Source organism: Cajanus cajan, chromosome 7, assembly GCF_000230855.2.
Source record: "Cajanus cajan strain Asha chromosome 7, NIPB_CcT2T_4, whole genome shotgun sequence".
Classification (NCBI taxonomy): Eukaryota; Viridiplantae; Streptophyta; class Magnoliopsida; order Fabales; family Fabaceae; genus Cajanus; species Cajanus cajan.
Window position 1 is genome coordinate 54,485,298 of NC_138523.1, and position 58,962 is coordinate 54,544,259.

Sequence of the window (58,962 nt, forward strand, 5' to 3'; positions counted from 1 at the left end):
TCACAATACTTTCTTAATTTCAATTTTCAAATATGGAAGGTGTCTCATCTGTGCTTTTATAACAATAATTAAAGATTTCAAGTTCAGTCGGTTGATTATTCTCTCTTGTATGCAACCCACAATCACGGCCTCATGCCTGTTTATAATATATATAAAATTTCGGTCGGTACTATTATTATAAGTTACAATTTAAAGAAAATAATTAAGTAATTTATAATTTTAAAAAATATTATTTTTTTATCTTTATTAAAAATTATCAGAATATATGTTCCTTGTTATAGGATAATGAGAGACAAATTTGAAAATAAATATTTTTCCTCAATTCTTAAACTTTCAAATTATCATTTATTAATTTTATTGATATTTTGATGTAAGATAATATTTTTATCTCTCATAAAAATATAATGATAAATAAAAAAATAAAATTAATATATTAAAATTTTGTCTTATAAATTTAATAAAATAAATTAACATTACTTATATTAATTTATGTGATTCAGTTAAAAGTATTTTATGATAAAATTAAAAAATATATATAATTATAAATTAAACTATTATGAATATAATGATGAAGATTAGAGTAATATGCATAAAATCTTAAAATTAAACTTTATTATCATTATTATAATATTTATTGATAAGAAATATTAAATTTTCATCACAATTAAAAATTTATTAATCTACTCTTAAAATAAATTATAGATCTGACATGTAGTCACATGATCGACTTATAATATACAAATTAGTATTTTAGTATGTGTAATATATAGATGTATTCATTACATATTATTGAAATTTATAATAAATTATATATATATATATATATATATAAATTATATTTAAAATTAGTATACATAAATGTTTTTAAACAAACAAAATATATTTTAAATTTTTGATAAATAATTTGTATTGAAAAAATATTTTTATTTATTGATAATTTATTCTAAAATATTAATATTTAATTTATAAATAATTATGATAAATAAAAATTAAATTAGATAAAAAGTTAAAAAAATTTACAAATCCTTTGACTTTGATCAGAAAAAAATCTTATATTTAATATATAAGAGTTGATTAAAAAATTTAACCACTAAAAAAACTAAAATAAACTAAAATTGAATTCACACAGTGATAGAATATGATAAGGCTACCAAAAATTGGGTGGCTGATGCCAGAGTGAATATTAGAAGTAGGTTTTATTTTTTTTCATAACAACATTTGATAAATATATATATATATATATATATATATATATATATATATATAACAATAAGAGGAGAGGAAAATAATGTTGGAAACAGATAACTGGTGTGATGAAGAGAGATAAAAGAAAAAATGTTAAAATTTATTTATTTATTTATTATTTTAGTCTCTATAATATTTAATATATATTTTTAGTTTTGTATATTTATCTTTTTTAATATTTTTTAGTCTATTTAGTTTAAAATAAATCTTTTTAATTCATATACTAGTAATTTTTTAATGTTTTTAGTCTTTGTTAATATTTTTTTTTGACATTCTATTTTGTATTGATGTAATAAATGTATTAATTCAACTTTAAATATTTGATTTTAAAATTATTTTATTGATATTATTTTAAATTAAGTTTCTCGACATCTCATTTTTTTTATCCACATGACACTTATAATTAAGATACATTTTTTTTTTCATCTTCATAAGATTAAAAACATTTATCATGTCAATATAAAAGATACAACTTTGAAAAAAAAAATATAAGGACTAAAAAAATATTAATATAGATAAAAAAAAATATTTATTTTAAATTACAAGAATAAAAGGTAAAGTAAAATTATAGAATTAAAAAGTTATTTTAACTAAGAAAAAATATTACTATGTAAATTATGGGTTGAATAACTTTTTTTTTTCTCCTTTAAATAACTTTTTTAGTCCTGTAAAATAAGATGTTTTTATTTTTAGTCTTTTTATTCATTTTCGCTTCTATAAAATTATTCTGTTCCATTTTTGTCCTTGTTATTTTATTTTAGTCCTTGTAATGTATTTATTTTTTATTTTAGACTTACAATATTTTATTTATTTTTAGTTAGTTCCTTTAAAAAAATTAGTAGGGATTAAAATAAAATTATTCATGTATTACAAGAACTAAAATAAAATAACAAGGACAAAATGAAATAAAAAATAATAATAAATGGACTAAACAAAATTTTCCTACTTTAGGAGGAGTAAAAAGTTATTTAAGCTTTTTTTAAGTTGAGGAATTTATAGTCCAAGTTACACGTGGATATCAATTCTTCTGTTTTATAATTTAGGTGCTCTTATCCATTTAGGGTTAAAGCACTTAAGAGAAAAATGAAATAATTATTTTGACAGTTAAAATAATTATGTATAAATTATTTTATAAAAGTTATGTCATATTAATTTTTCCAATTTTTTTAATTTATACATCAAGTTAATTCTTGTTTATAAATTATTTTATTTTATTTTTACTTTTTATTTTCTTCTCGAGTATTATAGAAAAATATATACAAATAAACGCTTAATCGTTGTAGACATTGTTATATAATTAAACATGTAAGTTTATATTTTAAAGTTTACATTGTTTGAATGACATTATTCCTTCTCGTATGAAAGGAATTATAGAAGGTTTAATTTTTATACACTTCCAATGTATATATTTTTACATCATTAACAAATTAAAACCATCCTAAATATGAATTTTGACATAATTATTAAAAGGATAAACAATATATCATATATGATAATTTATAATTGAATGACACCGTAAGAAAAACATGAGTTAATTAAATTTGTAGTCTCTTAACTATTAAAATTGTATAATTTTAATTATTTGATTTTCAATTGTTCAAGTTGACAACACTGAATACTAAAATTGTGCAATTTTGTATTTTTTTTTATTAATCTTTCATTAAATATTTTACAATTCTTAATGTGACACTAACCGATGGTGTTAAGCTAAAGTATTGCTATATCGATGTCACTTACTTGCAATTTTGGTCTATCAAGGTTGTGATACTAGAAAAATTAATATATATATATATATATATATATATATATATATATATATATATATATAAAAGTCATGTTAAGATAGACAACATATTAATTGTCACATTATTAAAACGTCAGAAAAGTTTTATTGAATATTTAATGAATACCTAATTCGTGTATTTTTTAGAATGTGGAAATAAAAAAATGCATAATTAAAATATACGAGGAATAAACATGTAACTAAGTTAATTGAAATACTTTTACAATATCAATATATTTTTTAATTAAATCATATATATATATATATATATATATATGCACATAAATATATTTACAAAGTTGTTTCGTCTAGAGTATAATTAAGGTTTGTTTTTGTGAACTCTCAAAATCAAAACATTCAAGAATATAATCTATCTTTATTAAGTTTAGGGTTTGATGAGATTTTATAAGGTAACTTAGTACTGCAATATTTGATTGATAGAGATAAGATTTTATTTCATACATGACCCTTTATAGCGAATTTATTCCAATACTTTTTTAGAGGAGCAATTTGCCTTAGGAAGTCGGCCTCCTCCCAATCCTTAGTATCTCTTCTCGGCTCAACTTTCAGTGTATTTGGCAAACGATCTTGACTAAGCATCTCAAAATTTATCTAGGATGATACACTTGCCCTCTAGTTCTAAGCCTAGAAGGCGAAAGGAATTAAGTGACAATTGTAACGCTTGACCAGTAATCATCTCGAAAATTATCCTAAATGTGGTCAAAGATCTTAGTTAAGGTCTCTCAGTAGAGACATATAAAAAATTATCTAAAATAGTACAATATATATATATATATATATATATTTATAGATATTAATATATTTAAATACTATTTTTATTACAAATGCCGTATATTATTCTAACCCATAAATGTTTTCTATTAAAAATATTAACCATATAAGTATATTTACATTTATATATAATTCAGATATACAGAGAAGGTTTATATTTTAAAGTTTACATTGTTTGAATGACATTATTCCTTCTCGTATGAAAGGAATTATAGAAAAAGAGACATAGTTATTGAACAAGTATATATATATATATATATATATATATATATATATATATATATATATATATATATATATATATATATATATATATATATATATATATATATATATATATATATTGTATGGCTATGACAAATAAGAGACTACCACCATAAAATCTTTTATTCGTAGCCATCACATGTCGATGATTGCAAAACTATTGCCAAATTAATTCAAGGGCCAAATATAACAACTTGCAAAACTATTGCCCAAGTAGATTGCCAGAATGTGAGAAATGTATGAACAATTTAATGAGGAAATATATGATGTATTGACAGAATAAAATATTTTTGTACAATCATTCAATCACAAATTATGATAAGTCATTAAGTTTCATAATAAATCAGTAAAAAAAAATCATACCAACAATAATGCTTGATTAATTGAAAATATAAAAACTAGGTTACTTTATAGTGAACTGAGAATCAAAGTCGAATGGGAAATGTTTATAGAAAAATATGTGAAAAAAGTTAAGTCGACTGTGATGTGAAATATGGGAGGGTAATATAGAGGTTTTATCTAACGTTGCCATAGAAATAGATGATAGGATGTATTAAATCTGCGAGTAAAGTATTGGGTTACGGAAGTTAGATTTTAGTGCCAAAATTGTAATTGTTGCCTAGAATAGAAAAATTACTGTTAAGTCTCAACATCATGGTCCACAATGTACATATGCCTCAAGCTTGCAACAAAACAGGCTGGCTCAAACCCAGAGGCCAGAGGTGGTCCGCAGCATGCTTCGTTTGGTTATTTGGGGTCTCAATCTCTCTAGTAGCAAAAAATGCCAACCAAGTCAGGAGGTAGAAAAATAGAGACAAGAAAAAGAAAAGGAATAGGCACCATCACCACCCCATGTAAAGCAAGCACAACAGCATCTAAAGCCAAAAAGATATTTCCATTCTTCGCTTTCATTCATTTTTCTGTCACATGTGCAGTCTACTTAAGACTCATGTCTAAAAATCTGCCCTAGGTTTGTTGACTCAAGGTCAAAATATGTGAGTAAACTGGTATCTAAAATTTCAAAATAGAGCTCACTGCTTCTTACCGAGTGTTGAGGGCCCTCCTAGAAAAACACTTTCGGTAGTGTTGTGTCGACAATCCACTGTCAAAGATAGAGAGTGTTTTGGGATTGCGTTCCCTAAGAACCCTACATACATATATCTACATGATTTTTTTAATGAGCATATTAAGGATATGGCAGATAGGGGAGAAATATATAAGTAATAAGTACAAGTATCTTGTGAGTAGAGTGGTCCAAAGTTGCTGCTACTGCTTACTACTTACTGCATGCACTCTTTGTATATGGATGCCAAGACCATTCAATTTCTCCGTCCCAGTCTCAACTTTAGGTGCTCACAGAAAAGGGAACATAAAGAGCAGCTGAGGGATGAAGCATCTGCAACCCCATTAAACAATTTTAACTAATTGGAGTACAAGCTGTTGAGAGGTGGGTGTCATTCTGCCATCCTGCAATGCACCTCTCTCCCTGTCTCTAAATAATTGTTAATTCTTGGAGGAAAAGGACGCCGACTTTTTCTTTGCTAAATAATTAAAGGGCTATTATGACACCAAATGCTGCATGTGAAACCCAGTAAAAATACAACATAGGTTGAAACATGAGTTTAGCGAGGTAGTAATTATTTAATTGTCGTGGCATGCTTTAGACTGTCACGAGAGAATATAGCCCACGTCGTTGCTAACTTATGCTATTCCTGCTTCCGGTTAAACCTACGGAACAGAGGGAATAGTTTTATTGAAAGACTAATTTAATTCATTTGAAATGCTCTGCACTTTCAAACGACTTCGGTAACCTTTCCTTCCTACAAATTATCATGCTACCTCACATGACATTTTTTGCTGACTTTTTCTTTATTTTCAATGTATTTCCCTGAAATTTTTACAGTTCTTTGAAAACAACCGATATATATATGAGAGAAAAAACTCCACATCTATCTTCATAGTACCATTTTTTTTGGGGGGGCGGGGGGTTGTGTTGAGATATGCGCTCCTATTAAACAGGACTGAATTCAAAGGCATCAACAAATTAATCAGAGGATTCAATTCAATGCAATCAATAAATTAATCAGAAACACCTGCAGAATGCTTGAACCCATGTTCGTCTCAACGTTTAACATCCGAAAGGGATCTAACTACTACAGCATAAATACGTTTAAAATCCGAAAGAGATCTAGCAACTACGACATAAATATCTCGATCACACTTACATTGCCGCATGGATCTAACCCCTTAAAAATGTACAAAAGATACAACTCACTGAAGACTTGGACCTAATACAAAGTACAAACAATTATTCTTGGATAAGCCCTAGCACAATTTAGGAAGAAAAAGAATGAATATATTTATCGTAACAATATATTTCCTCAGGACAGGGCCACTCCAATAACCTACCTAAATCTTCCTAAAATCTTAAACTTGTAAGCGACATGTGTGTGCAAGCAGCATTTTATGGATTTCTTCGGCTGTAGGACGTTTGTTTGGATTTTCTTCCACGCACCTATGGAACAAATCAACCAGAAATTTCAACATGTCTACCTCAACATCTGATTTTTCCAGCTCTTCAGCAGTTGGAATCATTGTGGGTTCATTCAATAAACTCATCTCCTCCAGCTCATCAGTTAACTGTGGTCTTTTACCCAACTGTATTTTTCATTGTAGAAAAAATTAATTAAAAGAGGAAGAGAGTAGCACATCAACCAAATAGACAAATAGTACAAGCACTGCCCATGGAATACAAAACGTGGAGCAAAAGATAGCCATACCTGCAGATTATCAAGGAAGTGTGAATCAGGAAGTCCAGAATATGGAATTTGTAGAGTCAGCATCTCCAAAAGTAAACATCCAAACGACCAAATGTCAGCTTCCTGTCACAAGACAAAAAAAGATAAATTACAAATCAAGATACTATTTCTGGTTTCGTAGCAAATTAAATTATTTTCATTATACATCTATTCTTAACTAAAGTCATGAGCAACATATGCACTTGTGCCTCTAACCAAAACAAGGGTAGGGCGGAATGGAACAGCAAATTTGGTCCCACTAGGCCGGGGATATCATACAATTTTGAGAAATAAACTGAAAATTTTACAAGGCAACGGGACAACAAAATTCCTAAAATAATTGTAATAGTACTGATGTTATTTACTTTAGCCCTTTGTCCCTATGCGATTGTAATCTCTTCCAAAGTATGAATTACATAATAATATATCCATCCAAATTGGTGACTTAGTGCCCTAAGGAACACATTCTAAATGATGCAATTAGAACACAATAATAAAAGGAGAATACCAAAGACGACATCGGACAAACATATAAATCATAGTATCATACAATGATAAAATCTTTTGAACACAGTCCCATCATTATAACCTACAACAGAACACAACTTTATACATTATGCAAAACGAAACTCTTTGAATTAGTTTCCATTCAATAATAGAATATACAAAACATTTAAATTCCTTAGTACTAGGTATTCCTAATACTTCAAAAATATAATAGTAATTAATTAGTCTCTTGTAAAAAAATTGGCCCATGCATTGCACCAGCTTACATACTAGTATAGTGACCTAAAAGAAAACAAGACAACTTTATATCAAATATTAATATCAGCCATGATTTACTAGTTGTTATCCATGTCAAGAATACTGTCAGATATTCATGCTTTTCTGAGGTATCATTCAAGGAGATTATATATAAATAATACAGTCAAGAATGTAATGCTGATAACACCAAGATTAAATTATATATAAAACTAATCTAGTCTCTGATAGTCTCGTCAATAGCTTCCCTTTTCACATATATCAAAATATCTTAAAAGAGCAACCAAAATAATCCAACTTCGGCCATGGGCTTTGTAATCAATTTACCTAAATTACTATAAAACAATTAGTTAAATTTGAAACTAATGGGAATCTAATGCTGGGTCTCTAGTTCCATTTTCTCTAGGTTTGCCAAAGCTTATATAACTCCCATTAGCATATGTAATATAACTATTAAAATGGGTACATGGCGTTGTACACAAATAGGTGGGACATAGATGCAGAAATGCAATAATAGGGACAGTGAACAAGTGTTGAAGAAAATTTGGAAATTGGAGAAAGAAAGGGACAAGTCATTATTCCAAAATATATTTTAATTTCTTTTAGCAGTGTATAAAGTTTTTTTGGTAAAGAAATACATTGTACTTTAACATCGCAGAGAACTACCTCCCATTATTTTTATTAATAGTACATTTACATAAATACAACATCCTTTTCCAACAACATAGAGAAGTTCAAAATTAAATTTTTGAAAATTATACATCAGTAATACATAAAATTCCTGATATTGTTCATATATTTCAATCTCAATAAATGGCAGATCAGTAGGAGAATCTTACCAATCCATAAGAGTTCTTTTCATACATTGTCTGCATAACCTCTGGAGCCATCCACCGAGGAGTTCCAACACATACACAAGGAGGAGGCGTTCCTACATGAGCAATACAACATGCATGTAAAGTTGATCTTAGTGGCACTGCACTATCAAAATCACACAGCTTCACAGTAGGAGTTCCATCGTCTCTCTTCTTATCCAAATCAATCAAAATGTTTTCACTTTTTATGTCACGATGAATTATGTGCCTTGAGTGCAACTCTGACAAAGCACATGAGACATCTTTGGCAATATACAAAGCCAACTCCACAGGAACATGCTTTTCACCAGCTTTTGAGTGCTTCTCCAGATAGTTCTGCAAGGAAAAAAAGTGTAATTTAATAAAAGCAACCAAAAACGTGTTAATAATAATAAAATTATATAAAAAATCTTACTTTTAAGGAGCCCCCTTCCACATACTCCATAAAAATTGCAGATCTTAATACGCGGTGCTCAGGATTACCATCAGCTGAGATAGACCATTGACATGATATTTGGTGTCCATACATTTCCACAATGCAGGGGTGTTTTAAAGCAGCAAGAATTCTAATTTCTCCCAAACAGTTATATTCAAAATTTTTAATTTTCTCTGCCAAACTCCCTTGCTCTTCCAAAGTGCGCACCTACAATACCACACAAGATATTTATAAAGAGCAACATATTATATTTATATTATATATCCAAAATTACAATTCACAACAACAATTTATATAACAAACAGGAAATGGATCAATTCATGGCCAAAAAACCTTCCGTGAGTGTGGTGGTAGAAGGATGCCAAAAAAAAGTGGAGAAGAAAAGGACTAATAATATTTGTATTTCTATTAAGGGCACAATAGTCCAAAACATTGTGGAGAACAAAAAGAGTTGCCAACAATAGTATCCCCTTTATTAATGGTATAGATTACAAACCTTTGCTGCAGCCTCCACTGATCCAAATTTGCATTTAACTAAAGTAGTTGAAGCTTTTGTCTCGAGTTCATCACAAGTGGTTAGAGATAGGAAAGAATGATCAGGACCTGGACTTCCTCCAGATGAAAGGGGGATTGTGGTTCGATTGAGAGGTATGTACCTGGAATCCAAGTCATCAGACTCTGAATAATCATAGAATTTCACAGAAATCAAAATTTAAGGATTTGTTTGATTTGTTAAAAATCAGGGTACTGGGAAGGACAAATATAAATGTTCCATGTTTGATTTAAAAAAGATCATGATACAAGACAAATCAGATGAAGAAAGACAAGACAAAAGTTATATTTTTCGTTGCTTAATAAGCCATAGGACAACCTTTTGTCACAAGTATAAAATACTCAAAAGACAAAAAACCAACCACCATCATCACTATTGTTGCACCACCACCACCGCCAACCCTTTACAACAACCGCCAACCACTGCCACCTATCACCACCTTGCACCCTACCAACATTGTCTCCACTACCAAAACAGTCGCTACCACTGATATCATCACCATTATCGCCACTATCACTATTGGCATCACCACCACTAATATCACCATCATCACCCCGGTTGAGATGATTAATAAAAACCCGATAAGATAACTAATATTAAAAGGGTACTGTAGTAATTTTAATCTAACATAATTTTGTTGGTGTTGTTCATTGTTCACCACACAATGTACAAAGTAAAAAGTTATCCAGTAGCTTGAGTGTTTGTCTCGTGATGTTCTTCTCGTATTGTACCTTAAATAAAGTTCTCAGATGATGAATAAATTCTTAGTGTTAAGTGAAATTGTACTTAATATGAAGAGTGCTTCCAATGCCTATCAATTACCAAACAAGCTCATGTTGGGTCTAAATTTTATTCATTATAGCAAATGTAATGCCGACCAAACAACTTATCCAACAGTCTAAAACCTATCATATTCAAAGTCATAAATATTCATTTAGTTTCAGGAAGGTTTACATAAAGATATTTAATAATAAATAAATAAATAAAAACACACACAATGTAATGCTTACTTCCAAAAGTATGCTTGAACACCTTATCCAAACATGCACCGTGACTGAGTTTAAAGAAATCTAAGAAATTCGTTCATATTCGTTAATTATATAAAAAGTTAGATTCCATTAAGATATTATATTACAGAAATATTTGGACTAAAATTGAAGCCAGCTTTGCTGGTTTTAGTTTAGTATTTTCATACCATAAGCAATATTCTTTACAGGCTACAATATGATACAAAATCTAATTGTAATAATCAATTGAAATCCTAAAATGCCAAATGATTGATGATTATTTAACACATACTGAATTTATAACAGGAGCAGAACTAATAATACCAAAAGCTATAATTCAACAAGAAATCAATTATAAATAAACTTCATTAACATATAAAACTAAAATTAAATACAGCCAAATCAAGTGATAGCAATATAAATGAGAGAATACTATATAAAACCAAGCCAAACTGTGTTTTACAAAAAGAAAAGGCGTTCCACATCCACTTAAAACTCAGAGGGGGTACATACCTACAAAAGTATTCGGGATCCTTCTCTTCTCTTATATCATGAGGTCGACAAGCATCAATCAGCATTCGAACCCATGTTGCACCCCTCTTAATCAGAATGATATTCCAGGCATGTGGTGAAAAATCCAGGTAACCCCTGACAAGCTCACAAGGAATTGGAGGCTCCATGTGATCACATAAATACTGTAAAGCAAATCAACTAGCATTACATCATCACAATAATGCACAAAAACAGAAGCTACAGCACAAAATATATACACAAGACTATAGTATGAACTTAGCAACAATGATTACCTTAAAAAGCAGAGCTCTATGTCTACATACACCATACTGCACAGAGCCAAGAGGAACTATGATTGAATTTCGCCTTTTTTTTATAGAGTGAAGAGATTTTTCAGACATCTTAGCAAGAGTGATATCTTCTGTGGTGTTTACAACAGGTTTGGTTGAAGCACTTATACTGGTGCTGCTTCCAGTTGAGCATGTACAGACAAAAGGCTTGCTATAGTTTGAACCAGACACAGATTTTCGTGTCCTATCTACAATAGCACCTCTATCACTGCCACCAAAATGATCTGATACAAAGAGTGCGAGCAGTGATGCTGTCTGTAACTGCAAGTTATCAACAACAGCCTGGTTCCCAGGTCTGTTTAAACCGTTTAACTGTTTCAAATTATAGACCAGTGCCAGAGCAGCTAGCATAACAGCATCCAACTCTTCATCTTTTTTTCTGAAAGAGAACAAACAATATTAGTCAACAAAAAAAAAAAAAAAAAACTGGTGACACATACTACCATTAATACTACTATTGTGTTGTTGCTGATACTACTACTACAAATAATAATGATCGTAGTAGTATAAAAGAAACCTGTCTAGAAGGATAACTTCACGAGAAGCAAGACACTGAATTTGCTCATAACTCTCCAGAGGCATAAATGGCCGATCTCGTCCTGCATCATAAAATCCATCGGATAGATGGTCTTCAATTCCACAAAAAGACATTTTGCTGTACTTGCAAGACAATATCGAAGCACTAATTGATTTTCTAGACTTGCATGGTTTAGGATTATCAAGATCCCGATCTAAATGTCTCTTTGATTTAGAAACACACTTCAAAAGTTCTGTACAAGATGTTTCATCCTGATCACTTTGCCTGTCCTCTAAGGAGCATAGCGTTGCATCTTTTTCATCTTTGCTTTCAGTAGAGCAGCAATCTTCCCGAGAAAAGTGCTTTTCAATAATTACTTCGTCATTGTTAACATTATCAATTACATCATCATTTACTGCTTGTTCAGAGAATATTCTTTTATTACTATCGTCCAGGTTCTCATTCTCTGATACAATTTCTCCACAACTTTCAGAAGCAAGACTATCTTGATTTCCTGCTTCAGAAATTCGGTGAATCTTCTTGCTCATCAACTGGTCATGATCTACAGCTTTCCACTTCCTACTGTTGTTCAAGCGTTCTTGACGAGCTTTCTGCTGTAAATAATGTCGCCGTTTCCACCGTTTACCTGACTTCCGGGATGCAAAACATCTGCTAGATGAGGAGCTTGTTACCATGCTTGAAATGATATTATGAGGGCCTGAAAAAGAATTCATAGAATAGTACTTAGCTCTACATACATGAACTCAATAGTTCAAACTGCAAAAGGGAAGAGCAAATACTAAATGAGGGGGGATAAATCAAAGATGGAAATGCATTATAAGCCTTACTGTTGTCAGAAAGGGTTTCATCATTCTCATGAAAGCTGTTTTCATAGAGATCCATTTCAACAGAAGAACTGCTACAATCATCTTTGCATCTAGCTCCATCATTTCCCTCCATATTACAATATATCCATGAAGGAATTTGAAAATTCGCGAGCAGCTTGTTGTACTTGAAACAATAAATATACATACAAATATGTCAAGAACTATTTAGGCATATGAAAATCATAGGATTTTTAACAAAAAAAAATTCAAAACATTAAATTATATAGTTGGAACTCAATAACACACAGAAGTAAGGTAAAATATAAATAAATGTGCACTCCCACATAATCCAGAATCCTTATCATTTGTTTCATATGCAATCTACAGCTACAAAATCAATACCTTGGATGCACAGAGGCACCTTCAATGCGGTCCCTCCATGTAAAACACTGTCAGATACCACCAAATTAATGCATATTAAACACCAATTCAAGCAAACGAAACAGGTCAAAGATTGATATCTGAACATACACAATCAGCCATTAAGGGAATGTACTGTTGGTAAAAAAAAATCAGATAGACCCATATATTAGACCAAAAATCTGATCTGACAAACAAAACAAGTTTATACTCCCAGACCTTAAGCCAGAAATTAAAACAACTATCATAGACACCAAAAATTATTCATGAAATGCATCAAGAGAGTATAAATATATTTCTTCCATTATATATGTGTGTGCATTTAAGCTAAACAAAACTAGCTTCACAATATTAAGACAAATAGCAAAGTCAGAAACAACGAAATCCTCTTCTAAAATAACACAAATACTGGACAGAACAGCAAGAAAGCAGACGTCACTGATTCATAAAATCATAACTAGGTACCTGAAGGTTTAACTTCTGAAGTCTATCCATGGAGGCAAGTTCAAGGGACCCCAGCGAAGTCAACCTATTATTCGACAGGTCCAAACTCTCCAACCTTGACAGAGAAGACATAGCTGACGGCAGTTCCACTAACTTATTATTCGCAACTTTCATGGATATCAAGCCCTGCAAATAACTAATCTCCGACGGCAACGTCTTAATTTTATTGAACGAAAGATCAAGATACTCCAGCTTCTTCAAGCATCCAATTTCGGGAGGAAGGTATCTATAGTTTCAAAAATCACACACACATATCTTACTGCTCCACCAAATCACATTGTTTGTAATCTAAAACCACAATTGAACACAATTCAGACAAATTAAGTGGTACTTCGAAAGCACAAGAGGAAAGAACACTGACCGTATAGAGAAATGACAAATGGAAAGCTTGGTCAAGCACTTGAGACCCGAAATTTCTGTCAAAATCGGAAAAGCCGAGGGTCTGGGAGGGCCTTTGGAAAGTTCGAGTTCCTTCAAACCCTGGAGCATGTGCAACGGCAAGCCTCCAATCCCAGGCGAGGAAATCTTCATCTGCAAACACTCCAACGCCGTCAAGTTCCCGAACTCGGGAGCGAAGAGGTTAATCTCGTTCCCGAAGAACTTGAGCGTTTTCAACCGCGCCAGGCGCGAAACCGACTTCGGAATCAAGCTGTAAACGTTCTTGTACATGTAAAGGCTCTCAACAGAGTCATCGGCGTTCTCCGCCGCCGGAAATTCGAAGGTCTTTCCGGTGACGTCGAGAGCCGCGCCGTCGTCAGTTCCGGAGTCGAGAGAATCGGGCGCGGCGTTGGGTTCGTCGGGATTCTCCGGGGAGTCGCGGCGCTCGGGCGCGGGCTTGTCGGAGTGAAGAAGCTGCATTGGCTGGTTCCGATGAGGTTCGCGGATTGGGAGTGGGTAATGGAAGGGGGAAAGAGAAACCCTAGAATCTAGAAGCAGTGTTTGCAGTGTAATTGAATATTTGGGGAGAAGTCGCGAATCGAGACGCTGGTTGCCAAACGCTGCGTTAAGTGGGGGACGATAATAGCCCCCGCTTTGGGCACTAATTACAAGGTTTTGGGGGTCACGGTCAAAGAGGCTGCGGGGGTGTGTATTTGTATAATGTACAAATACTTTTTTCAATCATCTTCTGCTCTTTGATCTTTACCAAATTACTACATTCATTTTGATTTCTTGTTTTTACGAACTTCAAAAATAAAATAAAAAAGGCAAAATAACGGCTCTCTCGAATATGTAAAGGGAAAAATATCTTTTTATCAATCTTCTTTTAAGAAAAAATCCGAGAAGAGTGTTGTAAGCTTATTTTAATACCCGTGCTAAATTCCTGTGAATAAAAAAAAGAAGAAAAACATGGGAGAAATAATAAATTCTTACCTTTTGTAGCAACCTCGATCGCGACGGGATGGCGAAAAATAAATTGAAAAAAAGGAGTCGCCACTAATGTTATTTTTTTTACGGAAAAACATTGGAAAAACCATAAAGTAGAAAATAGTCTACGAAAACCAAATTTTTGAGTTCGGGAGTCGATTACGTGTGAGGAAGGTATTAGCACCTCACAACGTTCGTCCTAAGACGATTACCTTTAATTAATTAAACTAATTATTTATAATTTATAAAATATTTATCTCACAAAAATTATCAAATATATTTTATTTAACTAATTTAAATTATGCATTGAAAAAAAGGTTAAAATTATTATTGTTATATAAAAAGGAGGATAATATTTTTTTTATTTTTTAGCTCGACAAGATTTAGTTCTTGCTCCTACGTATCTTTATGTGTAATGAAGAATCAGAGTCACGAAGTTCTTTGTAGAAAATATTTGTGTGTTGATATTTTTTAATTAGATTTACTTTTGTTAAATATAGGATTCTTGAACTGTCTAAGCTCATTCACCCTAAAAATATAAAATTGACCAAGGTGTACACCAAAGTCAATTCAATAAAATTGTAATTATAATTATTGTTATAGATGTTGTGATTAAAAAATTTCTTGGTTGGACATTTTCGTTTTTTGGAGGAAAAATTTAAAGATAAGCTGTCACAACTTGTACTTTAAATTCAAAGGTTAAAAAGATGTCACATCTAGTTAACCATTCCTCCAATAAAATTTTGATACAATAATTCCAGATATTTACATTAAATATTGTAACACTATATTTTGGTATTTAATCACATTTTGAATTTAAATAAGAACTACTGACAGATATAAAAATAAATAAAAGAAATGAGTTTAATATACTCACAATTCTTCGCTACAGAAGTGGGTCTCCTTCTCTGGGTTCCCTCTGGTCCAAGGTGGAGATGTGTGTGGGAAGGGTGTGTGTGGGTGTCCTTTGGGAAAGCCAAGGGGGGAGAGATGTGTGTGTGGGAAGGGGAAGGATGCTATTTATAGACTTTCTGGAGGGACCGGAACGGCCCGTTCTGAATCCGGAACGGCCCGTTCCGGGGTGGCAATTTTACTCACAACGGCCACTTTCGGAACGGCCCGTTCCAGTTTGGGAACGGGCCGTTCCGGGCTAAAGTTTTTAGGTATTTTGATAGTTCGGGAACGGCCGTTCTAGCCTAAAAATTATAGGTCTTTTTTAAAAATTGGAACGGCCCGTTCCAGTTGTGGGAACGGCCCGCTCTGGGCCAAAAATTAGAGGTATTTTGGAAGGTTGGAACGGCCCGTTCCAGTTTTGGAACGGCCCGTTCCGGGCTAGAAATTTAGCCTTTTTTGGAAGGTTGGAACGACCCGTTCTGAATCCAGAACGGCCCGTTCCGGGCTAGAAACTTTAGGGCTTTTAGGAAAGCTGGAACGGCCCGTTCCAGATTGGGAACGGCCCGTTCCAGGCCTGCAATCTTAGTACCTTTTGGAAAGTTGGACTGGCCCGTTCTGGTTTTGGAACGGCCCGTTCCGGGCTTGAAATTTTGTCCTTTTTTATTCTTTTTTGCATATACCTATTTTTCTATTTTTTAAGAACAAAATTAATATTTCCCGGACGAAATTGGGTTACTACACCTTTCTATTTTATATAATTATTTTTAAAAAAACCAAAAATATTATTAATCTCATAAAATAAAACATTCACTCACTCACGAATATTCATTACACTTGCGTGATATAGTCATGCAAAAAACATGCACCCTTACAAATTTCTTTCTTAAAAAAAATGTAATTTCTTTTCTCATTTGTTATCATGAGTAAGTGACGAGTGATTTTTATGTTTTAAAAATTATATTGATCATCAAATCAATTGGTTTAGGATTGAACTAGTAAGTCACTAATTGAAATTGCATGACTTTATTTTTATTAAATTTTTTTAAAATATTAATGTCTCATGTATTTTATATTTATAAATTTTAATAAAATTTATTTTATATCTTGAAGAAATCCCCAAAAACTTGTAAATAATGGGATATTGACATAATAACCAAATTATATATTCGCTAAACCATATAAATTAATGTATAAATAAATGTATGGCTTTAAATTAAAAATGTATGAATTATTTAAGCCAATTATATAACAATAAGGCGTGTTGATTTCTACTCCAAAAACAAACATGTTGGTTTAGTCATCACAAAGATATTAAATAATCACATTAGTCTAAGTCTCATCTAGTCCAAAATTACCATTATTTTGTTTTATATAAATAAATAATATAAAAATATTTTACTTTACGAAAGTAATCAAAAGCACAAGATATAAATCATTTAAGTCACATAAACAACAACAAATAAGTATTGATTCATGGTCATGACCTATCCAATCATACAAAGTAGTACGAGTCTTATGGCATTTCAAGTTTCTATTACTTGTTCTTGAAATAATGCATTTTTCTTTCTTGTATGAAAATCTTAAGTGCATTGGATAGTGTGTGCATATTATTGAAATTTACCATCTCCTTTAATAACATTGTTCACAAATAAAGAAAAACAATATGGGAAACTTTCTTGCCATTGAACCTTCTTTCCATAGATTTTCTCAACTAAATGTTTTTCTTACATTCCTTATTTTATAAAAAGTTTTGTTCACCCAATTTAAAAATCGAGTATCTTTCAACCATGGTGGCCAACTTCCCTTCCCCCTCCCTTCCTTGATCATATCATCCCTGTACTTTACCCTTAACACCTTAACCCATACAAGACTTATGTTTCACCTTTAACATCCACTTCATTTTGTTAGTAATGATATATTAAATAGATTCATGTTTCTCAAAATCAACCCTATCTCTTCCTTTCCCATACATACTTTATTCCAAGCAACCCAATGATTTTTTTTGTCCAAAACTTTCACCTTGTATAAACTATTTTAAAAAGGAATTCAGAGGAAGAAATAATATTTTATGGACCCCTGAAGAATGAGATAAAATAAATTGGGAGTGAGACAAAAAAAAACAAGACAATACAAACTCTAATGAAAAAATTTTGCTATTCCATGACACTATTTTCCCTCTCGATTTATCCACCATTAACTATCAAGTTGACTTTTTCTTATGATGGCAACTCCAAATATTTAAAACAAGACTTCATTGACCTTACAATTTAACACAAATGTTGTTTTGTTGACTCATTATCCTATACTTCAATCCCTACTGATTGACTCATCATGTTAAATATTTTTAGCAATATCAAATATAAAAATGAATATAATGGATCCCATATCTAACATATCCTAGTAAAAAATCCTTCAATGTAGCTACCATTAACTTTAGAATTCCATAATCTGCTTTCTTTACTTTTGGTGAAATCCCGTTCCTTCTATCAATGTATCAAGAAACTTCCAGCATACAAAATTATATGTTTTCTCAAATCCACTTTTGAGCATACTAGATTTGTATGCCTTCTCTTTTCCTCACATGTAACTTTTCATTTGCTATAGCACTTTATCAAAAAATTCGCATCCACTTTATAAAAACTTACTGATTTTAGGATATGATTAAATTCATAACATTACTCAACCTATTTGACATCACCTTTGCCAATATCTTATACATACACCTTATCAACGAAATAGGTATATAATCTCCCAATGCCACTTAATTTTGTTTTTAGGCACTAAGACAAATATATAACTATTAGATTTCCTCACCAATTTCCTTTTGCCACGGAACTCTTACCAAAAGTCCACAAACTCCACTTTGGCAGTCTCCCAAAACCCTATGATAAACATAAAATCCATGCCATCAAACTCATGGTTTATGGATATCTCACAACTCCAAATTGTTTCCTTTGCTTCCTTATTTGCAAATAGCTTCACTAATTCCCCATTTGCATCATTGCTCTCCCTACTTCATGACATTTCTTCAAAATATAGTATATTCCCTTGTTTAACTTGAAATTACCCTAGGAAATGCTATATAACATGTCCCTTAAAGAGTTAAACTCCTATGATAGACTCATTCACTTGAATTCATATAATTTCATTATTTGCTTTCCTCTTAATCATGCAATTATGGAAGAACCTTGTATTTGAATTTCCCTCCAACAACCACTTTGATCTAGTTTTTTTGCCACATCATGCTGCTCCCCCTTCCCATCAATTTATACATTTCCTCCATACCTTCCTTCCTACAAACTACATGCTCTTGACCCAAGTCCATGTTTTTTGAGTGACACCCACCTCTTCCACCACTTTTTTTCACTCTTTATATAATATCTTCAATATTTATACAATACTTATTATACCACCTTTTTGATTGACCTTTTACACCCTTCAAATTTTCTTTTAAGATAAATACCCTCCATTTTTTTCATCCTTAACTCATTCCGGTGTTTTTTAAAAACTCCTTATAACTTACCACCTATTTTTAGTAATTCAACACATGAAAAAGGCTTTAAACCCCAATCTAACACCTTTTATTTCAAGATAATTACACAATAATCCCTACTATGCCACAACTTCCTTTCATAATCATTATTTTGTGATCACAAATCAATCAAACCTGTTAGTTTCTTTACCACCTACCTTATACCAAGTATACTTTCTATTGTGTAGAAAAAACACTTTTTATGTTGGTTCATTGGTCGACATAGAAAGATAAAACTTTCTATATTGCTTGTATTTATGTTGGATTTGTAATTGACAATGAAAGTCTATTTCAATCGACATAAATATGTTTTGTACAACAGTGGTTAGAGATAGGGTATGAAAAGGTTTAAGGACTGAGATTCTTTAGTTTTGATGCTTAAAGGTTTGATTATGAGTTTAGTGATTTTGATTATCCTTGTTGATTTTGCTTATTATGGTTGATTATGTTTTGGATTATGATTTAGATTAATTATTTATGCATTGAGGGAGATTGTTGATTTTATTTACTATGTTGCTTTTTTCTTTTGATTTTTCAAACTCATCTTCCATGACTATCATATCATCACTTAACGACAATACTTTTTTTAAGGAAATATTTAGATTAGGGTAAGACACGACTTCGTGCAATGTTAGAGTCAACCACTAATCTCTTTAAATTTTTTCAATGGGATTACAGACTACTTACTCCATCATTAGTGCAAATTCGCATAAAAAAATATAAAGCATAATATAAGTTGGATTTGATTTCATGTCCTAGCTGATAAATGCAAAAAAAAACATAATAATTTGTGTCACCCTTACAGAAAAATTAACGATAATACTTTTTAGAAGACTAAAAAATAACGAACAATAATTGAGAAAACAAAACTAGTAAAAAAATAATAAAAAACTAAAAGTAAATTTCATAAAAATATGAGAAACTAAAACAAGTAAAAAATCATTAAAAAATAAAAAATGAGTTCCATAAAAAATAAAAGATTAAGAACATAATTTACACACAATTATATAGTTGTCATATTAGACTAGTTTATTAGATAAATATCATGACTTAAGAAAGTTACTTGATGGTAGAGATAGAAATGTTAGTCGAACAAATTTATTTTAAAAAACACCAGTCAAATTTTATTTATACTTTATTGGGGACCAGAGAAAGGAATAAAAAAAAAGAATAAGGGAGAATTAATTTAATAAAAAATAGAGTAAATTTTATAATTATTTAATAGATTGAAATTAAGTAATAAATAAAATAAAATTGACATTTATAATTACTATTTTACACTCTATAATATAATTTTAATTAATATTTTTTATATGATGTAATTATATATATTTTATAAATTTTATAAGAATTTCCTCAATAAAAAGAATATAAAAAATAATGTGAAATCTATTCCTAATTTTTATAATTTTCTTTAAATAACATCTACTAAATACAAATATTTTTTTTTTCTAATTTACTCTAATTCATCTTCTCTCAATTAAATCACTTCCACCAAACATAGGCTTAAAAACTAAAAGTAAAGTTAATTTTTTTATTCCTTTTAGGCTTTTACTGTTATTTATTTTTAACGGTGCTTAAAGCCGTACAATACCACAGTCAGTATAATACGCATAGCATATGCGAGTAATGCGAAGATTTCACGTATAAAAAAAAAATAAAAATGAGAAGACAGTTGAGTGTAATTTAATTTATTAACTTCCTTTAAAAAAAAAAAAAAAAAAACTTATTCAAACGTGTTGGTGGTGCCGTTGAAGTGAGGAAAATAGGTGAAGGGCGAATCATTCACTTCTCAATTCTCATCTGCTGTCGTCCATTCTGAGTCAGATCGGGAAAACACACGCATTAGGAGTTGAAATCATTAGAACCTCGTTCAAATCGAGACAGGCGCACGTGCCCTCACTCGCCGGAAACACAGGTTCGTCGGAACTCAGTTGGTGAACTTCAAATAGACCCTTTCTTCTCTTCCTCCCAACGCAGGTACTCTCCCCTTAACCCATTCTTTCGCCTTCATGTAAATCTTGTGATACTTTAGGCTCTATTTTATTTTATTTTTTAATTTCTTTGAAAAACCATTGATACAGTCTTATATAATGCTCACACGTTTAATTTTGCTTTTATCTTTTAAATTCAGCTGTATTTTTAATTAGAAACTGCTGTTGTTTGTGTTAGAATTTGAAAATGTCGATGACAAGTGAATCGAGTTGGGTTGGGAGGAAGCCAGTGAAACGCATCGGGGGAATGTCGGATGCTCTATCAATTGCAGCCGATCTTGGTTTCTCCATGTCCCCTCCCTCATCCCAGGTACCATCCTCTCACGCTTATAAACACATTTTTTTAATTGTTGGCTGAATTATTTTGGAAATTGGGTTCCCACCACTTATCTAATGCACCTAGTTTTCAAATAAATTTTAAGAGAGTGTGTTGCTTGCACAAGCACTCCTCTTCTCTCTTTTACCCTCCAATTCACACTATTTTTTTTGGCAAATTGTGGTATGCTGCTGTCTCTCTTTATAGGAAGGACATCAGAATTCATCTCCCACAACTGGGGAAAAGGGTGAGGACTTGATAAGGGTTTTGAGAGAACTGACTACTGTCCAAAGAAAAATTGCAGATTTGCAAGTCGAACTTCAAGGTCGAAAGGTTAGGCTTAGCCAATCCAATTGTATATGTATATGTATATGTATATGGGTCTGGATCATCTGATGTTTAAACAAATCTGATCTTTTCACTAGTTGTTTGAGAATTAGTATTCTGACATAAGTAAAACCAATGCTTTCTTTTGATATTTTAGGTTTACTTATATCTGTCTACTCATCTCGAGATTTGTAAAATTTGTAGGATGACAAAAATGTTGCACATTTGACTCATGTGAGTGAAATGGAAAAGAAGATTGAGACATTGGCAAGGATTACAACTATTCTTAAAGATGTTATTCAAAACAAGGTAATGTAATTAGTCCACTTTAGCTACCACTGGTTTACTGCATCAAAAACAGATTTCACAGGTTTAGTTTATTATTTTTCACATTTATCCATTTGAGCGGTCATGAAATGCCTCAGGAGAGTTTCTTCATAAGTCTCATTTTAGGCTTTCATATTGTCTTGTTTGCTTTCCCTGTTTAACAGTTAGAGTTGAGGCTAAAGTGATCCAGATATAACTAGATAGCTTATTATGTGTTTCTGACATTATTTCATTGCCAAAATTTGTCAGGATCGCATTATAGCTCGCCTGCAGCAGCCATATTCCCTTGATTGCATTCCTGTTGAAGCAGAATATCAGGTTGGTTTAAACTATTATGAAACTAATTACTCTAGAAATCTGCACGATGTTGATTTGATCAATGGTTGGCCATCCAATGGCATTCATAGGCTGTTATGTGTGTGTTTGTATTTTTTTTTCATTGTGTTACTGGCACTGCTCGATGACATACATTTTCTTATTATGTTTTTAGTTCCCGAGTTTGCCGGATGAAGTCTATATGTGATAATTTTATTACTTTGCTAGGATAAGGCATGTTAACCATAAAATGCAGCATTGCAGGAAAAACTTGAAACAATAACTTTAATTGAAGCTGTTCAATTTAAGATAAAAGATTCTGCTATACATTATAAATTACACATTGAGGGGTTTATTTGCCTCACCATCCATTATATGTTGGAAATTAGGAATGTAGTTCACCACTTTCTAGGTCAGTTAAGTGTCATTTGGCATCTGTAATTTCATACTACCTATGTAATGTGTCACAGGCTTAAATATCATATGCATAGTACTTAATCAGCTACAGAGCTACATGAGCTCGTTCAATTGTTCTCAATGTTTGCTCTGCTGAAGTGAAGTGAGTTATTTTGTGCAAAATGTTTTATAAAATTAAAACTGAAGTATAAGGATTATACTTAATTTTATATCTGACTTCTGATAATTTGGAACCGTTACGCCTCAATGGTACTACCATGGAATGAAACTCTATTGGTATAATTTATTTTGTTTAAATATGTTTTTAGTTCGTGCTATGACAAATTTCGGTTTTAGTTCCTGCAATCTGCTTTTTGTTCTCAACTCATACATTTATATTTTTAATATAGTCTTTATCATCATTTAATGAAGATGTGATATGCATCTAGACATGTCACATGCGCAATTACTCTGAGATACCATGAGACGTGATATCATGATTAATGCCACATTATCAACAAATAATGATAGGAATCATTTTCAGAAGTTTTAAAATCAATAAGTACCAAAGCCTACAGTTTTTTACAGGGGAATAAAATTAAAACTCACCATATTTGTAGGAATTAACAAACATATTAAACCTTGATTATTTTGTCCCTATACTTTCACATAGTTATCCAATTGAAATTGCAAGTTTTAATCTTGGAGCAAGATTGGTTTTAATATTACCATATATCCTCACAACCAACTTTAGTTGAAAGAGTGTGAATTTTAATCAAAGCAAGACAGGGATTGTAATGTTTGTCATATATTTCTCTAATTTGTGCAGAAACAATTCTCTGAACTACTGATGAAGGCAGCTAGCGATTATGGTGCCTTGACAGCATCAGTTGCAGATTTTCAGTGGAGTCAGAATTTCAAGGAACCTCCTTCAGTTTGGGGGGTATGCTTCTGCGTTCCTTTTATTGCTTGAAGTTAGTCATTAGACATTAGGACATTCTGTTTCCATTATGTCTCGACTCTCAAACCAATTTGCATCCCTAGACCCTAGTTTTAACCTTCTATCTTGCGTTGCTTACCTTTAATATTATAACTGTTAGTTGAAAACAGCAGGAAAATGACTCGGTGAGTAATTACAAGTCTATTTAAGTCCATTTTGGCACTCTAAAATTGCTCTAAATCCGATCAATTTACCTGCAATACTATAAGTGGTGTTTTGAAATAGTTACAATGAAATCATTGACATGTGAAACACAAAGCTGTAAGTTCTTTAATTCTTAATCTGAGATCAAGAAACTAATTTTAGTGCTTGTTGCATGTTCTGAAGGTTATGCATTTTATCACATTTCAGTAAATGTTTTCAATGGCAACAAAGTGCACATTACTTTGAGGACATCCTGTGTTTTTGGCTACACCTTTTTGTGTTTGCTACTTTCATTTTAAATGAAATTACTATTTATTTTTCTCCAGGAAATGCTTCGACCCATTCCTGTAGCTTTGGCATCTTGCACTCGGTTCTTTGAGGCCATGTCTGCCACAAGAGAATCATTTGCAACACTTCAAAAACTGAGAGTTGGCCATTTTGATTCCCCTCTACCTAGGACACCAGCCGGAGATCCTTCCCAAAGAGTACCGGGAGTTTCTGATTGTCTAACACCACCTCCATGGAAAACTGAAGCAAACTTTGATGACTTAGGCATCAGAAACCAAAGGAGGCAACATCCAGATCAACAGGTGGAGGATGTAAACAGCTAGGTAAATGAGATCCCTCAGAATATTTGTACAAGCCTAAGGATCTTGTCTTGCCTGCCTTCAGTTAAAGAAGAGCGTTACATAGATATCTAACATACTCTGTGTATCTTGTGTGATATATCATACTTCTATTGTTTATGCAAATCGATTATTCGTCGCTGTTGTTTCAGAATAATATATTTCAATCACTGCAACTAGCGCCTATGTTGCAAGGCTAAAAATTCAATTTGAATAATTTAAGGTGACTTTTGCAACCGCCACTTTAGAGTTTAGATATGTAATAAAAGAAAACTGCCTAACATGTGTTTCAAAATAAAGATTTTGTGAACCACTAGGGTTGTGAGTTTGTGACCCTAGTGGTGTGAAAGACTAAAGTAGTATGAATGAGGATCTAGGTTTTAATCCTATTATGAATAATGTAAAAAAAAAAAAGATTTTCTAAATTAGTGATGAAAATCAAACTATAATTAAAAAAAAAAGTTACAAGGAAAACTAAAATAGAATTGGAACAATACATATGTTAGGTTGTCTGCACTTGAAAAGCCAGCTCTTGTCTTAATCTCTACAGTGTTACGTTCCGTTGAAGAGTGTTATGGTGGTTGGAGTTGAATTTTTCATTTTCTTCGACTTTTAAAGCAATGTCACATCCATGCATTTTTGTATCAAGTTCAAAGTGTTGTAGATTGATGACAATTGAACAATATATCTTGGTGTTTAGCAATGAACACTCGAATTGAATTTTTTTAATGCCAACTCTCTTTCGTTCATATACCAGTCCAGCTCTCTGGATTTCAATGTGGGCTGATGAAACAAGTTGAGTTCATCTATATTCCATGAGTTGACACTTTCAATATTCATATTTGTGTTTAAATTTGTTTTTATGAAGAATGCAACTTAAAGCATTAAAAATAAGAGAAATGCTAATGATACACTTATTTTTTTAACTTCTATTTTATATTATTGATTAAAATTTATTAGAAATTATAAATTTTAATAATTCTAATATTTCATTCACAAAATCTTCTAATTTAGAGTCGAGATATAATAAAATTTATATAAATTTTAGTCAATAATGATGAGAAGTATTAAAAAGGAGTGTCAAATAAAATTTTATAGAGAATATCACTACATTCTTATCGTAAATAATGAAAAACAACTTAAAATCATATTCCATTTCTTTTGATCCATCAAAATTATAATAATGATATCAAATTTTAAACTTAAAATTGTGCATACAACTTAAATTTCTCACCATTAAGTTGATTTTAGTGATTCTATGAAAATCTATATCTAATATAATTATAAAAAAGAATGTTTTGAATATTTGTAAATCTATTTTTAAAATTTTATGATTTTATAAAATTAATTTTAGGAAAAAGTTAGTGAAAGTGAAATGATTTATATTTACATATTATTTTTTGAAAATTTGTATCAAAATTACAAATAAAACGTTTGAATTGTGTTGTTTTTCATTTTTATTGACGTATGCTTTTAGGAGTAATTCTAATTTTGGTTAAAAGTAATCACATTTCCCCCCTAAAAGTTTTATTAGACACGTTTGGGATGTCAGAGAACCAAACTTAGCATTACTAGTATGAATATTCCCCATTCACAAAAAAACGTATGGATATTATTTTATAATTTTAAAATTATTTATAATTAATCGATTGAATACTATTTTATATACACACTAACACACTCACATTTCCTTCCACTTTATATAGCATCTTCATTTTACATCAAATTATCACTTCGATTAAAAAAAATATAAAACCTGTCAAATTGAAAATGTACAAATTAGTGGGTTTTTCACGTGACAAATAACATTATAATTTTGGTAAAATTATAAGTTGGTCATTTTACTTTTTTTTATTATTTATTTCTTAATTGTCACAAATTTATTTAATACAAAATGCATGAATAAATAAAGCAGGTGAAATTGCTAAAAAAGAAACAAGAAAGAAAAATAAAAACGCGGGAACACTAACCGTTCGCTTAAACGAACATCTTCTCGTTTTCCGTCCTATATATATTGATTCCTTTGCTTCTCCAGACTTCATTCATAATTCAAAAATCACTCTCACAGTTCTTCAGGCATATTCAAATTTTCCCTCTAGTCACGATGCTTGCGACGCTCAAGTAAGTCACAAAATCTATTACCATTACTTTTCCATCTCAGATTTTCAATTCTACCTCACAATTTGATCGGCAATGACTTTCAGATCCGAAGAATCCAGCGGCCAGTTACAGCTCGTCGAACGAGAAGACATTGACGACGATGAAGACCTCTTCGAAGCCATCGATAAACGTATGTTCATTCTCTTAACTCTGTTTCCTCTTTCGTTTTCGTGGTTCTTCATTTTAATTAGATCAACGCACGAAAAACCGATCTCTGTATTCAACTTCTTTCCGCTCTTTGATTCTGAGCGTTTTTGTTAGATTACATTTTCACTGAACAAGTCATTACGACTGTAAAATCATCCTCAGTGATCTTCGTTGTCCTTCTCTCCGGTTCTTCTGAAAACAGCGTTCTATTTTGAAAAGCTTACTTCCGTACTGTTTGATTATTGGAAAGACATTTTTAATTCGATTCACAACAATGTGCATCTACGCAGTGATTGCTCAAGGCATCAATGCCGGAGATGTGAAGAAGCTTCAGGACGCAGGGATATATACTTGCAACGGCTTGATGATGCACACAAAGAAGGTTGAACTTAAAATAAATTTCTGATTTGAATATTAGGGACGTGGAGTTACTCTGTACGTAAATTGTTAACTTAATTTTGTTGTATTTTCGAAGAACTTAACTGGAATCAAAGGTCTATCTGAGGCCAAGGTCGATAAGATCTGCGAGGCTGCCGAGAAGATTGTGGTATGATATTGAAATTTATGAAATCTAAGTCACTTCAAAATACTATTTCAATTGTTCATAATTTGACCTTCCTGCGATGCAGAATTTTGGTTACATTACCGGAAGTGACGTACTGCTCAAAGTACGTTGTTTATTGTGTCTGTATTTGTTTTTTTAAATTATGGATTCGATTTAGATTTTCATGTGTTTAGCGTTTTAGAAATTTCGGTGACTTCCGTTAAGCTTAAGTCATCTTAATTAGTTTTACTTGTATTGAGTATATAGTTGTCCTCTGTTATTGCAGAGGAAGTCGGTGATCCGAATTACTACCGGAAGCCAAGCGCTTGATGAATTGCTAGGAGGTAGCTTTACACCGAGAGTTTCTTTCTTATTGTCTTGTATGACTCTAATGCTCGTAAATATTTTCTCTATGAAATTTCCTTTCTAAAAAGGTGGGATCGAAACTTTGGCAATTACAGAAGCGTTTGGAGAATTCCGGTGAGAACACAGCTCTTATTTGGTTTCGGATAGATTCGATTCCTATTTAGTCTTAGAGATTCATTTCGAGGATATCGTTTTATGTTTCAGATCCGGGAAAACACAACTTGCTCACACTCTGTGTGTTTCCACTCAGGTTTTCTTCTATGCTGCATCCTTGGTCATGACGTGTTAGGTGTTAGTTATTGTTGATCAGTATTTGTAATTGAAATTGTTCTCTAAGTTTTCTTGTCACGTATAGCATTAGGGTGGATGAACAGAGTGTTGAACTTAGTTTTTTTTTCTTCTTCTTTTTCTGAAGCACATGTTTTTATCTCTTGTATGCATTGCACTCGTAGCTTCTTAAACACCGAATTTCGTATGCGTACGGTGCTAGTCTTATTTTCACACGCATTGAAATGATTGGTGTATACTACTGATATTTTCTGACCCCTCCAGCTGCCAACTAATATGCGGGGAGGCAACGGAAAAGTTGCTTACATTGACACAGAAGGAACTTTGTATGTTTTTCTCTCTTCGCCTTCAAATAAGTGAATAACTATTAAGAACTTCTAGTCACCTCTGCATGGATAACTTGACCAATGTTTCTCGTTCATTCACCAATAACTGTAGCCGACCTGACCGAATTGTTCCAATTGCTGAGAGATTTGGCATGGATCCCGGGGCTGTACTGGACAATGTAAGTTTACTCCGTTTCATGTATCGTGAGTAGGTTCCGAAGGTGATGACACCTAAACATATTCTGTTTGTGACTGCGCAAGATTATATATGCTCGTGCCTACACTTACGAGCATCAGTACAACCTCCTCCTTGGTTTGGCTGCTAAAATGTCCGAAGAACCATTCAGACTTCTGGTGAGATCTTACTCTAACGAGTAACTGAGTTATCTTTGCATTTCGCGATATCATGGGATATGGACGGTTGACGGAATTTATTTTGGCAGATTGTGGATTCGGTGATTGCTCTGTTTCGGGTGGACTTCTCAGGAAGAGGAGAGCTTGCCGAGCGTCAGGTCTGTCATTTACGTGCACTTAAACTCCCTTTTCCTAAGTCAACTTTTGCTGACTTGAACAAGTGTTTGCAGCAAAGACTGGCACAGATGCTTTCTCGATTGATAAAGATAGCTGAGGAATTCAATGTTGCAGTTTATATGACAAATCAAGGTAAATTCTGCTTTGTTGATTGAAGAGTTTTCAGGATTAGTTCTTCATCCTCAAGTTCCAATTGATTGTTTGCAGCTGTTTATGACAAGAGGCATGATACTTAACTACACAATTATTATGTGTTTTGGTTGCACAGTCATAGCTGATCCAGGAGGTGGAGTGTTCGTAACTGATCCAAAGAAACCAGCAGGAGGGCATGTGCTAGCCCATGCAGCCACAGTAAGATTGATGTTCAGGAAAGGGAAAGGGGAGCAGCGCATCTGCAAAGTGTTTGACGCCCCCAACCTGCCAGAGGCTGAAGCAATATCCTTTTACCTCTGCTCATTTAAAATAATCTATTCGTTGAACAAAATATGCCTGCAGTTAACTTCCAAGTATGGTTTATAATCCGCCCCAAATCAGTAGTTACGAAATTATAGTTGTTAAACAATATGAAATTAACTATCACATAATTCTAAATAACCAGCCACATTAAATTTTTAAAATGGGGGCGAAAACACAATCATAGCTAATTTACCTTTCGAAAACAATTACGGTACATTAACGAGCAAGGAGAAAATTATCTCTACTATCCGCGTGTTTTTTCTTGACAGAGTTACGTGTTCCAGATAACCCCGGGGGGCATTGCAGACGCCAAGGACTAAAAAGCCGCTTCTGACTTCTGGACCGAATCCTCAACAGAGAAAGCTGGCTGAATATATCTAGTAACCTTAATCTTCCAGATATTTGCTTAAAGTTTGTATGAAAAGTGCTGACTTGAACAGTCTTAGTAATTCCACTAATATCATATACACCCTTAGTTATACACGCTTCTTTTATTGAAAGTAGCAATATATTTTGCAATTTCGACGTTATGCAAACATTAAAAATCTTGCTACAAATGACTTTCTAGGGTGAGCCTACTTATAACATTATAAGCATCACATTGATAGTTTAATTAGGGCACAATAAGGGCTAAATAAAACCAGATGAAACAAAGGCAGTAAATAACCATAATTTTTAGGATGAACCTGTCCGCAAGTTTATATTATTACATAATATGTGCCAAGAGAGTATGAGCTTAATATTTTGCTTGAAAGCAACTTGTACAGCTAAATGAAATCATATCTCAGATTCAGGAACTAAATAAATATGACATGCTAAGCCTCGCTAGAGCCTCTCAAAGTCATCATCATATTATGCGAACAGATCCAGAACTTGAAAATTCAGCTGAGTACAGCTATGATAAAAGCCTTAATTCAAACAGAATGAAATAGCAATCAGATATTATCAGACCAGTTAGCAGCACTCCCAACCCTTGGCATGCCAGTTGTTTCCTTCTTAGCCTCGGCATCCACCTTGAATGTGGCACCACACACCTGTCCAGAACTGTCAACCCTTGGTACAGGCTTCAGCTCATTAAGTGGATGCTCAAAACTGCTCAAACCTCCGGATGTTGTAAAGAAACATCCTGAACATAGGATAATATGTTACTTCTTGCATGAAACTATTGATTGTATGAATGTGGAATAAATGTAGACAGTGAACAGTCAATCACATACCTTGAAATGAAAGGGATAATTGCAATGTAAACAATAATATAAAAGTGCTCGAGAAACAAAAGAAAAACAAATATCATTTGTAACCAAACTAAAATAGTGTCAGTGTGATCTCACAGAAAATGTTCAACACAGGGAACTTGTATAGTCAAACTGTCATTCCAAAACAAATCATTATTACCTTGGGGGAATGGAGCCGATGATTTCCCACAGCTCGCGGTTACAATCTCTGCTTCATCTGAAAAAACGAGATTTCCATCAGCATCAGTTCCCCAGACAAAGGGAACATTCCCATCAGCATCCTGTAAAAGACCAGTACGCCAGGTTAGAGAAGAGAACTATTTTCAAATATCAAAGGAAAAGAGATGGATCAAGGATAACTCACCGCAGCAACAAATGCAGTCTTAGAACCACTGTCATACAGAATAAATGCAAATTTGCCTTGGAAATCTCTCACAACCTGATTAGCAGGATAAGGACCACGGTCTCTTAGAGTCCTGTATGCCTCTATGATAATGATCACCTCGGTTGCTGTTTTATTCAATCCATACTGTTGCTTAAGATTAGCAACATTCTCAAGGTGACCTTGGAACAAGCAGAAAATGTCATCCACCACTGCAAACAGCCTGGCAACATAAGAAAACAAACATATAATTAATTCTCAAGAAAAGAGTAATCTTCAACAACTTATTTCTTTCATATTCTTGCAGACATGCTGATTTTACTGATCAACGAGAAAGTAGGGGAGAAATTACAGCAAAACATTTGAGAGGAAAGTTTAGGTAAGTACTGCTCTAAGGCCCAAGCAGAATTGTAACCTAGTGATAGTGTGAATTTATTTTTTATCTCATTAAAATTAGTAAAGAAGCACTAGCAAGAAGCCACATAAAAAGGTTAGGACCAAGTTAGAAAGATTAAAAATGGAGCATCACAACTACCGTAGAATGCCTTCTACTGGTGGGGAGGGAGGGCAAAAAGGAAGGTGACAAAATGCAGTTACTTCTCTAACAATATATTTTAAGATGTCTGAAAGAATAAAAGTATTTTATCATACCCAAATATCCCATCCAGGGGAATCTAAAGGATTTTCATATATAGTATAACAAGGGTTAATTTTTTTCTTGTCTTGTATTAACGATTAAGGTCATCAATAGAAACAAGATAGATAATGCCAGAACCGAAAAAACTCAGACGGAATCACATACTGGTTATAAAATAAGGAGATCAAACCCACTATTATCATAAAATAGGGCCAAACCTGATGTCCGGCCAATAAGATTAAGATCAGGACAACCAACAAGAACAACTTAAGAAAACACCATAAAGCCACGAGAATCCAAGAACCAATAATCGAGTTCTACAACAAGACACTAAGTAACATACAAGATCCAACTAATATTGAATTTGGCGAAAAACTAGTGATCCCGAATGAGGGAAAAGAAAAGAAAGTGGACCTGGGGAGGAGGGGGTTTTGTCTGTGAAGAGAATAGGCTAAAAGACCAGAAGTGCCAAGATTGACGGTGACGGAACCAGGGTGGACGGAAGAGAAGTGGTTGGCTAGAAAGGCATCTTTAAGGGAAGAGAGAGAATTAGAGTTAGGGGTCTGCAGAGCCTCTGGGCTCTTTGCAACAGATTTATGGAAAACTGCCAACATATTTGGTGGATGTAAAAGAAAGGAACAAATGCAGTTGAAGGAGATTGTGAGATGCGATGTGGTTAATATAAGGTTCTGCAATCCAACAACGTCGTCTCTTCACTTGTTACCCATTATGCCCCTTCCTCCACTTTTGGGATAATAATTTTTAGAATTTTTCTTTGGCCAATGCCCATCGTACATTCACACTCTTTTCAAATTCCCACAACTATTCTTGTCCTTCTTTTTTTCTTTTTCTTTTCTGGAAATTCATTTTCACAAAAACAAAACAAAATGATATTACAAAAGGACAAATTTATAGGCATATGCATGAGCGCCACCTGCCGCTTTCTCATTAAGGCTTTGTTTGGATTTGAAGATGGAAAAGGAGAAGTGGAAAAAGAGGGATTTGAAGGGAAAGTGAGGTTGTTTAGATTAAGGGAAAGTGAGCGAAAAGTGTAGAGAAAATTTGTGAAAATTTGTGAGTGAATTGATTGATGTGATAGATAAAAATAAATTTTTTAATTGATAATTTTGTAAGATTACTATTTTTTCCTTAGGTTAAAAAAAAGTTTATAATTATTATAATTAAAAGATAAATATAAAAAATTTAACTAAAAAAATAAATATAAGATATTAATTTAAAAATAATTTAATTTGAATATTTGTTTTAAATTTAATAATAAATAAAAATTAAAAATTTAATAGATGAATATATAATTTACACTTTTACCTTTGGATTAAAAATGAGTATAATATTATTTATTGTAAATAATAATAATTACAATAAAATTATATTAATAACTATAATTTATTAAAAAAAAATAATAAATAATGATAAGAATAATAATAAATATTAGAAAAACAATAAAAATCATAATAAATAATAATGATACTAATTATAATAAATAATAATAATATTAATAATAATGATAATAATAATAATATTTATAATAATAAATAATAATAACAAAATATATTATGATAATTATATTTTCTAACATTATTTTATTAATGTTTATGAAAGTGTTATTATTTTAATTTTATAAACATGTATTACTTTATTTTTTTTATATTTCTAGTTTTTTATGTCAATATTTAAATAATAGAATTTTCTTAATATAAAAAAATGTACAATAAAGTTTTTGAAAGTTAATTAATAAATTAAAAAAATTGATAAATCATTGACATAAATTAGAATGAAATGAAGATAAATTTGTTAATTGTATAAGTTAATTTTTACCAATTAAAAAATTAAGAAATTTTTAATATTACAAATTTGGGGGTGCATTTTATCCAAATTGGAACGGCCCGTTCTCAACTAATGTTTTTAAGCCAATTTACTAGTTTCGAACAGCCCGTTCCAGGATACTAAATTAGCCTTATTTTAGTATTTTGGAACGGGCCGTTCTAATTTTGGAACGACTCGTTCTGGGAATGCCTGGAAGCGAAAACGTGGCAGCATAATCGATTATGTATGCATACATAATCAATTATGTGTTAGGATAATCGATTATGCCAACCTATAATCGATTATGCATCATGCATAATTGATTCTGGGCTGGCATAATCGATTATGCCAGCCTATAATCGATTATGCATGGTGCATAATCGATTATGTTAGCATATTTTTGCTTCAATTTTTCACCTCTTTTCAATTTTTGGGTAGGATATTATCAGGTTTTCATAAATCTTACGTGGCTTTCATCTCTTTTCTTCGCTTTTGTACGAGGACGGCAACGGCGCTTCTCCCCCTTTTCTTCGCCTTTCTTTCTTTGCAAATCACCGGAAACAAACACACTTTTTTCGCCTTTGGTTGCTCGTAAACAGTAAGTCATTAGAAACAAAAACTACCTAAATACTCTAATAAATAATACTATTATAACTTTTTAATCTTCTTCTTTTTTATTTAATATAATATAATATAATATAATATTCTAACTTTATTTTATTAAATATAATATCATATTACAACCTAAAATTGAAATATAAAATTTCAGGTTCTTTAACATTCAAAATAAATTCCAAAATTTAAATCAAATATATAATAATATTTTTTTATACTATATTTATCTTTTACTTAAGATAATTATGCTAATTTTTTTATAATATCTAATAAGATTAGGTCTATGTTTTAATTATAAATAACAATAACAAATTTAATATATAACATAAAAGAAAATTATTAATATTGAGCTTTTTTAGTAGTTTTTTTTACAAATGATGTCGTATTAATTTTTTTATTGTCAAATTGTGAATTAGCTTTTTTTGTAGTTTATTTGAATTGAACACTCAACTATTAGACTAATTCGATCTAATTTTAATATTAATGATATTAACTCAAGTTGAATTAGGATTACTTAGAATATAGCTCAAATCCAATTTAATAATAAATAAATTTTAGTTTCTAAACCTTAAATCTGTAAATGAATTTTTGAATTTACTTAAATTATACTAATACTATGAATTTATATACATTTTTAATAAATGTTAGTATAATATAGAATAATAATATTTGCAATCGTTACTTAAAAAAGTATATCTAAAATGATTTATAATTAATTAGCATATAAATTCAAGCGTAATTTTTTTTATTTAGTTCAATTGATTAAATAATGTGAATTCCTGAATGATTCTTACATTAAAAAAAAAGGGGAAATTTTTGTTTTAAAAAATGACTGCAGAACGGACAACACACTAAACCGACATTTCCGCAAAACTAAGACGGGATTCTGCTTTACTGCACTGAATGCATCAAAATCGAAGTCATTGTCCAATGCAAATCATCTTTGACTAAATTTATAGATTAGATATACTGATCTTTCCGATCTTTATCCCATTTAAAATTTTGATATAAAAATTAAGAAATTTAATTAATATTTTAGATTTTTATAGCAATTATTGTACATTTTAATATACATTTTATTTTTTATATTAATTAAATTCTCTCTTTTTTAATTTTATTTACAATAATTAAAAATTATAATAAAAACATATTTAATAATTTATTAACAATGTAAAATAACAAAACAATAATAAAAAAAATTGTTAGAACATTAAATAAAATAGAACAAAGTGAAATATTTTGACTTAATAATTATTAGATTTAATTTAGAACATGATACTTAACCTGTATTCACATGACCGATGTTTATCAATGTTAAAATAATTTCTTGTTAATAAAAATCACATCCAAAAACATAAATCAATTATTAGTTATCAAATTTAAAGCACCGTGTGGAACATATCTATAAATAAATAAAATTTGAAACCAAAAAATTATTTAGTAAAAAAAAGAGTAATCAATTATTTATAGTAAATTATCAATTTTAATTCCTAAAATATCACTCTTTTCCTAGACAGTCCTTAAATTATTGAATTATATAAATAACCCTTAAAATATTAAAATATATACTATATAGTCTCTCAGTTATTAAAGAATTCTTCAAATCAGTCTCTAAATATTAGTAAAATATATTAATCGATAGACTAAATTAATGTATATCTAACACTTTAAAAACTAAATATATAATTTTATTTGTTCGAGAACTATTTAAACGAAATAATAATACTTCAAGAGCTAAATTGCTGGTGTATTCTCTAGTATTAGTTAAAGAAGTAATCATAAAATTTCGATCCAAAATCATGTCAAAAGTATATTAAATATTATGATTAGATATATTAATAATATTTTTTATAAAAGCATTTTCATTTATTTTTATTATAATGTGTTTAAAGTAGTACTGATTAACATGTGCACACGAAAGATACAAGTCTACGTTTTGTTGTTGTCCGTGCTAAAATATTAATTTCTTTTCAAGTGACGGTTCTCACATCCCAAAATAAGATTTTATTTTATTTTTTATATATAGAAATTAAATACATGTTCAACCACCTCAACTAAATCCTCTTGTTTCCCAAATCTTGTTTACCAAAGAATAAGGTTTGAGTTATCAAACTAGTAGTACGCGAAAAATATAAAAGGGTCTGAATTAGAATTAGACAACCAGCAACCTATATTTTTACTTTAAAATTCAAACCTCTTAAACGAATCACTTCCAAAATTTCCAATACTTTGAAACTGTTATTTTCTATAAACTAATTATTTAACTGTTACAAAGAAAAATACAACAAAATGGAATTTAGGGTATACCTGGCAAAAAAATTGAATAGTTGATTGATTTACAAGGCCATATTGGCTGAAACAAAAAATCAGACCCGCGTGCCATGGATGAATCATAATTCATCATGATATAAGGAAAACGACTAAGCATATTTAACAACTGATTCTCAGATAACCATCTTCAGTTCCAATGAGAAACAACCGAGAAAATGGGAGTATACTAATACATGATAACGCTGACAAGCTTCTCATTCCATTATCAGATACATAGAGTTTCTGGGGGATAATGCGATGCTGCCCATCCTGTGTCATGGAATCACATAATCAGGATAAAATTTTTAAATTTTGAGCACAAATTTATATCTGTATTATATTATTCTTAAACAATGACATCATGCTTTCCTTTACTGATGAGCACCTAAAATAAATAAATAACATCAAGCCATATCAACCATATGCATTACACTATCTTAAAACTGTGAAGAGATGATTTGCTGGAAGTCTGGAAGGTTCGGTTTTAAATAAATGTTTTCAGCAGAGTGATATATTACTGAGGAGCGGAATCTATACGATAATATGAACAAGGGGGATCACATCAAGCAACAAGATATAACCAAAGCAAGAACGAACCATTATTTTGACATCTAAATTGGGTGCTACACAAGCAAAATTAACATATCATCCATTCTAATTCCTATCCTCGTCTCGCAAGCCGTGAGCCCCAAAAAAGAATATCTTACTGTTTCATTGGCAGATTTAGATAAGGAGAGAAGCCCAATCCTATTCCGGGAAATTGAAATAACATCTTGGCCCCAAATGGAGAAACTGGATATGCCATCTGAATGACCTCTGTAGATAATGGGCTGTAATGGCAAATTCCTGCAAGGGGTAATAGAGATGAGCTTCAGGATATGTATCTTCAATAAACACACATGCAATTTTCAAGCGCAGAATCAAATTTATGAAAACGTGAAACTACAGAAACATGGAGAGCAAGGAAAGTCCAAGACTGACATGACAATGAATAAAGAAACATAAGAGTGGAGGTGAAATAAGTTTTATTGCTCATCTTGATCATTGATAAATTCTTTAATTTCCTAAGTGAATTTATATGCACATAGTCACCTACATCTTATAAAAGCATTCTTATCATGTAGTTTGTAAACTATCAGCAGGTGTATTATGCAATAAGGATGGTCATCCTTCAAACCTCAATCAACCATTTGCTTTACCTTCTAACAACTTTCATGTGTCAAAAGGCACAAAACTTTGATCTCTTAAAAGAAGCATAAGAGAGACAGTTCTAATGGTCCTAAGTTCCTAATGAATTGAAATTGATAGCTCTTACATTCTTAAGTCCCAGACTCGTAAAGTTCTATCCAGAGAGCTGGAAACAAGGAGATGTTCCTCAGGTGCTGCCAACTGTGAACAAAGACATTGATGAATCTGTGTGTAAAACAAAATTGGGTAGCCCTAATATTAGGAACATAATTGACATACCTTTGTCACATATGCATCGTGAGCTCGCCAAGAGGAAATGACATTTCCACTCTTTGCATCAAATAATTTACAGTGACCAGAACTTAGTCCGGCTGCAATAAAAGATGGCAAAGTGGAAATTCCACCTGCTTGCATCCTCTCAGAGCCAGTGGAACAAATGGCAGAAATAAGGGAAGGAAAACTAGATTCAGTAGATTCGCCTCTCCACATATGAAGCTTTTGACCTCGAGCAACATCAATGAACCTGTACAGTACAACTAAGATTCAAAAGTTGGCAGGCATCAACATATTTTCTAATATCTAATTGAAATAGCATTCAAAACAAAGAATTAATTTCACCTCAGAGCACCATTTCCAGTGCCAACTACAAGAGTTCCAGCGGAGGATAATTGATGCATACAAGTATAAAGACTTGAATCAAAAGCACTAGACAGTATTCCATTTGAAAGTGTATTCAAATTAAGCACGTTAGCTTGGTCACTGTTAATTTTTGGTGCAGAGGATGGATGGCTTGTAGGATTGCCAGTTTCTGTTTGGGACTCAGCAAATACTAATATTTGCTTCCCTGTTTGACTATTCCAAATGTGAATTGTTCCATCACAAGATGCAACTCTTCCACTAGATGATAAGATGCAAATATCATTCACAACCTGAAATTGGAGATAATATATGACTGATGTATATATAGCAGAAGTTGTTACCAAGATAAATGCATATCTAAATGCCATCTGAAGTTAAAAAAAAAATAAAAAATTATAAGCACAGCTCAACTCACGACTAATTGTTAAGACCGGCTATACTAATTAATTGTATTTGTTGCACACTTGCACTAGTTCATAATACATTCAATCAGGGTTGGTCCCGACTTTCTATAGGCTCTAGGCAAAATAATAAATTAAGATTTCTTAAATATAAGTATAAAATAAAAATATATTTAATAAATTATAGACGTGTAATTTTATTAAGAGAATTATACATCTTATTATATTAAATGCATAATATATTTTTAGAGAGGACAAGTATAGTTGTAGTGTAGTTTTTTTTTTTCTAAAAAAAAAATAAAACAATTTCTTTATGTATCAATTACAATTTCATTAAGTGCAGTTTTCATTTTTTTTTTTTATATATCAAACAGCATGAATGTAATATGCTTTTTTATTTCATAATACTTTTTTTCAGTATTGTTATTTAATATGAAACTGAAAGACAGTTCTAATGATCAAAAACTGAAAGACAGTTTTTTTTCATAAATAAAAAGAAAATGAATGACAGTTTAAGCATGAACCTAAGATCCTTTATTTTAAAAACGTTTAAAAATATAAAATGAACTCAAGGTGTTAAGATATGTACAAATATAAAACAAGAAGTATTTTCTAATTTTTTTTTTTCTGCAAAATATGAGACTAAAAAAATTGGGCCTCTCCCAATTAGGGGCCCTAGGCAACTGCGCTTCTAAACTACCATCAGCAGCTCTGCATTCAATCACAGCATAGCCCATTTTGTTTTAAATCATCATCCATCATGCTTTACTTTGTACTTTGCAATACGCATATTGATACCACAGTTGATACATAATAGTATTGAATAGTTCTTTGCTATGAAAATATATAAATAATATAGGGATCTAAATCAAGCAGCAGTTCTCCATGGATGAAGAATGTCATTTTCAGCAAAGAATGAAGAAACAAACCTCCTCATGGCCATGATAGCTGGACAGACAGTTAGTTCGGCTCAATTCCCATTTCTGAACACTTCCTTTATATCCTTGGCCAATTCCTGCAGTAAAAACAGTACATTCATCTTGAACAGCCAGAGACCTCACTGCTCCATGATGTGCCCGTATAGAGTATATAACAGATGCTCTAATCTTCCATGGAAATTCTTCTTTCTGAATACCCACCCTCCCAAGAAATTCAGGCCCATCCCAGATGGTGGCTGGACTAGGGAACCAAAACCAGGGATCGTGGTTCATTTGGTATGACATGCCTTCTTGCATTACTACTTGACTTTGATGAACTTTTAATGGTCGTCTCTGAGGGATCAAATTTTTGGCACTTCTTCCTTGGGATTGTGGAATCGACCATCCAACCCCATTAAGTAACAGCTTTGCAGGATTGTATTCAGATATAAATCCCTGGGCTACAGGTCTTCTAGCAATAATATTTTCTGAGCCGTTTTTTGATGATTCTCCTGCATATTCCCACTAAACCACAACAGGTTTAGAAATAAGCAACAAGAAAGTTGTACATGAGACTAAGGACAGAAATTATCACACCAAAAAACACATGCAACTTTTCCATTCATATAGGGGAAAAAAAGAAAAGAAAATGTAGCATACCTTCCAATTATGATGACGTAGAAGATATTGTTCAAGAATCAACCATGTGGCACAGCATTGACGAAGTTTCTCTATCCCAAGAAGAGATGCAAAGGAAGGATAGAGAACCGACCTACATACGACCCAGAAGACTTTTTACATACTAAAAAAATAAATAGGACCAATAAAACAGACGTTATAAAATAATACAAACTTGAAAGTGAGTCTAGGAGGACTATACACAGCCTATTTACAGTAAGGAATCAATGCACTTTGATCATGACAACTTGATTTATTGATCCAATTGCACTCGACCATGATTTTACAAAATTAAGCACACATAAACCTTATTCAGTGACAGTTTGCAATGCCTGACCTTATGCCTAAATTAACTCTCATGGTTTCAGTAGAATGTGCAAAGTAAACGACATTTTTGGATTGAAAGAAGATCTGGCTAAAAGCTTATGTCTCCTAGAAATGATGAGTTAAGGTAATTAATTGATCTTTCAAGTCATTTTCTCATCAATAAGTCAAGTGCTTCACAGATGCGTTTCTAATTATGATAATTAATCCTGTATTCTGATGATAGGTGGGCCACTACAAAATGTAATACTATATCAGGTAGAAATGTGTCAACTTTTGCAAATCAGGAAGGACACTGCAATTGGATTGAAAAATCAGGTTAGCAAAGTTAAATTGAAGCTCATAGTGGGTGTATATACACTTGAGAATATTTAGGAATACACTAAAGGAATTTATTATTATATGTTTGGTTTAGTTAAGCACATTAAATAATGCATTTTATTTCTAGTTGATGTTAGAAATATGGATTTGTGTTATCATTAAAATCAAAAGAAAGATATGAAGCCAAAGGTGAAGAATGGAGTTAGTGTCTCAGATACTATGCTCTGAATTTTATCACAGCAAGAGAGCTTGTTTTACTAGCTTTTACAGCTGTACAAATAACATAAATGAATAACAAGTGAAGCTGAAGATATAGAACTAAAACAGTAATAGTAACAAATTCCTATATTGGCTATCAATTAGCCATTAGGATTGCCTAACCAAAGATATTGTCTCTGTCAATGAGATCCAGCATTTTTTATTCGTGCAGTAAATCACTGTATCATATATGGGATTATATCACCTAGCATTATTAAAAGGTTTAGTATACAGCGTATTTTTAGATTTGACATTAACCACTAATATGGCTTGAAAAACATTCATTATGTGTTGCACCAAATAGCAGGAGGGTAATTTGTCCCAGCATAAAACCTAGTTCAGAAGGCAAAATTGACACTCACACTAAATCCATACGACTTTCAATATGCAAGTTCCCTCCAATTTTTATTTTGCCAACCTTCAAGTTTCTGCCAACAGTAGTTGAACCTTTAGAAATTTCCTGGGAGAAAGCAAGCTCATCAAATAGTTCTTTAAGTTTTGGAAGAATATGCAATGCTGTCAAATCTGCTCCAATCCGCTGACAAATTCCAAAAAGAGTAGTAGCAGCAAACTGACAAAGAGAAGGCAACTATAATTATTTAACAATTTAGGTGATTATTGATACATTATGCGACGAAATAGAGCAGACATCACCACACTATTGGTATACAAGCCAAATAAAAGGCAGGAGCAATAAAACAGTTCAGAAGTAGTGCTACATTTTGTTTTATGAGCAATGCTGAGTTTAAAGGCCATGAGCCAAGGCACAAAACTCAATCATTGACACCGTATCTCTTCAATTTTACCATTCCAATTAAACAAGTTATAAAAAATTCCTGATATTTTCACATAAAACTGTTTAATTCCTTAGTGGCTTACTACTAAAAAGTTAATGATCCCTGGTAAGGGTTATGGTAATATGCCAATTAGAGCCAACAGAACCAAGGAATGAGTGACAGATCCAAAACAAAACAATGGATAATTTGTAGAACCTGAAGCACTGCAATTTCCATATGTTTCTGCATAAGAACCCCAATGTGTATGCAACTTAGGTCCTGCGTATTTTACAACAAATTCAACAATTAAATGTTAAACAATATGTGTTGGCAATTAAAGCATTTAAAAGCCAGAAAAGAATAAGAACTATACTTCAAGCAGCTCCTTTACAATGACATCTTCTGTCAAGAAAGCTATAAGCCCATCCAAAGTCATCATGCAATCAATAAGTGCTAAAGCACTCCAACTCTGGACAGGATCAGGCTTATTCATGCAAGACACATCAATGAAGGAACGAACAACATTTTTCAGTAATGGTACCATCTGCTTGATGATAAACGATTCTCCAAAAATGCCACCTGAGAAGTTAAAAAATGTTAGGGCATTATAAATTGAAGGTCTCAGTGATGAAAAGATGGAAAAATACGAAAGTCAGTAAACTAAGAATACCAATTCTGATCAGCACGTCAATGCCATCCGCACATAGTCCTTTCCCAAAGCAGTGAACAAGAGGCAAGATAGTCTGATTCAAGAACAAAAGGTAAGTAAAGCAATAATGAATACACATAAGTGGGAGTGGGGGCATGTGGGTAAAGGAAAACATAGCACTGAAGGTTGTTGCATAACCAAAAAACCTGATGGATGGTAATAGGTACACCAAGCTCCTCACTAGAACTGATTAGAAGCACTGAAGCAGAGGAAGCTGAACTTTTATCTGGAGAAATGTACAAGTTTGACAAGACCAATGGATGAATAGTTTCCAGGTATGCTTGTTTACCAACTCGATTCCATATTTCCTGTACAAATGAATCTTGTAGAAGGGAAACCTTTAATCGTAAATAACCTGTGGTCTGTAAAAAGATGTCTAAATAAGAAGTCATTTTTTTGTTAAAATAATAAATTAAAAGATTTCTAAATTCTACAGACTAAAACAAAATTCACAAAAATCAAGTTTGCAACTAGCCTGTAAAATTTTCTGTATGGTTGGCAAGATTAACGTTTTTACTGCTTGCATTGTTAAGCATTTCATGAATTCCTTCAGTAGCATATATGCCCATTCAGCTTCGATATCACTCACAGCATTCACTATAAGTGGTAAGCAATAAGCAGCGCAAATTTCAGTTGCAAATGCACCCATTTCCTTGAGAGCTCCATGCTTTGCGAGATTTGCAGCATATCGAAGACGAGTTTCATCTTTAGCTACAAGCTGAAGTGGAGCAAGAAACAAGTAGGAGGATTTGACAGTCTTTGGAAAATAAGGTGATTCCAGAAGAATTTTGGCAGATGGCCTCCTATATAGCAAAAATTAATACTTTAATAACATGATAGAAAAAACACCCACAAAAACCATACCTAATTAGGCCATACACATGCACTCAGTTGTAAGTGTGTGCAAGGACACTAATACCTCATCCAATCCTTTTGGATGCATGCTTCAACAAGTAATTTAATATCAGGAGGTAGATCCTGCAGAAATCCAGGTAAGGTTCCATCTTTCAAGTATATTTCCAATGAGATTAGATCAAAGAGCGGCCTGCAAAGATGAAGTTCAGCCAAGAGACAACCAATAGAAAATATGTCCCTAGCAACATCTTCAGTGCAAAGTCTTGAAGAAGATAGTTTCTGCTTCCAAAGTAGCAAGTCTGGATATCCAGAGGAGCCTTCGTTTTCCTCTTTCATATGTTGAAGAAAAGAAATTCTATTCATTTTATACGGCACCTGGTAATTTCTGTCAATCAAAGACAGTTTGCTTATAGTTCTACTAAATGTCTCTATTGTTGGATCTCCCAACGATGAGATGTTCTTCCCTGTCATTTGATTTAAGGGATAATGGTAATATGCATTCAAATGCCTAGCATGTTCGGAAAATGTAGATGCTTGCTCTAATTCTTGTAGATAAGCAGTTTCAGATAGAAGAGATGTCTCTCGGTGCATTTCATTTGCTTGACTCAAAACTTTGGCATATTTATTGGAACCATGACGTTTTCCTCTGGCAGTGGCATGACGGACGGGGTGTGGTTGTGTAAAGAGTTGACGCCGTCCTGTTGATTTTGGCATCATGGGATCTGATAGGGGAAGCATAACATTCTTAGCAGCAAGAGCTGCCTGGCCAGACATTTTGTAGCCAAAGGTTATATCTATCCAATGATGGAGTTGAAATGACACCCTATTACTTTCTAGTGCATCACGATGCAATTTAATGAAATCCTCAGGACTCTCGGCCCAAGAGGGTACAGCCAAATCAGCCATTCCATCATGTATTGACTTGAAAATTTGGGCATCACAGTAAAACTCTGGAATGCATTCATCAGGGGTCCATTGATAGAGCCTCTGCATTGTTGAAGGATATTCATTAGGTTCATAGACAGACCGAACAGCCATTCGGAGAACACTCAAAGGCAATCTTCTTGCTTTATAACTGCAGACAGCCAATTCAGACAGACATTCATCTGAAACATGATGAGGGATTTCAGACGTTGAATAAGTGAAATCCAATTGTTCATCACCTTTAGCCAAGCGCCATTTACTCTTGCTCAAATCTCGCCACCCTGCATCACAATTATCATCAGGTTTTGAGCTAAAATCAATTACCCAAGGCATTACTGGGTGAAATGTATGGTCCCCCCACCTTCTTCCGGCTAATCTGTTTAAGATAAGTAAATATTCAAAATTGCTTAGTTCTCCTTTCCACCATTGATGAAAGCAAGAATGCCAATCTATTGTTGGAGAAAGCTTTAGATCAGCATAAAGGCCATAAGAATGACAACCAATATTACAACAACCAATTCTTGCAGGTTCAGGGTTAACATTTTCATTCTCCCGTAAAGTTGAATTAAATTCCAATACAGGTTTGTTCCATAAGCTGAGCCAAGACCATAACGAGTCCGACAACATGATATTGGATGGGCATATATTACCATGGGAAACCCCTAAACCATGTATGTACGATAAGGCTGAGAGTAGCTGATACATAAGAAATCTTCTATTCCAGTCAGACTTTAATGCATTGGGGTTAAAATGAAGAATACTTTCCAAGTTGTATGGAGTCTTAGGAAGCACCACGTTAACGTGATCAGATGTTTTAAAAATCGCAAGGACAGGAGCTATGTTTGGATGCCTCAAAGAGCCTGGAGAAGTATCCTCCTCAAATGATGGCAACCCAATTATACTAAGGAAATTTACACTGTCCCGTCCAGATGCTTTCCCTTCAATGAAGAGATCAAGGGAATCTAACACGTGATCTTCGATTAAACCAGACAAGAAATCAGTGGAGACCTCTTGAAAAGTGGAATAGGAAGACACTCCCACACGAGCAATGGGGGCAAGTGAAGCGATTGTCCTCGAGCAAGAAAACCTTCCAGAATGACTACAAGTCGTGTTTCCGGAAAAAGCTTTTCCACTTTCAGAATCATCTGATGAAGTAGTTCTACCATTAACAACAGTATTATCTTGACGGCCTCCAATATCAGGATCACTACTCCTAGTACTGCTTTCACCGCTATCCAAAATATATTCATTTCTGCAAACAGAACAAAAGTTCATTACTTCCAATTTCCAAACTAGCCAACAACAAACCCAATCAATATTCATTCAATTTTTAATTAAAAGAATGTACAAAAGCACAAGCACACCACACCACATGAAAACAGCTCACAGTAATTCACCTAAACCATCATTAAAATTAAAGGAAACAATAACTTGCCAAAAACAAAAATCCAGAACATAAATCTTACACATAGTTTATAAAACAATTCTTCTCACGACTCGACAGGTTCTGCAGTATAAATTGACCGCCAGAAGCTTCACCATCAGCTGCACCAGAAATCTATTTTTCCAAAACACAAAACAATAATTAAAATAAATAGATTAATTAAAAAATTGATCCAAAAATTGAAAGAAGGAGAGAGAGACATTGACGATAGCTGAAGATCCGAAAGGAAAAGCAGAAGTTTGGATGGCATAATTGAAGAAGACTTGCTCCGAGAAATCAGACTTAATTCGAAGTTGGAGGCACTCGAAACACTCACTCTCTTCCTGCATCGATTCGCTCCACTGAGTCAACTCACCGATTTCTCATCATTTCTGCTTCTTCTCCGATCACCACCGTTAAATATGAAGGCTAACTCTGTCATTTCATCTCACAACAGTGTTTGCCTTTTAATTTTAGCAAGGAAACTCCTATATTTAATTTCTCATTATGTATAAAAAAAATGGTATTTGAAAGCACTAATGTGATTAAAATTTACAATGTTTGGTTTAAAAAATGAGGGGAAAAAATTGTCTTACAATTACAATATTGTACTTGTTGATTGAGATGATAATTTTATAATTTTAATCAAATTTGTCTTCACATAATCTCATTTATTAAACCTAAAGAGAAATAACACCTACCAGTCTACCAGAGCTGATGGTTGGATTAGGAACCAAGAAGAATAACCAATCAAAATAACATTTGATACGAGGATAAAATAGACCAAAATACGTTAAATTAAAATACAAAGGTTTTTAATGTACTTTTTTAATAAAGCTAAATTACTAATATATCTCATTTTTAAGATAGCTACCAAACACACTTTACGTAATTGCCCCTCTCAACAGAAGTGTATATATGATTATATTTATATTGTTGTCTCGACCAAGGCATAGGCTTCCATGCGCACCCTTATATTTCAAGTAACCAAAAGTATTTTATTTGTGTAGTGAAAAAATCATTTTAAAGGAAATAAAAAGAATTTAAACAATAAATAAATAAATTTATATAGAAATTTAGATTTAGTTATATTTCCCATTCCTCTAATTTAAACTATGTGAAATTTTAATTTTTAAATTTTTTATAAATCAAAATTTCTCTTTTTAAAATAAAAAAAAATATTTTTTAAATCAATTTTTTATTTTTAAACCTGAAATATGTTATTATTTAAATAATTGGAAATTTATGATAAAATTAAAACATAAAACACTATTAAAAATATAAAATTAGTAAAAGTAATAAATTTAAATTTTTTAATAAGATATAATTTTTGGATTTGAAAAAAAATTATGAATTTTCTTTTTAAATGAAATTTAATATGCAGTAGATAAAAATTAAACAAAAACTTATGATTAACAAAAAGTGATGAAAAAACTGTACTATAAGAATTTAAAATATTGAATTTGTTTAAAAATTTATTAAAATGTCAAAATTGCGCACTACTAAAAAAAAAGACTTGAAGTGACTAGAACATTTAAGGTTGATTTAGTTCATGCTCCTCTCATTTTTTTGGTTTTGATATGAATTAGATTGATAAAGTTAATTTAAATCAAGTTTTAATTTTACTATAAAAAAAATAACAAGTGGGAAATTGGGGAAGATGAAAAAAATTAGGTTAAGTCAATTATAAACTGAATACTTTACTATCAAATGATCATTTAATAACTAGTACCAAGAAGTGTAACGATCCACCAAATCATTACACTATTTATAATTAAGTTTCTACGTAACGAAAAACATATATGTATTTAACCTAGGATTATCATGCAATAAGAATATAATCTCATGCACACAGTTATATGTAAGTAGAAGAAAGAAATATATATACTACATACATAAAAGAGTAAATATTGTATATACAAAATAGACCCTAAATCACTGATCCAACGCCTATACAAGACCTAACTACATTGGAATAGCCTTAACAAAATCGTGTCACTTCCAACGTGACTCACCACCAACTGCATAAGCCATCCAATTAATCATTCTTGTTCTTATACTAAATATGATCATCACGATTCCAACCATAGGAAAACATAAGGCAAGCTTGTGAAAAAAATTAAAACACATACATGATATGAATATCAACATGAACAATAACATCAACTTCAACATGTAACTTACAACATAAAACAACTTAACCATTTACAACTCAACATGTCAACTTTCAACTTAAACACAACATCATCCTACAACACAACAACAATATTATTATAAAAATAACTTTAAACCACTTATACAATGTGATCAACTTTAGCATATTGAACATAACAACATATATACACACACACATACACAATTAATGTGTCGTCACACATATTAACTATGAAGATTTCCTACAAACTGGGGTGGATAGTTTAAGTGACTTAATCCTATTGAATCACAACAATTGATATAAAATTAGAAACAAAGAATAGTATAAAACTAGAAACAATAATTAACATCAACTAGATTGATTTATCAGATTTTGTCACTTAAATTAGGAAGTCTAGTAATATTGTTAGGGTAAAATAATTTGGATACGAGTTTATCACGACATTAGTCTGCAACACTAAGCTCCTTGTGGAATTAAACTATCGATTACCCTCTAAGTACTCATTTCTCCAATACTCGATTAGGAAATAAGTTCTCGACTTTCTATTTTACTTTATTAGTCACTTTATACATGTATGTTTCGACCTTACTTGCACACGAATACTACATAAAATCTAGAAGAGACAATTGAAAATAACTTACTCATTCAAAAGTCAACTTACTAACTGAAGGATTTCATCTAGGCTCTCAGAGCACCCCGCACGCATATCAATTCAATGGGATATTCAAATTTCTAAAATAACTTTACTCTCCTCTAGTTGTTATATATTGTAAATAAGACATTTATTTAATCCACACGCCTAAAACTTAACAACTTATCAACTTCAACAACTTAAACATCATACAACTTTACAACATGCTCAACTTTCATTAGCAATAATAGCATATAGCTTAAGCAAATTAAAACAACATAAAACTTTACAATTCAACATCTATTAGCTCTTAACTTAACAAAAAAAACATTATCAATCATGTATCATCTTACAACATATTGTCTCATCATCACAGACCATCATTCCCACAACTTATTCACCATTATTTAACCATAAACATCTTAAAACAACACAACTTTCATCATGTAACTCCGTCCAACGCCACTTAAGGGCCACGCAATGTCATTGAAGCAAGGAGTTCTCTGTCTCGCCTTTGTCTAAAACCACTCAACCCACACCCAATGTGGCTAAGATAGGGAATTCCTAGAACCTCATGCTCGGGGTGATAAAAATTCCACACGCAACCTCATGCCAATTCAAGATAATTCTCTCTCATAATGTTCGACATCATTCAGGCCACGCCCGTCACCAATTCAATCCAAGGATATTTTTTTTCCTCACGCTTGACACCACCAATCATGCATCTAGTGTGAGCAAGACAGAGTGCTCTTGATTGAACTACGCTCGATATCCTAAAGGCATGCCCAACATGATGACATTAGTTATGCATTTATGCAAAACTTGATTTTGAGCCAAATTAATTTATTAGAATCACCAATCTTCACTCATAGGCAACTTCAAGAAAAAACCAAAATCAAAAACAACTTTTTCAATTCATTTTTACCATTAAAAAAACACCTAGATGAACCCAACAGCAAAATCAACATGAAATCTAACAAACAACACAAGTTTCCCTTACCTCTTGAAGAACCAAATCTAGAAGAGAAGGGAAGAACGAAAATTCACATCTAAGAACTTGAGACTTCCAACTTTAAAACTCGAATCTTCCAAATAACCAAGTGGATCAACTAGAATGAAGAGAGAAGAGATGATTCTCAAAATCGAATGAAGAAAAGGGAAATTTGAAGTTTAGAACATCTTTCTCTAACCTCTCGCTAGGAATTTTGTAAAAGCTGAACTTATGAAGTTCTTATTTTTATAAAAACCTTATATACCTTTCATAGGTTGAACCACTTAACTAAGCTCACAACTTAAACATTCAACACATTTAGTTACATCAAACACTTGAAAAACAATAGTGTTGCAAGAAGTATGAGTGTTCAAAAAAAGGTTGAAACTGAACTAAACTACATGTTAGCTACATTAAACTATAAAAGTAGTTCATCTATTTATTCAAATTAACTATTTTCTTAAACTTTTACTAATAAGCTAAATTGTGTCCAACACTATTTAACTTGGAAAAACTAAAATCTTCTAAGTGGTAAGTTAACTAAAGTCGTTTACCAAAAATCACTTACAAAAACTTGAAGTAAAATAGTTCAAGCTCACATAAGAACTAATTATGGAATTACTAGTCGATGTTCCATCTACTTGAACTACACTTTTTACTAAATTAAACTATTTTTGTACTCTAAATCAAACATTTTCTTAAGACTTGATTTGATCGAAACTAATTTTGTAGTAATTTATTTTTTAAAACCAAACTTAAGTTCAATTTAGTTATTATAAAGGATAGTCGAGTATTTTATATTGTCTAGTTCAATTTAATTATTTTGTAGTTTAGTTTGAAATAATTTTTGAACAATCCTATCAACCAATAAAAAATTAGTTTCACCTTAATCAATTATCTGAAGTTTAAATTATATATAGATATGTTGTTGTGTTAAATATTTAGAGAGAAAATTACATTACCCATGAAAAATATTATTGTTTCCCATTATATTTAACTAAAAATAGTAAAAACGAATCATACATAAACAAAATAAATTAAAACAAAAAAAAACATAATTTAAAATTACTATAAAATTTTCTAAAGTGTTAAATAATTTGATTTATAGTTGATTTTTTAAAAAGAAAGCTTAATTTTAATCATTACTTATATAGTCAAAATAATTAAAATTTATTATAATACAAATTATCAAATAATTATTAAAAAATAATATTTTATTTTATTTTTATAAAAAATAGTTTATTTTTTTATAATTTAATTTAATTTAATTTAGTTAATTTTATGTACACCCCTATCGAGAAGTACTAAGAACATTCTTTTTCTAACGTATTCTCTTTTATTGATTAAAATTTATTACAATAGTGAGAATGTGAACTCCACAAAATGTTAGTATACTTTTAATAAATAACAAATGTGTCCAAAGAAAATATATATTAAAACTGTATTACTATCTTTATCTCACTCAATGTGTTGTTCTTATGTTAAAACATAAAAACCATTGCAACCAGAAAAAAAAAAAAAAAGTTGCACCACGTAGAAATTCTTCCATGAACACATCACATTTAGAATCCAACTAGAAAGTGTAAATCAAGTTAAAAATAATAATACTAAATCACAAGTTTAATCATTTTATTAATACCATATAATATAAAAATGATATAATCTAATTGGCTAAATTACTCATTTTTTTATTTAAATTTTGTTCAATCCAAAGCTCAACCATAATTGGTCGAATTAAAAAGTGGATCCATCTCCGCTATCAATCCAACCCAACTAATTAATTTTATTGAATTCGGTTTGTTCAAACTGATTGAGTTGATCCGACCTGTGTTTACCCCCTAATTACAATCATTTGATTATTATAATATCAAATTATTAATTTTATCCTCGTGGAGATGTTTCCCCTTTTGCTAGTAAAAGTGAACAACATAGAGCCAAAACTCCCAACACTTTACTTTCAACATTGAGAATTTGAGAGGCAGGAACACAGGTAAAAAAAAATGCAGATAGGTTTCGATTAACCAAAAGCGTCTTATTTTATTTTCAAGTTATCCACCGTTTAAGAACTCAGACTACTAACATTTTACAAACGTAGTATCGATTCTCACACGGTTTAATTTCTGTCAATCCATTGAAATTCACAAGCTAAGGAATTTAAAATCTTGTTGGATATCAAAATACAAGCCGCGTCTTTGTTGAAAAGAAAAAAAAGTGTTTCACCAAGGGATCGTAAACGTAATGTTAAATAGATAACACATGTAAACCTAACCCTGTTGCTAATGAAGGAAGCCATAATGTTAATGATGGAGACTCAAACACGGTTGTAGGCCACTGACTTGCTGAAAAGGCGTCTGATGTATATGACTTGCAGTGCACTAACAGCAGCCAACAGAAGGTACTCTCCCACAGTGTAGAATATAACACGCTTCCGTGTGCTCTCGTTCGCTACAAACAAATAGAGTTCAGTGAGTGTTTTAAGAACGCAGAAGAGGATAACATATATTCCCAACCACTTATTTTACTCATGAAAACTGTAGCACAAGTGACAAGATGTAGGATATAAAATGCTGCGAATAATCAACAGATACCTGAACAGTTTATCAACGCATAAATTAGAGCCTTCTGATTACATCCTAGAATGTTTAAACTGTTTTTACCCTCACAAAATGTTCAGATTGTTTACAAAATATGACACTAAATACTACATCTTACAAGAACTGTTACAGACAGGAATATCCCCTTCTCTGTGGAAGTAATGTTAGTTATCACAGAAGCCTCCTATGGAAGAAGCTTGTTACTATCCCATTGATAGTTTTGCTAACACTGAACTTTAGCTGAAACCTCCAGCACTTTATAATTAAAATGACTAAATGGGTGCCTGGATAACTTAAATAGAGACTTTCTATTTTTTTGCTACATTTTCCACTGATCTTAAAATAGATAAATGGTAAAGATACTTATGTCTGGGAATCATCCCTATATGAAGTGAAGGGGAAAAAATGTCTACATAAAATCTACAAATGTATATATGACTGCACATGATATCATGAGTCATGACATGACTACTAGATCAAATTTCCATAACTAGGACAATGCCAGCTCATAAGAAAGGAAACTACTTACTGTGACGATGCCTTGCATCACGAGCTTTCAAGTACTTTTGTTCAGCTGTAACAGATTCTAGTGCCTCTCTAAGCTCAGCAATTTTAACATTAACTGGGTCCAAATGCTCTGCAAACGATCAAAGTTAAAGGGAAGCCTTGACAACCAAAAAATACAATGAAAAAGGAACACTTGGACCATTATTCATAAATATCATGTAATAGGATAGTAGAATCTACCAAGAAAACCTGCTTACACAGAGAACGTACCATCTTTGGCAAGATCATGCTCAGAGGGGATATGACCAACATGGATGTAGAAAGAAACAGTCTCAGGTGTTGAGTAAGGGTTATGGAAACAAAATTTATACATTCCATGTGTTGGGGCTTTAAAACTAAACTTGTCACCAGATGTTCCCTTGATATTTTGAACGGTATTCCCTGCAGGAGTTGTCACCTGAAGATAACAGCAAAATTAGGATATCTGAAAAGCTAAAGTTACAAAACAGTTTGCAATTTTGGGCATGTTAACAATTAAATCATACAATCAGCAACCAAAGATGGCTCTCAATGTACTTCCCATAATACTTGTTAACACACATACGTTTTACACAAAGCGACCACAAATTCAGAGGTTATCAACAAGAGTCTTCCACAACTTATAAGTTATGACAATATATTCAAGCCTCGTCCTCAAGGTCCCAAACTGCACTCCACACTCCACAGTAAATAAAAGTGCACAAGACTTGAGCATAAATTTAATTACGTGCAGAAAATAAATGTCATCCATTTGAAAAATTCATGGTATCCTTTAACTCTCCCCAGTCATCACTTTCTGTCATTCAATTTGCAGCCTAACTCCAGCACAAATACTTCCAAAAGGGAATGGAGAATGATTTCCAGAATCCAAGTTAGGGTCTGTTTGTTTTGAAGTTGCGTAAAATTAATTTTGATCGTGTATATCAACTGATCTCAGTGATAAATGTAGATTGAAGTGTGTGAGTTTCATTGACAATTGTGAAAATTGATTTTCTGAAGCAAAAACAGACAGGGGCACATATCTCTTAGATGAATTGGAATCTCATCTTGTAAAGTAAAGATTTGCATTAAAAGTCTCCAATTTAGATTGGAGAAGAGCAAAAAACACGAATTGCATTAATCGTGATTAGGTTTTGGGAGTGAGTGTCCGCGTGATATGAATTGTCCTCTAGAAAATGAACGGAAAGGGCAAATAAATTGATAATTGAATGAATTAGGGCAATAAACAGACCGTGAAATCAATGCCGGGGTGATCGGAGCTCCAGAAGATGTCATGGTCGACGACGACAAAGTTGCCGGAAACGGTGTCGCCCTCGTAAAGCACGTACTCGTAGACGCACTCGACGTCGTTAACCGTGACGGAGAGCGATTGAATGCGAGCGAAGAAGCTGAGCATCAGACACATGAAAACCGTCCATACGTTGGCGCCTCTCATTTTGAAACAGTGAGAAGCGCTTTCAGATCTCAAAGTGTGAATCCAATCTTTCTTCTTTCTTCTTTCTTCTTTCTTCTTTCTCCGTTTCTCAACTCAGCCACTGCAGCAGAACATTTGGGATTGCACAGATTTGTTTCAGGCGTCGTTTCGTAGTGCTGACGTGTCAAACCTACAACGTGCACCAGCCAATCACAAAGCAGGGTAGGTGCTATATTGACTATTGACTGGAGTAGCAATTTTATAATACTTATTTTAAAACTTTTAATTTAAAATACTAGAAATGTAAAATAATTTATATTATTATCTATTATATATGAAAAAAATATTTATTTTTAATTAGTTTTTAAATCATATCTTAAATAATTTATAATTAATTAAGAATGGAGACAAATTATACTGAAAAAAATCAAATTATTTTTTATTTTAAAATAATATATTTAAAGTGATTGCTAATTAATTTATAATATAAATATTTTAGCACGACAATATATGAAAATTCGTAAGCTAAAAATTTATCAAGCACAATTTTTAAATAAAAAGACATGAAGTATGAACTCTTTTGCCGTGGAGACAGAAATGATAAAACATTTGACGTGTTCCTTTCCTTTGCATTGAGAAACACATCAAAGATCAAAGCTCATGGAGAAGTTGCAGGTGCATGTTCCAAGAATTAAGCTCGGTAATCATTGTAGAAAAAAAAAAAATAAGAGAGACGAGGTAATACAAATGTTGTGGGTGAACGTAGCAACTCACTGTGTTTTTATTGAATAAGAGATGACCTTTAAATAGTCATTTTACAATGTACTGAATTAACAAGAAGATAATAAAATATCTTATCAAATCAAAACTTATCAAAAAACTATCTTATCTAATCTGAAACAAAATAACTCAAAAGATAAATCAAATAATTCCAGATAACTTAAATCGGATATCTCGGATATCTCGGAATCTCTAGAAATTTAAGATTTTCCAACAAAAACTCTCCCATAATCTTAAATTTCTCCTTCTTTCATTCCGAGTAACTTTTTTAACTTCTGAAATGTTGTTGTCGGCAATGGTTTTGTAAAGATATCGGCTACCTGCTCTTTACTTCTTACGTGTTCGAGCTCCACGCTTCCTTCTTTCACCTTTTCCCTGATGAAATGAAATCGGATGTCGATGTGCTTGCTTCTTTCGTGATTGATTGGATTCTTGGCTAGCTCGATTGCCGACCTGTTGTCTACTCGGATCAACACTTTCTCAGCTTTCATAATTTCCAGTTTGCTTAGCAAGTTTCTAAGCCAAACTGCATGTTGGACACTCCAAGATGCTGCTACATACTCGGCTTCACACGTTGATAGAGCTACGATTGGTTGTTTCTTTGATAGCCAAGTGAAAGCCGAGTTTCCCATGAAGAATACGTACCCAGCTGTGCTTTTCCGATCATCCACATCTCCACACCAATCACTGTCCGAGTACCCAATAAGTCGGTAGTTGTCCGACTTAGTGAAACACAATCCAAGTGACATCGTCCCCTTCACATACCTTAGTATCCTCTTTAATGCTTTCCAATGAGAATACCTCGGATCCTCCATAAAGCGGCTTGCAATTCCCACACTTAGCATCAGGTCGGGTCTTGTACTTGTCAGATACCTTAGACTTCCGATTAGGCTTCGGTACCTGCTTGCATCAACTCTTTCAACCTCTCCATTTTTAGATAACTTCGTTCCAGGTTCCATGGGAGTAGAAACTGGATTGCAATTCAGCATCTTTGCCTTGCTCAAAATCTCCTCAGCATACCTCTTTTGGGACACAAAAATACCTGTTGCTCTTTGGTCCACCTCTAAACCCATAAAGTACTTCATGATGCCCAAATCGGTCATCTCAAACTCCCTCTTCATCACTTCTTTAAACTCCTCAACTAGCTCAGCTTTGCTTCCCATGAATATCAAGTCATCCACGTATAGAGCAACGAACAATATATCTCCTTTGCACTTCTTTAAATAGAGAGCATGTTCATACGGACATTGTTCATAACCATTTCTTTTGAAGTAGGTGTCTATTCTCTCATTCCATGCTCGAGGAGCTTGCTTCAAACCGTACAAAGCCTTTTTGAGCTTCAGCACTTTCTTCTCTTCACCTCTCCTCATGTACCCTAGAGGTTGCTCCACATAGACTTCTTCCTCCAACACCTCATTCAAGAATGCTGACTTCACGTCCATTTGTTGCATCTTCCATCCATGCTGAGCTGCTAAGGACAGTAGTAATCGAATCGTTTCCATCCTTGTCACGGGTGCAAAAACTTCATCATAAGCAATGCCTTTCTACTGTTTATAACCCCTCGCCACAAGACGAGCTTTGTAGCGCTCCACTTCGCCATTTGCATTTGTCTTCCTTTTGTATACCCACTTCAAACCAATTGGCCGAGCTCTTGTGGGTAAATCTGTCAGCTTCCACGTCTCACTCTTCTCAATTGATCCGATCTCCTCATCCATTGCTTTCTTCCATCTCTCATCAAGTACCGCCTCTTCAAACTTTATATCTTCTGTTCCTGTCAATAGACACACTACATGTAACTCGTCAGTGGAGTTGTAGATGTCTTGCTCCTTTGCTTTGTACTCGGACGAGCTCGGAAAACTTGTTCTTGAATGCTTTCCGAGTACACACGCTTCACAAAACTTCTTGTCAAACTCATCACCACGCAGTCCGTGCACCAACTCCTTCCTTGATAGCTCGACCAAACCTCCAAAGTTTAAATGCCCAAGACGAGAATGCCTCATTATTGCTTCATCCTTCACGTCCAGCTTTAAACACTTATTTTGAATGATGTTCAGCTTCAGTTTATACATCCGATTCTTTTTTATCTCCACTCGGGCTATTAAACGATCATGCTTGTCCTTCAAATAAAGCACTCGATCCTTCATCAGAACCGAGTTGCCTTTCTCCATCATCTGCCCCATGCTTAAGATGTTGCTCTTAAGTTCGGGAACGTAGTAGACATTTCTTATTTCTCCAACTCGTCCATCCTTCTGCATAAACTTGATGGTTCCATGCCCTTTTACCGCAACCTTGGAATCATCTCCAAATGACACGAATCCAGCCTTCACCTTGATGAGTTCGTTGAAGAAACTCTCTTCTCCACACATATGATTGCTCGCCCCAGTGTCCAAATACCAGACCGAGTTGTTTAAGCAACTCGAATCAAGCTCGGCTTCTGACTTCTCATCTGAGCTTGGAAGCTCAACTACTGATCTCTCCACGCAACTCAAGTTTAGCTCATCCTCGAAGGCACAACTCGGACGTAGCTTGGTCTCCGAGCTCTGCGTCATCATCAAAATTCCTGCTTCCTCGTCCTCTTCTTCTGTGAGAAGATTCTTCTCTTTTTCTTCACTTCGGCTTTTAGCTCGGCAATACTTTGCTATGTGACCGTATTTGCCACAGTTGTAGCAATTTGCCGATCTGCATTCTTTTGCGTAGTGGCCGAGTTTGCCACACTTATAACATTCCACCTCGGACCTCGGCTGACTTCCTTGACTACGATCACCTCGTCCTCTACCTCGTCCTTTGCCTCGTCCTTGATCACCTCGTCCTTGTCCACTTGATCTTCGGCCCTGGGTGTTCCGAGTTTCATTCAAATCAAGTTGCGCCTGCAATGCTTGATCAAGAGTACCCTTCATCTTCCTCCTCCTTTGTTCGTGGGCTTCTAGTGACCCAGCGAGCTCTTCCACTGAGAGAACTGACAAGTCCTTTGACTCCTCAATTACGCATGCAATACTCTCGAAATCATCTGTTAATGATCTCAAGATTTTCTCCACAATTCTACTTGTTGGCATTGGCTCCCCATTCCTTCCGAGTTGGTTAGCCAACTTCTCCACCCGAGTTATGTACTCGGATACTTGTTCCTTATCCTCCATCTTCAAACACTCAAACTCTCCTCGGAGAGTTTGAAGTCGGATCTGTCTGACACGGTGGTTACCTCTGTGCACAACCTCCAAGATCTTCCATGCTTCCTTTGAAGATGCAGCGTTTGCAATCTTCTCGAAGCCTGACTCATCCACGACATTGTACAAAATATACAAAGCCGATTTGTCCTTCACTCGTGTCTTTTCCAATGCGGCAATCTGAGCCACAGATTGGTCTTCGTCCTCCTCGGGTTCTTGAAACCCCTTCTCCACTATATCCCATAGACTTTGGGAACCCAACAGGATCTTCATCTGTAAACACCAATTATCATAATTGGTTTTCTTTGACAGTTGTGGTACGGTCATTCCATTAACAACCTTCGCCATTACTCTCTCTTTCTTCTTTCCTCCCCTTCACAGGCGCACACTATTTTCCTCTCACACTCGGCACTCAGAGCATAAAGCTCTGATACCAATTTGTAGAAAAAAAATAAGAGAGACGAGGTAAAACTAATGTTGTGGGTGAACGTAACAACTCACTGTGTTTTTTATTGAATAAGAGATGACCTTTAAATAGTCATTTTACAACGTACTGAACTAACAAGAAGATAATAAAATATCTTATCAAATCAAA

General features: G+C 32.6%; 6 protein-coding genes across 11 annotated transcripts; 2 read left to right on the plus strand and 4 right to left on the minus strand.

Moving 5' to 3' along the window:
* Positions 1-6,128: 6,128 nt before the first annotated feature.
* On the minus strand, positions 6,129-14,648 carry LOC109813724 (Leucine-rich repeat protein kinase family protein). Of its 2 annotated transcripts, none has more exons than XM_020377975.3 (11): positions 13,987-14,648; positions 13,587-13,851; positions 12,723-12,885; positions 11,875-12,592; positions 11,301-11,736; positions 11,008-11,189; positions 9,431-9,590; positions 8,914-9,141; positions 8,484-8,834; positions 6,865-6,966; positions 6,129-6,742 (listed from the first exon to the last, which is right to left on the minus strand). In XM_020377975.3, exons 1-11 carry the CDS (start codon positions 14,481-14,483, stop codon positions 6,512-6,514), a joined length of 3,333 nt encoding a protein of 1,110 aa, XP_020233564.1. In that variant the 5' UTR covers positions 14,484-14,648; the 3' UTR covers positions 6,129-6,511. The 2 variants fall into 2 exon arrangements, with proteins under 2 accessions (XP_020233564.1, XP_020233569.1); XM_020377980.3 differs by having other exon boundaries at positions 13,587-13,913; positions 13,987-14,127.
* Positions 14,649-21,133: 6,485 nt separating this feature from the next.
* On the plus strand, positions 21,134-25,018 carry AUG2 (HAUS augmin-like complex subunit). Its single transcript, XM_020347187.3, has 7 exons — positions 21,134-21,396; positions 21,589-21,720; positions 21,934-22,059; positions 22,258-22,362; positions 22,630-22,698; positions 23,921-24,034; positions 24,562-25,018. The coding sequence occupies exons 2-7, from the start codon at positions 21,598-21,600 to the stop codon at positions 24,844-24,846; spliced, it is 822 nt and encodes a 273-aa protein (XP_020202776.1). The 5' UTR covers positions 21,134-21,396; positions 21,589-21,597; the 3' UTR covers positions 24,847-25,018.
* A 1,037-nt stretch (positions 25,019-26,055) lies between these two features.
* On the plus strand, positions 26,056-30,201 carry DMC1 (DNA repair (Rad51) family protein). Of its 4 annotated transcripts, XM_083060117.1 has the most exons (15): positions 26,065-26,982; positions 27,066-27,151; positions 27,459-27,550; positions 27,644-27,715; positions 27,798-27,836; positions 27,999-28,056; positions 28,147-28,192; positions 28,283-28,328; positions 28,631-28,692; positions 28,805-28,871; positions 28,954-29,046; positions 29,136-29,204; positions 29,277-29,355; positions 29,492-29,658; positions 29,955-30,201. In XM_083060117.1, exons 1-15 carry the CDS (start codon positions 26,966-26,968, stop codon positions 29,997-29,999), a joined length of 1,038 nt encoding a protein of 345 aa, XP_082916243.1. In that variant the 5' UTR covers positions 26,065-26,965; the 3' UTR covers positions 30,000-30,201. The 4 variants fall into 4 exon arrangements, with proteins under 4 accessions (XP_082916241.1, XP_082916242.1, XP_020210175.1 ...); XM_083060116.1 differs by having other exon boundaries at positions 26,060-26,982; positions 29,136-29,355; XM_020354586.3 differs by having other exon boundaries at positions 26,061-26,982; positions 29,492-30,201.
* A 123-nt stretch (positions 30,202-30,324) lies between these two features.
* On the minus strand, positions 30,325-32,654 carry LOC109795161 (aluminum induced protein with YGL and LRDR motifs). Its single transcript, XM_020354587.2, has 4 exons — positions 32,348-32,654; positions 31,279-31,519; positions 31,075-31,195; positions 30,325-30,805 (listed from the first exon to the last, which is right to left on the minus strand). Exons 1-4 carry the CDS (start codon positions 32,545-32,547, stop codon positions 30,615-30,617), a joined length of 753 nt encoding a protein of 250 aa, XP_020210176.1. The 5' UTR covers positions 32,548-32,654; the 3' UTR covers positions 30,325-30,614.
* Positions 32,655-36,590: 3,936 nt separating this feature from the next.
* On the minus strand, positions 36,591-46,595 carry LOC109807120 (protein serine/threonine kinase). Of its 2 annotated transcripts, XM_020369648.3 has the most exons (16): positions 46,317-46,583; positions 46,139-46,230; positions 43,813-45,924; positions 43,369-43,696; positions 43,040-43,255; positions 42,855-42,927; positions 42,558-42,763; positions 42,401-42,463; positions 41,771-41,979; positions 40,488-40,599; positions 39,840-40,352; positions 38,489-38,799; positions 38,150-38,393; positions 37,998-38,071; positions 37,390-37,528; positions 36,591-36,952 (listed from the first exon to the last, which is right to left on the minus strand). In XM_020369648.3, the coding sequence occupies exons 1-16, from the start codon at positions 46,443-46,445 to the stop codon at positions 36,803-36,805; spliced, it is 4,971 nt and encodes a 1,656-aa protein (XP_020225237.1). In that variant the 5' UTR covers positions 46,446-46,583; the 3' UTR covers positions 36,591-36,802. The 2 variants fall into 2 exon arrangements, with proteins under 2 accessions (XP_020225237.1, XP_020225240.1); XM_020369651.3 differs by lacking the exons at positions 36,591-36,952; positions 37,390-37,528; positions 37,998-38,071 and having other exon boundaries at positions 38,250-38,406; positions 46,317-46,595.
* Positions 46,596-52,009: 5,414 nt separating this feature from the next.
* LOC109818894 (emp24/gp25L/p24 family/GOLD family protein) lies at positions 52,010-54,572 on the minus strand. Its single transcript, XM_020384435.3, has 4 exons — positions 54,244-54,572; positions 53,244-53,430; positions 52,996-53,103; positions 52,010-52,317 (listed from the first exon to the last, which is right to left on the minus strand). Exons 1-4 carry the CDS (start codon positions 54,445-54,447, stop codon positions 52,184-52,186), a joined length of 633 nt encoding a protein of 210 aa, XP_020240024.1. The 5' UTR covers positions 54,448-54,572; the 3' UTR covers positions 52,010-52,183.
* Positions 54,573-58,962: the final 4,390 nt, after the last annotated feature.

Bases quoted from the DNA above. Each gene is read 5' to 3' on its own strand.
- LOC109795161 (XM_020354587.2), bottom strand. From the start codon at position 32,547: ATGTTGGCAGTTTTCCATAAATCTGTTGCAAAGAGCCCAGAGGCTCTG. The intron at 31,196-31,278 runs GTGAGTTATCCT...GGTCTTTTACAG, and splicing joins AGACTGCATTTGTTGCTGCG to GATGCTGATGGGAATGTTCC. The intron at 30,806-31,074 runs GTAATAATGATT...TCCTATGTTCAG, and splicing joins ATCGGCTCCATTCCCCCAAG to GATGTTTCTTTACAACATCC.
- DMC1 (XM_083060115.1), top strand. The intron at 28,057-28,146 runs GTAGCTTTACAC...CTTTCTAAAAAG, and splicing joins GCTTGATGAATTGCTAGGAG to GTGGGATCGAAACTTTGGCA. The intron at 28,872-28,953 runs GTAAGTTTACTC...TGACTGCGCAAG, and splicing joins CCGGGGCTGTACTGGACAAT to ATTATATATGCTCGTGCCTA.
- LOC109813724 (XM_020377975.3), bottom strand. From the start codon at position 14,483: ATGCAGCTTCTTCACTCCGACAAGCCCGCGCCCGAGCGCCGCGACTCC. The intron at 11,190-11,300 runs GTAATCATTGTT...TTTGCTTTACAG, and splicing joins ATAGAGCTCTGCTTTTTAAG to TATTTATGTGATCACATGGA. The intron at 6,967-8,483 runs GTAAGATTCTCC...GTCTTGTGACAG, and splicing joins AAAAGAACTCTTATGGATTG to GAAGCTGACATTTGGTCGTT.
- LOC109807120 (XM_020369648.3), bottom strand. From the start codon at position 46,445: ATGCAGGAAGAGAGTGAGTGTTTCGAGTGCCTCCAACTTCGAATTAAG. The intron at 42,928-43,039 runs GTTTTTTGGTTA...TTCTTGAATCAG, and splicing joins TACCTATTACCATCCATCAG to ACTATCTTGCCTCTTGTTCA. The intron at 37,529-37,997 runs GTAAGAGCTATC...TACCCCTTGCAG, and splicing joins CGAGTCTGGGACTTAAGAAT to GAATTTGCCATTACAGCCCA.
- AUG2 (XM_020347187.3), top strand. From the start codon at position 21,598: ATGTCGATGACAAGTGAATCGAGTTGGGTTGGGAGGAAGCCAGTGAAA. The intron at 22,060-22,257 runs GTTAGGCTTAGC...TAAAATTTGTAG, and splicing joins TCGAACTTCAAGGTCGAAAG to GATGACAAAAATGTTGCACA. The intron at 22,699-23,920 runs GTTGGTTTAAAC...TAATTTGTGCAG, and splicing joins CTGTTGAAGCAGAATATCAG to AAACAATTCTCTGAACTACT.
- LOC109818894 (XM_020384435.3), bottom strand. From the start codon at position 54,447: ATGAGAGGCGCCAACGTATGGACGGTTTTCATGTGTCTGATGCTCAGC. The intron at 53,104-53,243 runs GTACGTTCTCTG...GATCGTTTGCAG, and splicing joins GCATGATCTTGCCAAAGATG to AGCATTTGGACCCAGTTAAT. The intron at 52,318-52,995 runs GTAAGTAGTTTC...ATTTGTTTGTAG, and splicing joins TGATGCAAGGCATCGTCACA to CGAACGAGAGCACACGGAAG.